The 72,089-nt window shown below is 36.1% G+C and overlaps 3 protein-coding genes across 5 annotated transcripts in view; all 3 read right to left on the bottom strand.

Annotated features, from left to right (window-relative positions):
* LOC125665921 (protein Abitram-like) overlaps positions 1-10,900 on the bottom strand; it is a 15,427-nt gene extending 4,527 nt beyond the window's left edge. The window contains exons 1-4 of the mRNA XM_048898895.2: positions 10,546-10,900; positions 7,310-7,361; positions 5,873-5,999; positions 3,893-4,039 (exon numbers count right to left, since the gene is read on the bottom strand). Of these exons, the coding sequence (XP_048754852.1) occupies positions 3,893-4,039; positions 5,873-5,999; positions 7,310-7,361; positions 10,546-10,639 (420 nt within the window). The 5' untranslated portion in view covers positions 10,640-10,900. The remainder of the gene's footprint in view (positions 1-3,892; positions 4,040-5,872; positions 6,000-7,309; positions 7,362-10,545) is intronic.
* A 5,227-nt stretch (positions 10,901-16,127) lies between these two features.
* On the bottom strand, positions 16,128-59,934 carry LOC125665912 (telomere-associated protein RIF1-like). Of its 3 annotated transcripts, none has more exons than XM_056151138.1 (35): positions 59,843-59,932; positions 59,357-59,494; positions 57,585-57,743; positions 56,021-56,162; positions 55,519-55,613; positions 53,648-53,837; positions 53,256-53,348; positions 50,957-51,089; positions 50,560-50,711; positions 49,334-49,400; positions 48,732-48,911; positions 48,122-48,232; positions 47,499-47,656; positions 42,718-42,801; positions 42,444-42,517; positions 41,810-41,987; positions 39,782-39,886; positions 39,281-39,430; positions 38,556-38,652; positions 38,010-38,143; positions 37,336-37,533; positions 35,890-36,092; positions 35,510-35,615; positions 32,725-32,910; positions 31,259-31,338; positions 30,755-30,850; positions 30,380-30,446; positions 28,938-29,205; positions 25,126-28,436; positions 24,287-24,391; positions 20,407-20,457; positions 19,106-19,257; positions 18,477-18,679; positions 18,019-18,126; positions 16,128-17,070 (listed from the first exon to the last, which is right to left on the bottom strand). In XM_056151138.1, exons 2-35 carry the CDS (start codon positions 59,446-59,448, stop codon positions 16,730-16,732), a joined length of 7,869 nt encoding a protein of 2,622 aa, XP_056007113.1. In that variant the 5' UTR covers positions 59,449-59,494; positions 59,843-59,932; the 3' UTR covers positions 16,128-16,729. The 3 variants fall into 3 exon arrangements, with proteins under 3 accessions (XP_056007113.1, XP_056007114.1, XP_056007115.1); XM_056151139.1 differs by having other exon boundaries at positions 59,803-59,903; XM_056151140.1 differs by lacking the exons at positions 16,128-17,070; positions 18,019-18,126; positions 18,477-18,679 and having other exon boundaries at positions 19,234-19,568; positions 59,843-59,934.
* A 3,868-nt stretch (positions 59,935-63,802) lies between these two features.
* On the bottom strand, positions 63,803-65,605 carry LOC125665920 (glycoprotein 3-alpha-L-fucosyltransferase A-like). Its single transcript, XM_056151137.1, has one exon. The coding sequence runs from the start codon at positions 65,601-65,603 to the stop codon at positions 64,569-64,571; it is 1,035 nt and encodes a 344-aa protein (XP_056007112.1). The 5' UTR covers positions 65,604-65,605; the 3' UTR covers positions 63,803-64,568.
* Between the last annotated feature and the right edge of the window lie 6,484 nt (positions 65,606-72,089).

The following is a 72,089-nucleotide window of genomic DNA, read 5'->3' as shown; positions in this document are numbered from 1 at the left end:
CGGGGACCAGGCCTCACACTGGTACTGAAACCCCTACCCCGGGGACCAGGCTCCATACTGGTATCAAAACCCCTATCCTGGGGACCAGGCCCCATACTGGTACCAAAACCCCTACCCCGGGGACCAGGCCTCACACTGGTACTGAAACCCCTACCACGGGGACCAGGCCCCATACTGGTACCAAAACCCCTACCCCGGGGTTCAGACCCCAAACTAGTACCAAAACCCCTACCACGGGGACCAGGCCCCATACTGGTACCAAAACCCCTACCACGGGGACCAGGCCCCATACTGGTACCAAAACCCCTACCACGGGGACCAGGCCCATACTGGTACCAAAACCCCTACCACGGGAACCAGGCCCCACACTGGTACCAAAACCCCTACCACAGGGACCACGAAATTTATCATTTTGATAATATGGCTACCTGCTCCTTCTAGATCAATAGCATTGAAGTTTTACACATGAACATTATATACCAAGTTTGGCCCCACTCTGAAGTCAGAACCTTTATCCTGATAATCATGAGATTTATAATTTTGGTAGAGGTCTTCCTGCTCAACACGACTATGCAATAGTTTTTCTTACAGATGTGCGGTTGTTAAGAGGAGGATTTCTTGAAAACTGGTAAATTTTCCAATTTGGCAGTTTAAGCTCGGTCCCATGGGTGCAAGACTCCTGAGATTTAGAATTTATGCCCCCCTCCTTTCCGCTCAAAGACCCTTTATGCCAAAAAAAGATTTGGAGGGATATTTACATGTATCAAGAACAAGTAAAAATGTTCAATGTTCAATGCACTACGGACGCAGACTTATAGAGATAGATCACCTAAGTGACCCCTGCGATGGGGGTCATGAAATACACTATTTTGGTAGAGCGTTCCATGCGTTTCCTAGCCATGCATTCGGCTTTGGAGGAAAAGAGAAGATTTTCTAATAATGTACATTTTCACAATCTGGCCATTTTGGTTCCACCTTGGAGGAAGATCCTGCCCTGAGGGTCATGAAACATACTATTTTGGTAGAGGGTTTCATGCTTATGATTTAGTTTTCCTTCAAGATATGAAGAGTAAGAAAGATTTTCAAACATTATACATGTATATACATTTTACTATGCAGCCATTCTGGCTTCGTAATGGAGGCACAACAACAACCCATCCCCGGAGATAATGAAAAATAAAAAGTTTTGTAGAGGGTTTAAAATATCTGTTTCTCGCCACGCATTTAATTTTCCTTCAAGATTGATTGATTGTATATTGTTTAACGCCCCTCTCGAGAATTTTCCACTCATTGTCGGTGATGGGCTGCAAAATTTAGGCCTATGCTCGGCGCTTACGGCCTTTTCCGAAGGACCGCCCCATTTACTCGCCTCTTACGGCAAGTAAGGGGTGCTGAGGACCTGTTATAACCCACGGTATTTCCTTCAAGATGTACATGGGTAGAGAAGAACATTTTTGAAATTTTGCTATTTTGTGGAGTTCTCTCCCCCCCCCCCCCCCCCTTGCCCCTGGAATCCCTGGGTTTATGTTCATCTTATCCCCATCATGTTTCATATCAATTTTTAAAAAATATTGACCCAGTAGTATTCTAGAAGAAGTTGCAAAAAAAAAAAAAAAAAGATTCAATTGTTAACAGTCGACGCACGACAGACGACGCTAGACGAAGAGCAATTATGATAGCAATAGGTCACCTGCCCATAGAAATAATTTAAGATAAGTATTCTATCAAATACAGGGGTTCTCGTGATAGCGTGGAGAAATGCCGCGTCTGAATGATGTTCAACACAACAGCGCAATTGGACGACTGGAAGCAGGTGTGTGTTACACCCCAAATCGTCGCCAGTCCCAAATCGTCTATCACGTGATATTCAGCAAAGACACAATATTCAAGTTCTTCGTTGGCCAGCCAAATCACAAGATTCGAACCCTATCGAATATGCAACGGGCGAACTGTATAGGCTTATCCATCAACGACAACCGCAGCCCCAGACTCTGCAAAAATTGCCCCCCCCCCCCCCCCAAAAAAAAATCTACAGTCAAAGTAGAACATCATCCCTAGACAGTTTGTTTTAAAAATAAAACTTAATGGCGACCGATGTCAAAATGATCATAGACAGCGATCTTTCTTCACTCGTTAATCAATTGTAAACAAATTCGTAGTAAAGCACCTATGGACTTGGATGTCATTACAATCTTCACAGCACTCTAACACGTTTATATTTTCCTCATGTTTTAAGCACAGTAAGGTAAGGTAATAACAAAAAGAATCACAATTTATAAATGTAAATCAAGAGGGCTCTTCAAAAGCAGTACACATGAAAGTGCTTTACACTTTTTAAAAATATCATTTTCAAGTTCTAATGCACATTCGACAAGAAAATCAATCCCTGTAATTAAGAAGCACTACAACACAGAGGAACACCTGTTACATTAAATTACTGCTGCTATTCACTAACTTTTCCGTCGTTTGTAAAACAGGTGTATATATTCAGATAACAAATGATATGAGGAGGCAAAATGGATGGAAAGTAGTTATGAGATTGATCACTGTTCGTTATTCTTCATCTTTATATATATATATATATATATATATATATATATATATATTTATAGGTTATAGACTTTGTATGGGAAAATATGACGACCGAGTTTTTGGCGCTAGACGGACCGAGCTTGCGAGGTCCATTCGCGACAAAAAACGAGGTCGTCATATTTCCCATACAAAGTCTATTAACCTTTTTATTATATACTTTCAATTTCATTTAGAAACTAACAATAATTTTATTTTTAACAATAACTTTATCGGTTTAACTGAGTGAAAGATGAAAAACACGAAAAATTTGAAAATTAACGGCGTAGAAATTTGATTGTGACGTAATGTTTGCCGGAATGTTTGCGGGTGATACATGTATATCCGTGTGATATATGCCCGCAAACTTTTAAAGAAAAAATAAGAGATGAAATTGAAAGTATATATATATATATATATATATATATATATATATATATATATATATACAAAGCACTAAAATGATCAACGACACGAACAACCAGATTGTCAAATTTTCGGGACGACCCGTTCCTTCTTCAAGACAAACGAAAAGAATTACATAATGTGGCCAATATCAACAGAGAATGATAACAAAAACTACATATAAATACATCTAGCACTACAACTACACTAATCTACAAACGTATTTACAAAGCAGACTACATGTTTTTTGGTCTTTAGGCTTGCCAATCAACGTTAAAAGTGGAACGAATTAGAATATGCCTTATTCGTCCAAAGAGCTGATGTCATTTTGGATCAGCTCTTTGGTCGTCCCGAAAATTTAACAATCTGGTTGTTCGTGTCCTTGGTCATTTTAGTGCTTTGTATATTTTTTCGTATTTGACCTTGTATCCATGTTGTGGATCCAATACTTTGAAATATCGGGTGTTGTTGGAACTTTAGTGCTTTTATATATATATATATATATATATATATATATATATATATATATATATATATTCCAAATAAAAAGAGTTGATATTACAGTCAAAATAATTCAATAAAAAAGCAGGAAAATATGCAGTTCCAAACTATATTTTAGAACTGCATATTTTCCTGCTTTTTTATTGAATTATTTACACACACACACACACACACACACATATATATATATATATATATATAGATATATATATATATATATATATATATATATAGATATATATAGACTGGGTGATTTTAAGGCTTTTATCCATTTGGATACCGTGGCTTGTGATGTATGCATATGCACTTTTATTCTTTTATTTGGCAAAATTGTGACCATCTTCTACCTGATCAATAAAAGGAAAAATTTAAAGACAAGAAAACTTTACAGTTACTTAAATTCAATAGTAAAGAATACCTTCTTTGTCATCAAGTGTGGGGATTTGAGAAGGTTTTCATTGACCTCCATAAGTTGAGATCTCACACCACATGTGATAGTGTATGTAGAGCTGTCAGAACATATAACTTGGCATAGCGGTGAGGAAGGAGTCAGGAGTTGAGCCCCCTGTAACAGAGTGAAAGATTTGTGTTGTAGCAGCATTGTAGTAAAATAAAATGTATCTAATGTCCAATCACTTCATGTAAGCGTGTCACCAGTCTCAAACCTGTGTCAATCACTTCATGTGAGCATGTCACTAGTCTCAAACCTGTGTCAATCACTTCATGTGAGCGTGTCACCAGTCTCAAACCTGTGTCAATCACTTCATGTGAGCATGTCACCAGTCTCAAACCTGTGTCAATCACTTCATGTGAGCATGTCACCAGTCTCAAACCTGTGTCAATCACTTCATGTGAGCATGTCACCAGTCTCAAACCTGTGTCAATCACTTCATGTGAGCATGTCACCAGTCTCAAACCTGTGTCAATCACTTCATGTGAGCGTGTCACTAGTCTCAAACCTGTGTCAATCACTTCATGTGAGCGTGTCACTAGTCTCAAACCTGTGTCAATCACTTCATGTGAGCATGTCACCAGTCTCAAACCTGTGTCAATCACTTCATGTGAGCATGTCACTAGTCTCAAACCTGTGTCAATCACTTCATGTGAGCATGTCACTAGTCTCAAACCTGTGTCAATCACTTCATGTGAGCGTGTCACTAGTCTCAAACCTGTGTCAATCACTTCATGTGAGTGTGTCACTAGTCTCAAACCTGTGTCAATCACTTCATGTGAGCATGTCACTAGTCTCAAACTCGTGTCAATCAGTTAGAAACTCACCTGTCCTCATATTTTATCCTCATTAAAATGTATCAAATATGAAATCTGAATTCCAATAGTAAAGCAGGAATAAGTATTCAGATTGAGGGTCTGAATGCTGGCAGGGAACAATGATACACCCTAGTACACATTGGTATTGACAAATTAGAGACAGAGTTAGTTATAAAAGCACTAAGATCTTACTTCAATTTCTAACAATGTTAATGATAACACTCTCAAGAAATGTTGCTTTCTAGCGGTTTCTTCTCATCTGTAAACATTTTTGCTTTGATGTACTCGCATGTATATCTTTGATAAACAGGATAGATATAATTGATTTAAATACCCGGTAGCATATAACAGAATATGATGCTTGGTTTGCATATGACTTCAAATTTACTGCATTAGGATTTTTTAAGATAACATCTGACAAAGTAAAATGAGGATTTCATCATGATTTGAATATTTTAAATTCAGTCACAACACCTTGTTATCTCAAACTCGATGGGGCTGAGAAAAATCTTCAAGATATCCGAGGCTTCGCGATATTGAGGTTAAAATACATAGACAAGAAGCCCATGGCCATATTGCTTACCTGAATCACCTTTCAGCTGTTGTGGTTTTTAAAATCTTTCAAAAAACTAAATCACATATGCTCATATGCTAAATCATGTTTAAAGTTGGAATTTTTTTTATTATGATATTGATATTTTGAAAATCTGTGAATTGGGGGATGAAACAGTCCAAAATATTGTACACTGATGCAGTTTATTTTTCACTGTTGACACATAACAAGTATTTTGTTGAAAAAAAAATATTCCTCAGCTGAAAATCATAATTTGCAGATCTTTATCAATAAGATTTGTTATCAATAAGATTTTTACTGATGTGTTATTTCATCTATTTATGCAGACCTAAGACCCTCATTTTTTTAAAAACAAAACCAGAGCATCTCAAAGATGTTGTCACTGTAGAAACAAAATTATCATTAAAAAAATTCAAAATGAAATTTAGTATGTAATTGCTTTTAACAAATATACAATAAAAGAATAATTAGACCCTGAAATTTAAGAGCATATTTTCCTCTATATCAATTATGATTATAAATACATAGGAAAACTAGATATTAGGTCACGCCTACCCTTTTTCCTTTCCCTGAAATCTTGTTGTCCAGTCTGTTCATTCCATCAACATCAAATTTTATCTGTGAAATAGTTTTCCCCTCTCTAATCAATGGGTGCCATTCTGCTACCGTCACAATGCATATTCTGTTACAGAAATAATCATATACCTGTATTTCAATGTAAAACCAGATTTGTACAGCAATAAATGAATATAGACTCATTTCAAGTTATGAACATATAAGAACCTAATTGTACAGCAGTCCATGTACAGACACTTTGTATGTGTCGTACTGTTAATGTGCAGACTCTCTGCAGTAAAGTAATGGGAAGACATTTATTTTATTTTTTACAAGTGTACAGGAATAATGTACAGATTCGATCATTGTAACCAGATTCTATGCAGTGAATAAATGTACGGATATATATCTATATAACAAATCGAATTTTCCTCTATGAACCAACAAATTTCAGCATGTGACACAATCCGTTCATATTGACTATGAACGGATTATGAACTAGTTTAAAGCACGCAACTGAGAGAGCGTAATGATTTGAAAAAATACAACATGTGTTACAAAGATCTCGCAAAGTCACAACCCAGATTAAGATTGTGAACTTACGTGGATCATCATCCCAATCTTGTGGTCTCCTAGCTCCAAAATACAGTGCACCGTGCAATGTTGACATAAAAGGCAGGGTAAAGTGTGACGTCATGTCTACATGTATGTTTTGACAGACGTCACAATACGACTGTGACATTGGTGGATCTTAGTAGTTCGTTTTATGCAACAAAATATTTCCTGACTTATTCAAGCAATGTAAACAAATGGTGATTTAGTAAATGAATATAAGAAATGAGCAGCACTTTTGAGCTGTTCATTTCTTAAATGACATGTCTTGTGTGGAAGATTAATATAGAGACTCATTGTATTCAGACTCTTTGCGGTGAGTAATGTGATGGACCATTGTAGTAGATTAACAACAGGGTATTATTTAAGTTCAGAATAATTATTTAACTGGGAAAACAATCAAATTTTGATTTCAGTCGTAGAGCGGGTTAGTTAGTAATTAAGTACACTACCGTAATTGTTGAATTTTTTTACAGAGTGATGCACTAATTTGTTAACAATAAAATAAAACAAAATTTATTTTTTTCCATTAAATCAAAACATACTACCCTGAGTTAGTGCATCACTCTGCAAGAAAATTTTACAATTAATGCACTACAGCTGAAATCAAAATTTAATTGTTTTCCAAGTTAAATAACTATTCAAAACTTAAACAATTCCCTGTTTAACATACACACATATCCTATGTAGCAATGGGCTCATTCATCAAAACCTACAGGAGAAATAGAAACAGATTATGTATGCTCATCTGCAGGAATAAGGTTAATGAGCATAATTATAAGACTGGGTCACTTAAATACATTGGGTAAAAGTTAGAATACAGACCTGTTGGAATGGGTTAATATGCAAATATCTTCATCTTTTTTCGATTGGGAATCTGAGAAAAAAAATGCAAGGAGAACTAGTAGGAGATATTGAATGGACATTGAAAAACTAAAAGCATCTCTGCCTTCTGAAAATCAATAAATCACTGCATAATGTTTAAAAGCATCTCTGCCTTCGAAAAATCATTAAATTGCTGCAAAATGTGCAATAAATTTTGATTTATCTTTAACATCAATGAAAGTTTTAAAAATGTGATAATTTTTACTTTATTAAACACTTGGTCTGTGTGCAGCATGTCTATACAATAATAATAATAATATCCAAAACCACAGTGAATGATTCACACACAGAACTATGTACTATAATTATCCTTAATTCATTCCAAACTCATTTTAAGTATATACATTTCAATGAATGGTGAAAACATTCATCTTCTCTATGACAGTACACATGACATTTAAGCATTCTTATTTCATTTTAATATCTGAAGTTAACTTTTAAATCATGATCAGTATTGGAAGACAGCATTAGAAAACAAAAGGTTCCTTGGGCTAGATAATTCACCTGAGCAGTTGTATTTTTCCATGTAGAACTCTAAATTCCCTTTTGTAGTCCCACCTTAACCAGAGTGTGAACATAGCATTGAATCTATGCTACATGAGGATGCTTGCATAATAGCATCACAAATTGCACCCTTGTGATTACTGAAAATATTCCCATTAGTAAGAAATTTTTGAATTTTGTTATGACCCCATCCTTACCCTTGTGACTCATGGCATGAACAATACATGTTATATAAAAATTAATTAAACTGTACTGCTGTGGTTCTCAAGAAAAGTGTAAGATTTTCCTTATCTTCAAGTAGAGAGTCCCATGGGGATCTGGGTTAGAAAAGGTCCTCAGTACCCCTTGCTTGTCGTAAGAGGCAACTAAATGGGTTAGTCCTTTGGATAAAGTAACGTTATGTGGTTGGAAAAAGTACCCCCCCCCCCCCCTTTTTTGAAAGCCACTCTGAAGATTGACTATGTACACTAAACTTTGGTAATTTACACATAGTTTAAATAACACATCCTGCAAGTAGTATCATTTTAATACTTGCAGGGTGTGTTATTTAAACGATACATGTATAAATTACCAAAATGTGTCAACATCGTTTATCAAAACGACTTCAAAGGGAATTTAAAAGCGGATTTAAAGAGGATATGGGCTGTGAGAGCGGATATCATCCTATTGCTAACATGTATATATATGTTTAAAAGGAAAATATAGAAAACTGATGAAAAATCAAACCATACCCATCAAACTTGAAAATTTTGGTAAAAATGTCTTAGATTTGAATGCAAGAGCGAGTACATGTATTTCTCCATTTTGAATCTCATGTACATCCAAGTTCACGTCATTCTGATATTTTACATAAAATCCTTAAAAGCATGTAAACCATATTTTCTTAATGATATCGGATATATCTATATAGGCCTAATCACTCCTCAATTAACGCATGTCTCCTATGTTTGTAAATTTGCTACACACTGCTGAATATGATGTTGCGTTATATTTCCCCGTGTTCAATGAATAGGCGGATCAAATGTCTAAAGTACAGTCATGTAACAAGGTGTTAGGATGCTTTAATAGCGCTAAATCTGTCCTGAGTGTCCTCATAAGTTAAAGCAATACAAGCTGTAACTGACGGTATTTTTCAACTATCCAATTATGCACTAAGTAACACCTATCGGTATAACTAATACAATACCCAAGATCTGAAGAAAAGTTCAGCAAAATAAACAAGGGAATATTGTTTGAGAGCATCCCTACAATGAGCGTTTTGTATAAACCACCATTGTGTTGTATGTACACGGACATGGGAACGATGACTGCCAAACATAATCGGGTTGCTGAGACCGAGGTATATACAAAGACAGAAACTTACGTAAGTAACTACAGGTGTCATTTGTTTTAAAATAGTACATCGTTTCATGAATGACAAGAAGTACTATAAGTGTAAGAAAGTAATAATTATGCAAATGTGCCAATCATATGCAATTTTAGAAGCAAATTTTCTATAAAATTTCCATACATTGTTTACAAATCTGACATGTGCTCAGTTCCTCTCTTTCGCTTATTTCCGAACTGATGACCTCCGAGGTCAATGCACCTCAGAGATTACGAGCAGGAATTACTGACAAGATGACAATGATTCATGAATCAACATTTTCTGCTAATTTGACGGGTTTATTGCTTCAGGTTTACTCCGATATGTTATATATTTGTTCTTTTATTTTTCAATTTATTTGCTGTCAGTTACAGCTTGTATTGCAATCTGACTAAAGTACATACCTATATTATAGAGGGCCAAGCCCTCTCTCGGCCCAAAGGGCCATGAGAGTGGAGCTCTCCCTATAGGTAAAACGTATATACATATTAAAAAGGAAAATATAGAAAACCAATGAAAAATTAAACCATACCTATGGAACTTTAAAAGTTTGGTCCCAATGGCGTCGATTCGAATACTAGCACGTGGACATGTATATCTCCATTTTGAATCTCGTGTACCCAAGTTCACGTCATTCTGAGATGTTATATAAAATCCGTAAAAGCATGTAAATCTTATTTTCTTAATCGTATATAATCATACGATTTACGTCATAGTAGGTCATGTCTGCAATATTTGTGTATTTGCTAAATACCGACGCTGAATATGACGTCACAATGCGCTGTTTACATCAGTTGCATATAGTTACCCGCGTTCGATGAATTAATGTGTAAAGTTGATTGAGCTCGGTCGCCACACGTTAGGTGATAATATTTCAGGATAATTTTTGTCTCGTTATGGATCTAGATACTAATGCCAATTGCTTCGCCCTCAAAACGGTCATGCCGTAAGACGTATTATATATATATATAATATAGGTCTGTACTGTAGTCAGATTGCTTGTGCTAATTTCGGGGTGGTTTTTTTTTTTTTTTTTTTTTTGTTGTTGTTTGTTTGTTTTGGTTTTTTTTATGAATATACATACTAATGCCAATACTTTTTGCTTTGCCTTCAAACACACGGACACGCCATAGACATATAATTTTCTATCTATCATTTTCCACAATTCGGAAGACAATCCCATGTGTTCCTGAACGGTTTCGATGTGCATTTCGAATTTACTCAGCAAACCCCTATCTGAAGAAAAATTAAAAGATTTATGAAATGGTTTCCATCACGAGACAAAAGATATAATCTTAAAACTTACCAATAATATATTTTGACTTATAGTATCGCTCAACGAGTGAAGGGTGTTCCAATTCTAATACTCTCTCTTTTTCTTGTAAATTATCGTCTGCCATACCGGATGTTTAGCTTTTGAGTAACTTGTACAATAAACTATTTATGTAGTCCGGAACATATGTTGATATTCGCCGATTTATCGTTATATAATGAAGATTGTTGGTGATCGTCTTAAAACACATTTAGTAAGATATTCAAAGAAAAACCAACGTATAACGATAAATCAGCAAACATCAATATCGGACATCGCGGGACATATGTCCCACACTACATTTACAACCACCCCAATATTCATGGGTGGGTGTAAATGTAGTGCGAGCCAATACACGTATCAACACTTCGCGAAAGTTACGTCCCTTGTCCGCCATCTCTCGGATAAAAATCGTATTTCCCTACGTTGGCCTTTGTAATTTTCCTATCTGTAGCTTTGACATCTGTTATTTTTCCATCAATTGCAGTTAACTACAATATGCCCCAGATTGGGGCAACCCATTAACTTGTATGAAAACTTGGTAATTGGCTAAAATTCCAAGTAATAACATCTTACATTTGGTAAGGTAAAGAAGGAAAACTTGGTTTTTCACCGATTGACCTTTGGCTGACCCCGCAAAGGGACGTAACTCGCGGCGAAGTGTTGATACGTGTATTGGCCCGCAATGCCCGACATATCGATGTTCACCGATTTAGCGTTATATGTTAATTTTTTCTTTAAATATCTTACTAAGTATGTTTCAAGACGACCACAAAGAGTCTTCATTGTGAACTTGGCGTATGAAAATTGCCCAATTATTCAATAAATGGATTTTATTTATTTATTAGGGTTAAAGAATAGTCCGGAACATTTTACGAAGAAAACGCATTTCCTGTTTTGTTTTCGTTCGTTTATGTATAAAACACATTTAATACATAAGTATTATGCCCTGTTGATAATCATAAGGCACCCTTATTTCTGGTTAATCATCTGTATCTGTATTATGATTAATTAATTATTTGGTTTAAACTATAGTTTTTAAATGAAGCATTACACGAAACATACAAACAGATGCAAAATTAACAGGATTCGGAAACAAGTGCTAGCACTTATATAAATCCGTCTCCTATTTTACATTAATAAATCAGAATCGTGTTATGGTTATGGCAATAACATACATATGCGATTCATCATTTACATGTACATACAAAATAATGATAAAACAATGGTGATAATAATGTGTGATGGGGTTGTGTGAATATTTCAACATATTTAGAACATATACAAAAGGCAAATATTAGAATGCAAGCGAAAGTATTGCTGATATATCAGGTTTTATAGGGTACAGCAAATCTTTTACTTTGTGTAATAAATTTATGTACTGATTGAAATATAGTTATGTTTTCAGATACTGATAAGTGTGAATTTCCAAAAAGCAGACTGAGTATTTGTGTTTAAATTGTTACATAATTGTGTTAGATTTAAAAGATACCTGGCCCTGAGCTGATAGTACAATGGGCATTCTAAGAGATAATGTTTGCTGTCTTCTACTTCACCACATAAGCATAAAGGACTGTCGACAATATTTTTTGTGAATAAATGATACTTTAATGAACAGGAATTCATTCGTAGACGTGCATGTAAAATCTGAGCTTGTCGTGAACCTATGAGAAAGTATGGTGGAGGGGATTTAATATTTATGTTCAAATACATGTACCTTTTGAGATTTGATATTGAGGGGTTGTTTTTAACATCGTCAGGAAGACTATTCCACAGAGATACTACTGGGCAGAAATGAATTTTTGTATTGCGTGGTTTTACATTTGGTTTGTAAAATATTGTCAGCTTGGCTTGTGTTATGCGAGTGAGATTCATATATTTTGGGAGGAACAAGATTACACAAGTACTCGGGAACTAGGCCGTGGACCATTTTGTGAAATTGGATAATTTTATGTTTTTTCCTTCTGCTTTCAAGTGGTTCCCAACCCAATTCTTTGTAATGATTAAGTATATTTGTAAGTTTTGTACCCCCACTTATGATTCTGGCTGTTTCTTGATTAAGATGTTCGATTTTATGACCAAGTTCAGTAGAAATATTATTAGTTACACAGTTAGTTAGTGACCTGATACGGAAAAATACATGGTGTGAAAAGAAAACCCGTATCGGGCGAGGCGAAGCCGAGCCCGATACGGGTTTTCTTTTCACACCATGTATATTTCCGTATCAGGTCACTAACTGACTGTGTAACGAATTTATCACGTCGAAGACCTCTAACTCTATATGTGGGGGTCTATATCATACAACTTAGTCAAATGTCTTTCCTTTTGAAACGGCTGCAAGTCGAACCCGACGATAAATAAAATTACTCGCCCAATTCGGATTTTACTCGCATGATACGGTTTTTTTCACGGCGTCATGTGACCAAGATCTGACCAATCAGATTTCAACAATTTTGTCTGAGGCGTGATAATATCCCATATTACGTCAGCATATTCAAGAATAGGTCTGATAAAATAAAATTTCTCTAATGATTTCCTATCTAATATATGACAAATTTTCGGTAGCATATTTAATCTAACAGAAGCTTTGGAGAGAACTGCATGAACATGAAATGATCATGACCCGTTTTGGGAAAATGTAACGCCTAGATGCTTATGACATTCAACATTTTTTATGACACAATTGTTAAAGAACAAATCCGGTGAGTAGTTTGTTGCTTATTATTAATGATTCTGTTTTAGAGGGATTGAAGTTAACGAGCCATTTCCTAGACCACAAATGAATCTTTTGAAGATGACAGTTGAGGGTATCACTAGCTCTTTGAGGGCTGTCAACGACAATATATAGAGTAGTATCGTTAGCAAATAATGTAATGGTACATTTTCTGTCAAGGACAATGTCATTAATGTAAATGAGAAATAGTAGAGGTCCTAAAACTGAACCTTGTGGAACTCCAGCATTAATTTTAACCCATTTAGATGTTTTGGAGTTGACAACTACCCTTTGTCTTCTATTGGATATATAGTCTTCTAACCAAGATAAAACTTTACCCGAGAAACCTGTCTGATGTAATTTGAATATTAATCCCCGATGCCAAACCCTATCGAATGCTTTACTGATATCGCAAAAGACTGCTCTTATTTCTTTTCCCTGGACAATAGCTTTACCAATATATCGTTAGAAATATCCAAACGTTGATTCACAGTGGAATCGCCTTAATAAAACCCGACTGATTCTTGCACAGGATTTGGTTTTCGTATATATAACTGATCATATGATTATAAACACATTTTTCCATTACCTTCCCAATTATACTAATTATAGAAATTGGCCTGTAATTGGTTATTACGTTTTTACAATCTTTTTTATGAATTGGAATAACATTATTTGGATAATTTATAGAAGGGGTGGTGGCAAATCTTTGCCAACCAATCATGCAATTAAAACAGGACCAACCAATTTACTTCTCGTCGTGAAATCATGTGCGCGCTTTTGTATGCAAGGTGAAGATAACGAACAGTGATCAATCTCATAACTCCTACAAGCAATACAAAATAGATAGTTGGGCAAACATGGACCCCTGGACAACCAGAGGTGGGATCAGGTGCCTAGGAGGAGTAAGCATCCCCTGTTGACCGGTCACACCCGCCGTGAGCCCTATATCCTGATCAGGTAAACGGAGTTATCCGCAGTCAAAATCAGTGTGCCAAGAACGGCTTAACAATCGGTATGAAACACGTCAGACAGCATTTGACCCAATGCGAGGTTGTATTGACGAACTAGATCGTTATAACGACCACAGAATTTGCGAAATGTTGACTTCAATCGAGACAGTTGAAATCCCTGTACCATCAACTTGTTTGTCAGTAGCTTACCTCGATTTAAAAACTGACTATACCCAGAACAAGCTCTTGCATATCGAATCAGTTGAGATATATAAACACCATATGCAAGTGATAATGGAATATTGCTACACAAATATGGGAAGTTGACGATGGAGAAGCTGAAATCATCCCGTTTGTCATACAGTTGAGTTGCCAGTTTGCCATTAATGTCTACTTTCAATAAAATATCTAAGTATGAAGCAGAAGTGGAAGACTCTGTGGTGTCCTTTATTTCGAGCTCACAGGGATATATCAAATCGACATATGAATGAAAGCTATCATTGTTAATAGACAAAACGTCATCGATATATCTAAAAGTCGAATTGAAGGTCACAGCGAGAGATTTTTTCTTCTCGCGTAGAAGTTTTTGAATAAATTCTGCTTCATATAAAAACAGGTCAGTATTCGAATAATTACTTTAAACGATAATCAATCTTGATAGCAACGTGCGCTCATGGAATAAAATGTAAAACTATTTACCGGGGTATTGCTTAATAGTAATGGGAGAAATTTGGTACTTCTCTTACACACTTTTAAGTTTTAAGATAGGAGTGAAAGTGGGTATCCAAATAAAGTGAAATTTTCTGTGCTTTATATAAATATATATAGAAAACCTCCAACAATAGGAAAACAGACTGTCTAATGAAAGGTGAAGATAACGAACTGTAATCAACCTCATAACTCGTATAAGCAATACATAATAGAGAGTTGGGCAAACACGGACCCCTGGATATACCAGAGGTGGGATCCGGTGTCTAGGTGGAGTAAGCATACCCTGCTGACTGGTCACACCCGCGTGATTCCTATATCTTGATCAGGTAAACGTTTCACCACTGCACGTTGCTACAGAAATGTAGCTCTGCGAGAAAATATAGGGACATATCGTGGAATACTCGGATGAAAGTTGCTGCCAAAGGCATTTTATCTTGACATCTTTCTTTTTGTGCGCGTAAAGGCTGTCCTCCAAACAAAAATGCAGTCGCATCCAAGCTTCAAAATAACATAGAGATGTTTACTAAACTTTTACTTTCGTTGAACAGTGTGTTGAAACAGCAAAAAGATAGCTGAGCTGGAGATCGGAGTAAAGGTCCAAAGATTGTGCAAGAGGCAAACACACATAGGCAATGTTATTCAGTATTGTCACAGGTCCCTGATTAAATGACTTAACTGGACGATTGTGACCTTAGCAAATGCCCTGATGTTTTTGTGGAAAGACTTGTGTACACCCTCATGACCTAATTCGGTGCTGTTACAGTGGATGAAGGCTAAATTGTGCAAATAAAGCGCAAGTGTTGGCACATGATCAGTTACCAATAGTTGTAAGTGTTAACATATGACAGACAACCACCAATCAGATACCAAGGAGTTAACACATGACAACCATCAATCAGATACCAAGGTGTTAACACACGACAACCACCAATCAGATACCAAGAGGTGTTAACACATGACAACCACCAATCAGATACCTAATGGTGCAAGTCTATACTTTAAAATCCAAGTTTCATCACAATACATAGAAGCAAGAAATACATGTTGGACTTGTTTGTATTATGGGGATATGAGAACCATGACTTAATCAGCAGTACATGTACAGGTCATTGTTTTTAACACAGCCAAACTCTCTCTAGGATAACTTGATTAGTGTATTTCTTTCCACTCTCTTCGATAAATCATTGTAAATTTTACAACTCGGTACATCATTTTACTCATTTTCAACAGAATACATTGTCATTACAATAAAGCTTTTAAAAAATTCATTAAATAGCTATTGTAGAAGAATATTTCCATTCTAAAAGATTATGTAAATATCTATCTACATGTATTTTAAATACCCCATACAAATTACATACAAAACTTTTCCTGCATAAACTGAAATTACAAACTAAAATACATGTATGATACAATGCACTTTTAAAACTGTTCAGAACATTGTGATAGTTCAGACAAATAAACCTTTCTACCAAGAACAAAAATGTTCATCAGGGTACACTAGGCATACAATTTGTATCTCCACACTTCCATTCTTCAGTACACATTGCAATGGCAGTGAATCTACATAATTTCAGTTAACGCTCATGCACCATCTGTTTTCTATCCTTTTTGCATAATTTTCTTTCTTTTTTTTTTTTTTTTCTTTACATGGATTCATTACATGAAAGTTATCTGAAGTGTAACACTTTATAAATATGTTAAAATGTGGGTCCTGAACAGCCTTGTGTAAATACATGTACAGGTATATACTTTATATCAGAAAGTACAGGTATATACTTTTAATCAGAAAGTACATTTATCAACTTTTGTCCGGAGAACAGCATCGTGTTTTCATGGCAGTTGCCACAGTGTTTGCCAGACTCAAAAGTTTTTGATGAGCATCAAACAATTCGTCGGTTCTCAGAGTCTTTAGCGACTCCAAAGATAACAAGGTCATAATTTGATCTAGATTCTCCGTTATGGAGGACTTTGATTTTCCAGATATGGACTCCACAACAAATTCCGGATCTGTGCAGCTCGGAATGAAGCCATGCGAATTCTCGTGTTCACCAGACACCAACATATTCACTTTGTCCAAGAGATCTTGTGAGCTGTTCATTTCTTCAGCTATACTTCTGTTCATATCTTCATTCTCATTTTCTAAAATGCAGGAGACATAAAAATCAAACTCAATACATGTATCATTGCGTTGATCCCGAGGTCCACTCAGAATATATAGAAGTGAGATTAAACTGGTTGCTATGAGGAAAAGTCAGCTTGCGCATGCACAAATCTTCACCAGATCCAATTGGAACATCGCCCAGGCTTCTCCATCGAGTTGGGAGAAAAAAATGGTTTTTTCTCTCTTGACTTGATGGAAATGACAGCGATGTTCCAATACTGCACCAGATGACGCAACATTTATTTACCGTATATACTCGCGTATAAGTCAGTTCACCTATAAGTCAGTTGTATAGTTTTTAGGTTATTTTGGAGGGAATTGCCATTGACCCATTTATAAGTCGTTCCAACTTTTTTCAAAAATCGGTTGATAATTCAAATCAATGCTGTCCTGTTTTTATCTGTGTTTCGAATAAAGTTTTGATAAATGCGCCGATATACAGTATGATATTTTTTTCTCGACAAATCAATTTCATATTGATACTCTTATGTATTAATCTGTGTTCCAACAATATTTTGGGATATGGCATCGATATTTCATGTATCATTCTCAACAAATTAAATAGTTACTATTTTGTTTATTTCGTCCATGTTTTTGTTGTTTAAACAATACTAGGCTATACATTATGCCGTCCAGATAAATACTAATCTTCTCAGGACACTCCTAGAAGTTGGACATAGAGTTTTGGACCAAAATTTAACTCCAAAATCCCCCCCGACTTATAGGTATTTATAACCCTGCCAAGTTTATATCTAGGTATATCTAACATTATCTAAGACTGCACATTGTGGCGATTGGTTGTTTTTCATGTTATATCGAACCTTCTAAAATATCCAAAATGTCTGATCTTGTACAATATACTCTATACCATACTGATCAGAGACCAAATTCCTTTTTGAGTGCTTTGCTTGGCAAGAATTACTCACTCTTAATGGGAGATAATCCACATTCATGTAGCTCTTCCTCCATAGATGGCAGCACTTCTATCCCATCTCCAGTGGTGGTGTTGCTTTCGGTGATAGGAGGACTGTCCTCTAAAAACACAAATCAGTCGAACATTAATCCTTTCATCTTCTCAATTCCTACAAAACTCTAAATTTTACAACAGTGAAGAATCTTGTTCAGGCAATCAGTATCAATTCCCACCCAGTGCATTTCCAGTTCTTTATGACTTACGATTTCTCTCTACACATTGAAATAGGCATTTTTCTTTAATATCATTCACAACAGCAGCATTACAGTATGGGGAGTCTAATTCAGACCACTGTATGCTGTGTATATAAGAATGTCCAATACAACATACTCTCTACACTTTAGAAACTGCAATGAGGATATGTTGAATTCCCAAAAGAATGACACAATTTCAGAAACAAAGTGCACTTACCACATCTATCTTTCATGTCCGTCGTGCTGGTTTGGACTTTCCTATTTCCCTGCTGGTTTTTAAATGTTTTAAGGACTTTCCTGACTGTGGAGACTTTTGGAGATTTGATAGGCAGGTTGTCAATTTCTTGTTCTGACAGTCGAGACAAGTCGCCAATGGTGTGGATGTTTCTAGCCTTCACCAACTGTCCAAGACCTCGTGACCTACGAAACAATTACCCTCAAACTAGCACAAAATGTTCCCACATAATTAATGGCAGTTAAATTACTTTTGGTTACCGTGGACTCCTTACTCTATGCGAGTACTTCATATAGTGAAATGACCGATATACATCAAATCACGTGAACATGAATTTGTGTGTGGTCTGTTAATAGAGTTCTTGCATGTATTTTAACAACAGAAAAATAAAAGTAAATAATCTTATTTGACAAGTGATGTCTCTCGCGAGATTGCGCAATAGTCAATTCCTTGATCAGGTCCTACTCCAGAAATTGCTATTGACAACTTTGATTTAGTGGACAATCCACACAAATAATATTTAGCATCCTCACAATACATATATAGTATAATAAAAACACTCCTGAACTGTGGGCATTCACAGAAATGTCCAGTCATTTAGCGCAACTTACCACATGGAGGTGGTCAGCTGAGGCAGGACTTTCTCCACGGTCTGAGAACAGTCCACTAACTCGGGGTAGACTGGGTCACTGGTGATCTGGGATTCTGTAATGCTGACATAGCTGCCCTGTGTGGAAAGCATAGGAGACTCCTGGGTCCCAGTCTGAATAATAAAAACCAGATCTACTGACTGTAACAGACTCCTGGGTCCCAGTCTGAATAATAAAAACCAGATCTACTGACTGTAACAGACTCCTGGGTCCCAGTCTGAATAATAAAAACCAGATCTACTGACTGTAACAGACTCCTGGGTCCCAGTCTGTATAATAAAACAAGATCTACTGACTGTAACAGACTCCTGGGTCCCAATCTGTATAATAAAAACCAGATCTACTGACTGTAACAGACTCCTGGGTCCCAGTCTGAATAATAAAAACCAGATCTACTGATTGTAACAGACTCCTGGGTCCCAGTCTGAATAATAACATTAGATCTACTGACTGTAAGGAGTGAGATCAAAAGCTAAATGTCGGACGAAAATCTAAATTCAAATAGTTTTCACCAAGATCCCCCCCCTCCCCCAACTAAATATGACGAATGTTGAAAGTAATCCATTAACAAGTAAAAACATACGAGTATAAATAACTCTGTATACCCTTTCTACTGTTTATTGAAAGTGTTCATAATAGCTATTAAATGTTCATTAAATTGTAATATTATTATGTGGTTTATAATAGTTACTTGTCTTTTTCCATTCAAGTGTAATTGATGTCTGATGACAAAACTTGTGGGAGTTTTTACAACCCCCCCCCCCCCATTTGAATTTAGATTTTTATCGGACATCAATCTTTTGATCTTGCCCCAAAAACAGTTTAAATCAATACACTTACAACAAACTACTGGTTATAATGCAGTAATAACTAATTGTGCCTTTTACAAAGTGAAATAAAATATTCCTAATGCTTTGCAATAACTAAGCATTCAATACATATCAATCACATTTCATGTCTAGTAAATGGATGGTGGGATTTTTGTAGTCATGGTATCATTTTGAAGGTTCATCAAATAAAAATAATCCACCATAGGAATATTAAAACACTCTGTTAACTGCTGCATTTATTTCACCTAGAATTTTAAATTGAAGTCTATGGGAAGGGCATGTTTTATTGAAATATTTTCAAAAGAAATTATATTTTCATACAGATCTCTTGGTAAAAAGTTACATACACTTTCTTTTTCTGAAAATATGAAATAAAATTATGCCTATTTGGGTACTTCCCTATACAAACACGGACTTGTTTTATGTACACACCTGACTCATTTCACTGCTTGTCACAATAGCTGGTGACGATTCTGTAAATAACTGAAATATAAAATACACCATATTACGCTAGCCATCACTCTACACTTAAGAAATTCAGTAACATTGATCATGATGACAACTTCCATCGCATATTCTTCTGAACGACAAGATACCATGTATCAGGTAATTTTGGCTTTTCTTTTTCGCAAACAAGGAAGCTTTAACAAAATCAAAACTGCATTGTTAAAGAACAATAAAAATAAAATAAAACAAGAAGCCCATCGGCCACATCGCTCACCTGAGTCACCTTGGCCCATATCTGAAGACTTTCCATATATATTTGCATGGAAAACCTTAGTCCCTATTATGGCCCCAACTACCCCTGGAGGCCACGATTTTTGCAAACTTGAATCTACACTACGTCAAAAGCTTTCATGTAAATGTCAACTTCTTTGGCCCAATGGTTCTTGAGAAGAAGATTTTTAAAGATTTCCCCTATATTTGTATGTAAAACTTTGACCTCCCCACTTGTGGCCCCATCCTACCCCCCAGGACCCATGATTTGAACAAACTTGAATCTGCACTATGTCAGAAAGTTTTCTTGTAAATATCAGCTCTTCTAACTCAGTGGTTATTGAGAAGAAGATTTTAACTATATATTTGTATGTAAAACTTTGATCCCCCTTGTGGCCCCATCCTACCCCCGGGGGCCATGATTTGAACAACCTTGAATCTGCATTATGTCAGAAAGTTTTCGTGTAAAAATCAGCTTTTCTGGTTCAGTGGTTCTTGAGAAGAAGATTTTTCAAGATTTTTCCAATATATTTGTATGTAAAACTTTGATCCCCTATTGTAGCCCCGCATCCTACCCCCTTGGGCCATGTTTTGAACAAACTTGAATCTGCATTATGTCAGGAAGCTTTCATGTAAAAATCAGCTTTTCTGGCTCAGTGGTTCTTGAGAAGAAGATTTTTAAAGATTTTTCCTATATATTCGTATGTAAAACTTTGATCCCCCTTGTGGCCCCATCCTACCCCCGGGGGCCATGATTTGAACAACCTTGAATCTGCATTATGTCAGAAAGTTTTCGTGTAAAAATCAGCTTTTCTGGTTCAGTGGTTCTTGAGAAGAAGATTTTTCAAGATTTTTCCAATATATTTGTATGTAAAACTTTGATCCCCTATTGTAGCCCCGCATCCTACCCCCTTGGGCCATGTTTTGAACAAACTTGAATCTGCATTATGTCAGGAAGCTTTCATGTAAAAATCAGCTTTTCTGGCTCAGTGGTTCTTGAGAAGAAGATTTTTAAAGATTTTTCCTATATATTCGTATGTAAAACTTTGATCACCTATTGTGGCCCCATCCAACCCCTGGGGCCCATGATTTGAACAAACTTGAATCTGCATTATGTCAGGAAGCTTTCATGTAAAAATCAGCTTTTCTGGCTCAATGGTTCTTGAGAAGATTTTTAAAGTTTTCCCCTAAATATTTGTATGTAAAACTTTGATCCCCCCCCCCCCCTTGTGGCCCCATCCTACCCCGGGGGCCATGATTTGAACAAACTTGAATCTGCAATATGTCAGGAAGCTTTCAGGTAAATTTCAGCTCTTCTGGCCCAGTAGTTCTTGAGAAGAAGATTTTTAAATGACCCCACCCTATTTTTGCATTTTTGTGATTATCTCCCCTTTGAAAGGGACATGGCCCTTCATTTGAACAAACTTGAAAGCCCTTCACCCAAGGATGCTTTTGGCCAAGTTTGGTTGAAATTGACCCAGTGGTTCTGGAGAAGAAGTCGAAAATGTGAAAAGTTTACAGACTGACAGACAGACGGATGACGGACAAAATGTGATCAAAAAGGCTCACTTGAACCTTCGGTTCAGGTGAGCTAAAAAATTAATGAAGTATTGAGTTTTCAAACCACTTATAAAAGAAAACCCTGTCAAAAATTCACAATAACAAAATACTGTAGAATCATTCAAATTTGTGGGGGCCAATTTTCGTGGATTGTTGGATTTTTACGGGTTCATGGGGACGTAATTTCGTGGATTTAGATATTTGTAAGAAAGAAACTCTGGAATGTAACTATGATTCTTTATTCGTTGAGGATGTGTATTCGTGGGCGAGGGGTACCCACGAATTCCATGAAAATTGAGCCACCACGAATTCTAATGATTCCACAGTAATCCGATTGTATTCTAGCTTGGCAAATTCCACACAACACAAACAGTGCTTACACAGCTCGAATTCCACACAACACACAGTACTTACACAGCTCAAATTCCACACAACACACACAGTGCTTACACAGTTCAAATTCCACACAACACAAACAGTGCTTACACAGCTCAAATTCCACACAACACACACAGTACTTACACAGCTCAAATTCCACACAACACAAACAGTACTTACACAGCTCAAATTCCACACAACATAAACAGTACTTACACAGCTCAAATTCCACACAACACACAAAGTTCTTACACAGCTCAAATTCCACACAACACACACAGTACTTACACAGCTCAAATTCCACACAACATAAACAGTACTTACACAGCTCAAATTCCACACAACATAAAACAGTACTTACACAGCTCAAATTCCACACAACACAAACAGTGCTTACACAGCTCGAATTCCACACAACATAAACAGTACTTACACAGCTCAAATTCCACACAACATTAACAGTACTAACACAGCTCAAATTCCACACAACATAAACAGTACTTACACAGCTCAAATTCCACACAACACACACAGTACTTACACAGCTCAAATTCCACACAACATAAACAGTACTTACACAGCTAAATTCCACAAAACACAAACAGTACTTACACAGCTCAAATTCCACACAATATAAACAGTACTAACACAGCTCAAATTCCACACAACATAAACAGTACTTACACAGCTCAAATTCCACACAACACAAACAGTACTTACACAGCTCAAATTCCACACAACACAAACAGTACTTACACAGCTCAAATTCCACACAACACAAACAGTGCTTACACAGCTCAAATTCCACACAACATTAACAGTACTAACACAGCTCAAATTCCACACAACATAAACAGTACTTACACAGCTCAAATTCCACACAACACACACAGTACTTACACAGCTCAAATTCCACACAACATAAACAGTACTTACACAGCTAAATTCCACAAAACACAAACAGTACTTACACAGCTCAAATTCCACACAATATAAACAGTACTAACACAGCTCAAATTCCACACAACATAAACAGTACTTACACAGCTCAAATTCCACACAACACAAACAGTACTTACACAGCTCAAATTCCACACAACACAAACAGTACTTACACAGCTCAAATTCCACACAACATAAATAGTACTTACACAGCTCAAATTCCACACAAAATAAACAGTACTTACACAGCTCAAATTCCACACAACACAAACAGTACTTACAAAGCTCAAATTCCACACAACATAAACAGTATTTACACAGCTCAAATTCCACACAACATAAACAGTGCTTACACAGCTCAAATTCCACACAGCACACACAGTACTTACACAGCTCAAATTCCACACAACATAAACAGTACTTACACAGCTCAAATTCCACACAACATAAAACAGTACTTACACAGCTCAAATTCCACACAACACAAACAGTGCTTACACAGCTCGAATTCCACACAACATAAACAGTACTTACACAGCTCAAATTCCACACAACACACACAGTACTTACACAGCTCAAATTCCACACAACATAAACAGTACTTACACAGCTCAAATTCCACACAACACACACAGTACTTACACAGCTCAAATTCCACACAACATAAACAGTATTTACACAGCTCAAACTCCACACAACACAAACAGTAACTTACACAGCTTTTACTGTTGAAGTCTGTCTTGGTCACTGGAGACGAGGATGCTGATGACAGAGGTGAAAAAGTCACAGTGTTAGCAAACGACACTCGTCTCTGCTTCTTCTGGCAAAAGATCATGAACCAGCCATTAATCACCAAATTTAGGCATGTCAGAATCTCTTACTCAATGAAGGAATCCAATACATGTATTTCTATTCTTGTTTTATTCTTTTTTTCCCCCCTTTCTTACTTCCAATATACATGTATAGTCTTTATGAGTTCAAATCATCTCTGAAAATCTTGTCATTCAACAACAAATTCTTATGATATACTGTAAAAGTGGTATAAATTTACACTGGGGGGTGGTGGTGGTGAGTTAAGTATGCATTTTCCCGCAACCAACATTCCGTGTGAGGGGAAAATACACGGTAAGTGAATGCAACATATATTATATCAAATGTTTTTTAAGCATATGCATGGCAGAAATTAACGCGATTATTATGTGACCATGTAATTAGTGTAATTTCCCCTACACGTAAATCACTTTTACAGTAACCCGTATTGAAGAATCCTTCAACGTTTTACAAATTCCATGTAAAGAGCAACACTAAGTGAAGCGTCCCACATGTTACATCAGTGTTAGACATTTATACACTGATAAATGGGGGTCTATATCCTCAGTAACTCTATTGCCAGAGAATTTTAATTTCAATTTGCAAGTATCTGAAATACAAAAATTAACCAAGGATATTCTGAACTGCTTACCTTGCCAGGAGGAGAGGGGTAACCAAGGATATTCTGAACTGCTTACCTTGCCAGGAGGAGAGGGGTAACCAAGGATATTCTGAACTGCTTACCTTGCCAGGAGGAGAGGGAGAGTTGGTGGCTATTTCCCCACTCAGCCTTCTTCGCTTCAGGATACTAGCACTTGGTGAAGCAGAGGGTGCATATATTTGTCCCAGTTTGATAGGATGGAAGGTAGTTGCCGTTTTCAGAGGAGAATTTTTTAAATTCGAACGTGGACTTGATGGTTTTAGAATGCTTCGACGAGCAATACCTCTCTTTTCAAACTTTCTGGGCACAATAACGAGTTTACTGTCTGTGTGTCTTTCAAAGATTCCAAATTGACCTCCATCTGACCCCATCTCAGGAATCTTTTTGGGAGTTTCATCTAACATGACTCTTTTTGGATCATTCAACATATCAATGTCTTCAGCTGTTTCGCTCTCCTTCCCTCCCGTTTTCTCTGATAACTCCACCTCAGACACCTCGTTTGTGTCATCCTGTTGAGGGTCTTTAAGATGTTTCCCTTCTGGTTCCTCAGAGTCTTCAATCACAACAGAGAGGAGACTTGCATCAAGACTTTTCCGCTTGAGAGTTTTCTTTAATGAGAGCGACTTCGGACTCTGCCTTGGAGACAGAGATCTCCGTGTGGGTTTCTTTACAGAGATTGACTTCGGACTCTGCCTCGGGGACAAGGATCTGCGTGTGGGTTTCCCGCTTCTTAATGTTCCTTGTGAAGACCTCAATCTATTAGACAGTGGAGAATTCTTTGCTGGCAAAATCCTTTTCTTAGACTTTTTCTTTGCACTTCCATCAGTGACAGAATCCCTTTCCTCTGAAACACTCTCTTTATCATTGCCATCCACACTAGTTATCAATTTTTCTTCTTCCATGTCATCTTCAATGTTCTCCTTCACACCATCTGTCTTCTCCAGATCCTCATTACTACTGCATAAATTATTCAAAGGGATTTTATCATCAGAATCATTCAAGATTTTGGCTTCATTTTCTTCACACGCATCTGTCACACTTCCTAGCTTGAGATTTATAGCATCCATCTTGTTCTCCAGTTTGCCTTTAGACTTGGCCGACTGTTTTATAGTTTGTGCTAATGGTAAATCATCTTCTGAACAATCTGATGTGACTTGTTCATCAGAATCACTCTTCCCCTTCTTCTGTGATCGTTTCTTTGCCACTTCAATCTTCTTCTTTGTTGTGCTTTTTCTCAGTGGAACATCTCCAATACTCCGACTGGAGGGTGTTTTTTCCCCCTTTTCTTCAGCAGTTATAGTACCAAGACATTCAGACTTTTTCTTCTCACTTAACTTCTGACTTGACTCATCGGACTTCTGACTTGACTCATCGGACTTCTGACCTGACTCATCGGACTTCTGACTTGACTCATCCGACTTCTGACTCGACTCATCCAACTTCTGACTTGACTCATCTGACTCCTGACTTGACTCATCCGACTTCTGACAGACCTCATCCAATTTCTGATGCGACTCATCCAACTTCTGGCATGACGCTGCCTCAGGAATTTTCTCTTCTGTTTTCTCCAAAAAGAATCCTTCGGAGTCTAGCTGTCTCTCATCACACGTAACGTCATTGTCTTTCTCCGTGTCCATATTGTCTGAAATAGATGTCTGATTTGTTATTTCCACAATCATCTTCACTTTCGAGTTTTCTTCCCCATGTTGCTGAGAATCCACTGGAAAGAAATCCTCACCACGGTCCGTCTTCTGTCCGGGATTGACCCCATCTTTCTGTTTCTTCTCTGCGGTTTTACCTTTACTGCTCCCTTTCTTAACCTCCCTGACTTTCCCTCTTGGTGTTTTTACATTGTCTATCTTGCTTTGTCGGGTTCGCTTTGGTCGACTGCTCTCTGGCGACAGTTTCTTAGGGGCTTCCTGTTTTCTCTTCCTACCTCTCCTTGGTGTGTCTTGGGGAAGAGTGGACTCCAACTTTGGATCATAAAATGGTGCAGATTCCTCTGGTTTTGCCTCTTCTAATTGTGACTCCTTTTCACTAATGCTCGATTTGTCCGAATGTTGACTTAATATCAAATTTTCTGTTCCCAGTACATCTTTGCCCTCACAGTTAGGCTTAAAGGTAGATTGTAGTTGGGGGTCATATACTGAATTTTCCTGAGACAAATTTTCATTCTGAGAGAACAAGTTTTCAGTGCTAGTCATCAGTTTGTCACCTAATTGATCAACCCTTTCTTTTTCTTTATCCTGGGTTTCAAATCCCTGAGATGATGACAATGGAATAGCATCTAAAGGCAAGACGTCTGAGAAGTCATCATGCTCATGATTTGAGCTTTGTGAGTCCACTTCAACTGCACTGCTTTGGGGTCGTCTTTCCTCATGTAGGATATTAACATCCTTTTTGTGAGGGCTAAAATGTTTTATTTCTTTATTGGTCAGTCTTTTCAACTTCAGAACTGGAGTTCCTACTCCGATAAAGAGAGAACTGGATGTGGATTCCGGAGATCCTGGAATAATGTTAGAATCCTCACACTGATCCAAACTCGGGGCATCTGTCCCCTTGGTAAACAATTTTCTTGTGCTGCCTCTGGTATTACCAAACTTGACTGCCTCTTTGTTGGTTGGTGGTGGAGGCGTTTCTTGAATTGGCTGCGAGTTGGGTGACACTCGCATTCTCATGCTCTTTGGAGACTGTGTCTCTTCCACCACTGTAACTTCTACAGCCTGACTTTCACTGGATGAGGTCCCAGATAACTTGTCAGACCCTTGTGATGATATCTCACTTTCTTGAGAACTTTTTTCTGGAGATTTGATCAACCACTCGTCAATTTTGTGAAAGCCCTTGCTGTAATTTTCCAAGTTTTTGCCACGTCCCCTTTTAGCTGGAGATGCAAAACGCCTAGATGCCCTAGCCGGAGAACTCTCACTACTTTCCTGGCTGAGTTTTTTCACTGAAGAGTTAACCTTCCTTGGTGATGTCTGGTTAAGTTGACTGGTCCAAGTCTGCAAGGATTGCGATGTCCTCTTTTCTTCTTTTTCTTTGGTCTCTGCTTTTCCTTCTGCTTTGTCCTCCCCACTAGACGAGGTTGATTTGTAAGTCAAACATTCTATCTCCACAGCCTCCATTACATTCTGGGGGGCCACGTATCCGTCACCAGAAGAAAACAAAGAGGACTTGGAGGATCCAGTTTCCTTCTCATCACTACCAACGCTATTTGCCTTATTACTTGTTTCATTGATCAGCACATTGTCTGCTAACTTTGTCTGGGTATTACTTAATGGTGGTGCATCTTCAGAACCGGTGGTGGTATTTTCACCAGAAGACTTTCCTTGCTGCTGAGAGCTGCTCATAGTGCATTTTATTACACTGAAGTGATCTATACTGTTTTTCTCAACTGAAACAATATAGAATTATTCATTAATCGATTTACTGGTGCTTGTACAATTGTACACATCTCCGAATGTCAATTTGCAGAGGAAATTTATGTAATTAAGTTTCTCATTCAATCTTCATGACATCACAACATCCTGATTTAATTGCTGCTTAATTACATGTACAGTGAAACTTCTCAAAAGTGGCTGGCATTATGAGGGGAAATTACCTGTCTGTTACTATCTTTTTTTTTTAAAACTTCAAGGCTGGCCAGTTTTGTGAGAATTTATTTGTAAAGAAATGTTAAGATTTCTGCCGAGACTTTAAAAATTGGACAATATTTAGGGAAGGGCCGGTTTTCTGAGGTGTTTCACTGTATATTCAAAGGAGCAAAGTGGTTTTATTTCTGTTGCAGTAACTTCTACTTGCATTACTTAATACATATTCATCCTTTTTCAACAGCCTTAACATAACCTGTGAATGAGACTCAGTACATGTTAATAATGATCTTTATTATCTGTACCTTCGTCCACCATTTTGGACAGGGTTTGGTCCCAGGCAGCTTCAAACTCCTCTTGACTGGGTGTCTTTTCTGCACCGTTCTCTTCCGGCCCCTTTTCTGCATGTTTCTCCACCGGCACCTTAAACGCCTCCTCCACTGTGTCTTTGAACCGGACGGAACGCCTCCTTCTGCTACCAGCGCCCTCTTTCTGTGAATTCTGGGAATCTTCCTTATCACTGGCCTCTGAGGAGGATTTTCTGGCAGCTCTCTTTATAGATTTGTCTTTTTTCTACAAGACAGGTTCAAGTTAGATACTGTCTTACAACAAGAGGCCCATGGATCTTATTGGTAACCTGGAGTATTAGTTAAGTTACTGACACTCTGAAAGACTTTACATACTTATAATATCACCACTATATGTTACTGACACTCTGAAAGACTTTACATACTTATAATATCACCACTATATGTTACTGACACTCTGAAAGACTTTACATACTTATAATATCACCACTATATGTTACTGATACTCTGAAAGACTTTACATACTTATAATATCACCACTATATGCAATCCTAACAAGCTTTCTTTGATGGGGTTGATATTCCTCCATGATTAGTGCAGCCCTGCTACTAGTGAAAATACTTTTTATTCTCAAATATATATATATATATATTCTCATGCAAAACTTTAATTCCCAATCTATGGGAACCAACACTAAGCAAACATGAATTTTCACAACCATGGAATGCCTGCATAAATCTAATGAGTTGTCCCTGATAAAAAAAATTCCCAGGATTACATATATTCCAGTGTCAAAACTTTGATCCCCTGTTCAGACCTATCCCCCCCCCCCCCCCCCCCCCCCCCCCCCCACCCAATGAACTGAAGGAAATGGAATCTGCAGTACCCAAGGATACTTATCATAATGACAAACCATGGCACTTTCTAATGAAAGGTTTAGGAGCATGTATGAGCTTAAGTGCTTGTGTGTGAGCTTTAGGAGCTTGTATGAGCTTAAGTGCTTGTATGAGCTTAAGTGCTTGTGTGTGAGCTTGCATGGACGAACGCAAATGCAATGACATGCTCGCATGAAATTTTTCAGGGAATGTAAAAACTGAATGCTTGTATATCAATAGGACTAATCAAGACTTTGCTTTTCTTGAAAAGAAGATTTTAAAATATTTCTTCTATAAATCCCCTTGAAAATCATCTATTGTGGTGTCCCCCCCCCCCCCCCCCCCCCCCCCCGGAACCATAAGTTGAACAACTGTAAATCCACTTTACCCAAGGATGCTTTATGGCAAGTTTGGTTGAAATTGGTTAATTGGTTATGGAGATGTCAAAAATATGTAAAGTTTACAGACAGACAGACAAACGACAGACAACAGGGTTCACTTGTGCTTATAGCTGGTCTAGCTAAAAAAGAAATTAACTCTACTAAATATTCAACAGATATGTACCTGTGACAAATGCTGTGAGAAACTGGAGTCAATGACAATGACTGAATCCACTGTGGGTGTCAGTGGCCTATAAAAAACAAGATGCATCAGTGAAACACTATGCCCAAAGTGGCAAAAACGAAACATTCCAAAGTCAAAATGTATAGTACCAAAAAGGAAGCTTCATGTAATGGTAAAATGCATACACATGTACATGTATAAAATAGGAGTAATAAACTCACCATTCAAAAGTTATGAGCATGGTTTCGGACATGCAGAAAAACATACAGAACAAATTTTGATACAGGAGCATAAATAATAAAGAATGTCAAATTCAAGTCATTGACGAAATCTTTCAAAAACTTTGTAAATGCAATTAAATCATAACAAACTTACTCAGACTGGGTGTCTGACCCAAACTGCGAGTCGGCTCCAAACATCAGTGATGCATCTTGGGAGTTATCAAGCGTGTTGTACATGGTTGGGATAACTCTGAAATTCATGGTTAAATCTACCATGTACAATGTGTCATAAACATGTTAATGACCACGAAATACACAGAGGAGAGCTTTTACTCTTCATGATAGGGAATATGATGAACATTTAGATATCTCACTCGTTCAGCCCATCACAACTATTGGTGTACTGTTTATCATACTGAGTGGCCAAGGATGTGACTGAAATCCTCAGAAATCAGAGGAACACTGATCAAAAAGGGAGGAAAACTGATCAAAAAGGGAGGAAAACACCTCGCCCTGCCTGGAAAAATATCATTTACTGTTACTTTAGATCAAAACCCAGAGCGTTTCATTTTTTTGACAAGCATCAGAGGATTTCCTCTGGAAAGAGAATCACATCCCTGATGGCTGAATCTGAATGAGTGAAGTAAAGCAAGCCTACCTCTTTTCTTTTAAAACCTCCTTCTGATGCTCAGTGAGAATTCTTTTCTTTCTAAGCGGTGACTTGATCACAACAAAATCCTTCAACCAATAAAACACAACATTAATATTTCAAAGAAGACATGAAATCTAAAAATGACAATATACATGTGACTCTAAGGTTTTCTATTTTTAAATCAGCAGGTTTTCCCATTAAACATTGGAAAGCTACCCACCACCATTCATTTGGGAGAAATAATGCTAAAATAGAACATAAAACAATAAACGATACCAGTATGCATGCTATCTATCAGGGACAGAATAATTATCCTATCCTTTCAGTACTGTTTGTAACTTAGTACTGTACCTGTAAAATTACTCATGTAGGTTTCACCTTGAAGATCAATAGGCTTCTTCCTCTAATCATCGGAAACATGTACTAAGTCTATTGATACTACGCTTACAAGTCCTGTTTTATCCGATCCACAAGGTGCCGACAGGAGTGTAGACAGACCGATGCACATTAATGCTGTTTGAATATGTGTATGAGGATTAATTATCCTAGCCTTATTAGTACTGTTTCTACCTTGTTTGTGCCTGTAAATTACCCCTGTGAATATATGAATGAGGATTAATTATCCTAGCTTTATTAGTACTGTTTTTGTACCTGTAAATTACCCCTGTGAATATGTGTATGAGGATTAATTATCCTAGCCTTATTAGTACTGTTTCTACCTTGTTTGTGCCTGTAAATTACCCCTGTGAATATATGTATGAGGATTAATTATCCTAGCTTTATTAGTACTGTTTTTGTACCTGTAAATTACCCCTGTGAATATGTGTATGAGGATTAATTATCCTAGCCTTATTAGTACTGTTTCTACCTTGTTTTGTGCCTGTAAATTACCACTGCCCTGTAAGTTTGTCCTTGACAAGCAATGTAATCAAATATGTACCAAGTTTGATGATCTTAGCCTTAAATTGATCCCCAATGGGCAGACAAATGGATACAACCTGTCAATGACAGCCGTATAAAAATTGCAAACAAAAAACAAAATGTGTCTGCAAAGCATTGATGCCCCTGTATGACGGGAAAGTTGATAATGGCCAAGACTACTGTTTTTGAAAAGTAGGTCAAACTCCAAGGTTAAGGTCAAAGTTTTGGTACTGAAAGAAAGGTCTTGTCACAAGGAATATATATGTGAAATATGAAAGCCTTATCACCATCCATTAAAAAATTATGGCCAAGGTTCAAGATTTTTGCTGACATACCAAAAACTATATGCTCCTGAATCTACAAATATAATTTGTAGAACTACATGTACAGTGTAGATGGTATTTTGGGGGCAACATTAATCCTTTTTAAAACAGGGTCTGGGCACATTTGGAACTAAGTACAGTAATCTTAAACTCTTTTTTAAGGACTTCCGTGTACATGATTTAACGGAAACATTTCATTTCAATCCTCTTTTACCACTGACAGCCTACCTCTTTCTGCAGTTCATTAACAGACAGATTTTTCCTGACCGCTACTGGTGACCTGGTCACCTTTTCTGCTGGACGGGCTGGAGATTTTTTGGGGTTTGGAGACACTGTCTTGTTCAGTAAACTGCCATGGATTTTTCTTGGCGATGGCATTCCAGGAAGATGTGGCTCGGGAGCCTGAGAATCTGCCTGCAATCAGAGCTTTTATTCTTATTCAGCTGTACTGGATGGATGACTATATGCACTTTAAATCACATTTTCACTCAACGTCACATGAATGTAGACCAACATTATATATGCTCGTATTTCCTTGAAACAAAGAGACCCATGGGCCACGTGATATTTTCCCCATGTAAAACTCGTTCTTCTGTTGTGCATGTGACTCGTCTTGACATAAAAAATTCCTCATGTAAATGATGATCCTATTCAGATTACATACAGGTGACTCTTCATAACCCATAATGTGTGTGTATGTATCAATGTTATTATCAGATACTAAAATTTGCAAATAAAAAAAAAACAAAAACAAAAACCATAATGCACCTTGACAAAACTTCGAAAGATCGGTAGTTAAGAGAAATTCGAGGTCTGACCATTACGTCTCTAAAATATTTTCTCAAAATCACTATTTCTTCGTCAAATCAAAACAAACTTTTCAAAATTACATAGATTTGAATGGCTGTCTGGCCATTAAAATTGAACAATTAAACATTTGATTAAAAAGAAGCATAGCAGCTGCGTTACCAAGGTAAACGCCAAGTTAACATGGCCACACTAGCCCTCCGAATTCACCATTATCCAGGTAAAGTCCAAGTAAACATAATTATACACTTGATTGATGGCTTGTATGTGCCAAGACCACTTGGAGAGATCAAGAGTGAAAAACATATTTTACTTTGATAGATTACTACCTTAAAGAGAATGGAAGTTCAAGAGTAAATTTGCTTAAAAGGGAAAAACACCATGACGAACTATCCATTCAGAGTCACCTGTGTTGTGTCAGCATGGTACATTATACAACAAAACCTCAACTTGTGTCAACATTGTACACAAAAAATCTCAACAGGATTGCAAATAAGCTTTTAAAAAATTACTATCCATGTGGGCTACCGATATTGCAATGTTCAGGAGTCCACACTCATTTTCAGAAGATCACACTTCAATGAAGCAAATTAAGAATTTAACAAGTAAAAATAAGTCACTTATTGACAATTACTGATACTTTTCAACAAACTGCTGCCTATTTTCCATCCATTTTCAAGAAAAATTTCTCAAACATCTACTTTCATAGTTATGAAAATAGAAATTTCTATAATCTTTTGGGGTTTGCTACCCCGAGTATGAGATGTCACATGTCTCCAACACTTTTATGAATATCTGTCACAGATCTATTTGGTTGTCATTGCCAGGTAAGTATTTAAATGCTTAAAAGTTATTGAGGAAATAAAAAGGTCTAAAAATAGAAAAGCAGACATGATTTGTGATCGTCCACAGTTGAATTTACTTCATTGATGAATGTTCATTTGCAACCCTGCTCAACTCGATCCAACATTGTTGGACAAAACCTAAACATGTGTAAGGGATGTCTATCAAAACATTGGCATATTTCAGCACAGCAGTAACCTCGACATGTGTCAGCATGTTACATCATGCCTCGACATGTGTCAGCATGTTACATCATGCCTCGACATGTGTCAGCATTGTTCATCAACCTCAAAATTCAATTTAAAGACAATATGATTTATCGTCAGAAACAATGTGAACATTCCATGTAGCTTATCTCTTAATTATTATACGTACACTCAATCTAATTAAAATCCGACTTCTTAGATCCGCGCCGTATACTCTGCGTAAGTAGATCTGATATAAACCGATTAGGGGTCATGTTCAGATGAACTTTATGTCAGCCAATCAGCGTGTCGGCTTTGAAATCGTCGGTGTTCACAATTCAAGGAAAATGGCTGCAATTGTTTGGTTTGAAAGAAAACATTTCGCAGCTATATGTGAGGTCACCATGCACCATTTACGTCGACTGGCGTTATATTCCTCGCGTTATTTGAGTAAACCATCTTGAATACTATTCAAATCGTACCCATCCCTATTCATACATAAATCGGAATTCACAATTAATTTAATTTGGGTGTATATTATATCGTACGTTTAGTTGTTTGTATGAACGGATTAGATTAGGCATTATTGCGAAAGTTTAAAATTCGTTATGCGAGAATATACAATTTTACAGTGTGGAATAAACTTCGTGGGAGAGATATTACAGCAATTTGTTTACGAATTGCCAGGAACCGTTTAAATAGCCATCATTGTCTGTATGGCGCAATCTGACTGGCTGATAGTTCTAATGAATATTCCAACCGAAAGGTCATGCAGACATGACCCCCTATGAAGTTATGTCAGATCCTATTGTAGCGATTGTGAGCGTATTCTAGGATCTGATTTTAATTAGATTGTATGTACACTGTACATGTATATGACGAAGTTGATCAGTTTATTGCTGTTTATCTTTTATATGACAGTAGTATTATGATATGTACTTCAATGATAGTGTCTCATAAGTCAATATGGCTGGATATTAATGCTTTTAATATTGGAACATTGTTTTATATATATCTATGAATTGTGTTGGTATTGTATTTGTAGGTGACACTTTAATAAAATATTTCTGATTCTGATATCAAATTCAGCACTGCATGTGACATTTAACAGCACCCTCCATATCCCTTCTGTATTACAACAGCGCCTCAGAAATTAAAGCAGACATGAAAACAGGTACCTGACTCATCTGGCTGGCTGGTGTTTCTTCCACCACGGTCACTGGTATAGACACCCAACCAGGTAAGATGATTGTAGATTTCTCCTTTACCTTGGCTAGAATAGGCCTATGATTACAAATAAATTAATACTTACAATCAAATTGAGCAAAATTAACATAAACGTACATATTCCTACCTAAAAAAACTAGAGAAATTTGATTGATTCTGATTTCGTCACACGCTGCCCTACACGACACATGAGACAACACGTCACTTGACAGTCGTGTAGCAGCAGCACATTGGACAAATCAAATAAGTTTTCCTCAAAGTGTTGCTATTAAATCTATAACTGATGGCATTAGATTGATGGCAATCTTTTTATGTCCATTTCTAATTGTACCTCAAAGTGACTGGATACACAAGGTGGGAAGCACTGGTAAATGTACCGCTCCATAGTAAGCTGGTCTGGTTCTTGATGGCACGGCGAGGATGTACGAAGGTGGCCTCTAGTAGGGGAGATAACTTGGACAGAAATTCTGAGTCGTACATTCCTGAGTGACGGGTCTGCAGCGAGGTACAGATATCGTGCCACAACTTCTCCAACTGTTAACCAAAACAACATTGATCTGAATATTACAGGTATAAACAAAACAACATTGATCTGAATATTACAGGTACATGTATAACCTTAACAACTCTAAACTGAATATTACAAGTACTTTGCAATCACTTTACTTCAGAAAGTTTGGATTCTTTTCACTTTCCTACAGTTGAAACAACTATTCTCAAAAAGTTTTCATTATGTGTGTATTCACTCTACTAAAGAGCTCTAAAGTTTGAATTACCCCCTCAAAAAATTAAAAGAATGGATGAGTATGTGTATAATCATTACGGAGTCCTTTGTGAGGAATATTCTGTTTTACAAAATTCTTATTTACATCTTATTCGTTTCGTCGTCTTAGATCAATATCAGCCCTACCAAACTTAAGAATCAAGTGGAATATGACCTATCAAAGGTCAACCCCTTCAACATATAGAAGACTAATAAAAAAAATTAATATACTCTAAAGAAACAGGGGGTGGGAGTACAGGTGACTCTCGATGGCTCAAACTTCTACAATGTATCTCTTGAAGATAATGATCCCAAGTGAAATTTCTATTCCAATTTTTTCCTGTATATAACTAAGCAAATCTCCCACAGTTTTTGATCTCTCAAAGTAAAATTTGAGTTTTATCAACATACTTCATTGTTTTTCACACAAGATATCTCCAAGTGGTGATGATGTATACATGCCATCAATCAAGTGTATAACTGTTTCTGATTGGATCTTACTTGGATGATGTGGAATGCCTGAGATTGTGTTATAATTAGGAGTTTACATACACGCAGGTAACACAACACCCATGCTTCTTTTTGTTTATTTGGTGAGTTTTCACCCTACACCTGTGCTTGGTTTGGGAGGTAGATAATTAATCGTTTAATTGTACAATTTTTACAATGATGGGATCTTGAGCAACACCATGTTATTTTGAAAAGATTGTTTGGACTAGACAATGAGACAGCAATTTTAAGAAAATAACCTAAAGACATGTAAATCAAGTAAAAATGTGAAAGGGAAAGGCCAAAACAATGACAGTATGCTGTAAATATAAACTTCTGGGTACTATAAAATCTGAATCATAATGGTCGAACCTGAAATTTCAGATTTAATTCAAGCTTCTATCTCTCGAACTCTTGATCTCTAAAAGTTCTATCAAGGTCCCCCGAACTTGGAAGTTATTGAGAGTCACCTGTGTATAATCAATCAAGCAAGTTAGAAAGAGATTCATTTACAAAATATTATACCTTTTGCATAAAGGTATTGCTAAACAGTTTGGCACATGTCTTTCTGATGGATTCTTGATACAAGTCTCCTATTGGCTGAGATAAGTGACCAATCACAGCACCTAACACATTGGATGATGAAATATGTGAAAAGATCGAACAAAGACAGTCCACCAATCCATTGGCTGGTCCCTGTGGGGACACAGAGGCACTGGTTCCCTGTAATAAATATGAAAATAAATAAAACATCCTTAAAAGACGCAACATTAAATTTTTGATTATGAATGATGAAAGGGTATTTCTTCAAAGCACCTAATCCTTTTTGAGGACTCTAGTGCTATAAAAGGGGCTGTTTTATTGAAGACATATACCCTGTCATAGCACTGATCTGTATGTACACGTCTGTAAATCAAGGACTAGTACAGATATTTGTGTTTCTGTAAAGGATGCAGTCTTTGCGAAAGATTTTTGGGTCACATAGGACTATAATAGTCCATTCCACAAAGAATCAAAGCAGTACTGAAATCAAAAGGCTGTCTTGTGGAATATCAAGGACGGGTGCAAGTCTTGCTTAGTTGTAAAACTTGATGAAACTGAGGTCACCTGATATGCAGTCATTTTGTTAGACCTTGTTCACAACTATACCTACATCATAATTTCTTCTTCTTCTGAATACCAAGGGAAATAATTCTTACCTTCTTATCTGCACTTTTTATACAAATATTTAACGTCTCTAACAGTTTCTGAATTAACACAACACAGGAATGTAAATTTTCCATCGGTTTCTGCTTCCTCTTTGCCCACTTCGCTGGACTTGCATGCATACTGCCTATAAAAGAATGTCAACACTCAATATTCACATACCGAATAGAACATGCATACTGCCTATAAAAGAATGTCAATACTCAATATTCACATACCGAATAGAACATGTATACTGCCTATAAAAGAATGTCAATACTCAATATTCACATACCGAATAGAACAGTTGTTCTAATGGTACAGTTTGCATTTCTCAATTAAGCTTAGCAAACACACAGGAGACTTTCTAATTTCAAGACTTACTTTTTCCATAAATAATACTCAAATCACAATATAATCATGCTATAAATAACAATTTGATGAAGGGTTCATTAGACTAGATATTAGTGTTTTTTATTCACAGATTAGTTTCCTTAAATACAACATTGCTCCTCCAGATGGTTTTTAAAAAGAGTTTTGCTCAACATTTCATCACTTACTGATGCTAAAAGTACAGCTTGCACCGAGAGAAGAGAAGTCAAATGCCCCCAGCATTGTCTGACAAGTCTGGCTCAGAAAATCTAGTTCATGTAGGCTCTACAAATACAAACTATCCACATTTACATTTACATATAAAATCAATGGAAGTAAATATTTGGGAATTGCTTGTCTGGGTAGAATTACAACCGAGAAAAGGGCGTGTACTGTGGAAAGTTTTCTTTAGCCAAACAGATTTACATGCACAACCTACATGTATATCAACATTCCAATAATCTCTGTATTTCATAGGCATTTGAAATTGTACTGCAATAGTCATGCCTCTTGGTTCCTTAAACCTGGGTTAGATAACAATACCCTTATCTAAACATGTGAGACACTATCGCCCAAATACTAGCCCCATTTCCTTGTAGTATATAATTGATCTTCATCTGTTCAGGTCATGAAGTATGTATATAAAGTTGTCTTCTTTATAATACACATCAAACCAAGTGGTATCTATGAAATATACACTGTAATCCCTCTCCCCCCTCCAGCATGACCATTTCACAATTGCAGCAAATTTTATTTTGACCTAAGCAGTCACACAACATTGATAAGGTTAAAGATGAAAAAAGACAGTCCAAGCATAATATACCCCCCCCCCCCCCCCCCCCCCATCTTTGATGATCTAGAAAGCATAAAATCAATCGAGACTGAAAAAACTAAATGTGCAGAGTCAACTCACCATCGAATGTGCGTCTTTCAGACACTTATTGATCTGATGACACAAATCTTCGCAGCAGACATTGGCCTCGGCATTTGTAACAAGGGCAGATAACCTGGCAAATGTTTGGTAGATCTCAGACCAGGTCTTCTGCAACGTTTTCACTGTCATCTAAAACACATTTTCATTAAAAACTATAAGTCCATAGAGTTTTGTTAAACATCAGAGCACATTTGAAAGAACACCATACAATTTTTATTTAATTTTGTAAAATGTGATGAAAACTGATTAAATACAAAAGCATATAACTGTTAACAAATAGTAAAGGTAAAAGTCATCAATTAAATTGCATTTCAGATGAATTACTGACCTGTGGCATTTTCACTGGGAGTTGATGTTTGAATGACATAATATAACTGACCTGTGGCATTTTCACAGGGAGTTGATTTTTGAATGACATAATATAACTGACCTGTGGCATTTTCACAGGGAGTTGATTTTTCACTGACGTATATTACAGACCTGTGGCATTTTCGCTGGGAGTTGATGTTTAATGGGAAACAGGAGGACAGCATACAAACAGCTGAAGTTGTGCTCCAATGCATCACCCTGGTTCACTTCATTTGTCTATGGAAAAAAACAAATATAGATTCACTAAAACTGCATGGTTGATCTTATTTTTAGCTGCTAACCTTTACTTCATTGACCGTATGATTTTGGCTCAGGGTATTGATTATGATCAACACCGTGGGTTTTTCTATAGGGTGAGGATTTTAACTCGGGGTATTTATCATGATCAACACCATGGGTTTTTCTATTAAGTGAGTGTGGTGAGGCTGGGATGGAGCAGAAAACAGAATACTTTTCAGTATTGGAAATAAACTTTTTTCAAAACTAGTTGGACTGTCCACACAGAAAAGTGACTATTAATTTCATTAGTCCTCCACCCATCTCACCAGTCCACCCACTATATCACATAAAACAAGAGGCTCACAAGACTTAACGGTCATCTGAGTATCAAAATCCATACATGGAGTCTGATATCTGCATGTATATGGGTACAAAGAATTTGTAAGATAAATACATGTTCACCATGTGGTCATATTGGCCCTGCCCCCTTGAGCCAGAACCCCTGATCCAGGTGTCATGCATTTCATAAATTTTAGTACAGGACTTCACAGACATCATAACCATGCATTTCTTTTTCTTCCACGTATGGGAGTAAAGACGATTTTTGAAAATTTGACAGTTTTTTTTGCAGATTTGGTGCTGAGATAATAAATTTCACAATTTACATGTACATTCCTTTTATCCACATCAGAAATGGTAACTATAGGCCTTGTAGTTTTAATGTAAAATTGTTAACGGACGACGATCAACAATAATAGGTCACCTAAGTGACTCAGGTGACCTAATGAAAACATAAATTCAGTTTTAATCAATAGTATTTAATCAACAATACAAGTCAAAATTTGAAACAATTCACAGCTACAAACTCAGTTTGGCACCAACTGTAGAAAAAGACGACCATACTTTACTTTTATCTTTCAGAAGCATACAATGACCACCAAGAGACTCATGTATTCCCTTTTACAAACCTCCACATGTTCAGAAGGTCAGCATGTCATTGGCACACAAGCATATAACCATACAAGTATTCGATCACAAGTTCAAACATCTAAGAAACTCGGACAAATTTGCAAAAATCTTAACCAATTCAAGATTGATATCTGGATTTTCACTAGTCTGTGTGGACTCACTAGTGCCATAAAGTGTTTACTAGTCTGAAATGTTTTTAACTGGTCTTGGATTTATAGACACGAGTTTATTTCGAATCTTGTTTTTAATCAACCAAAGACGAATCCCAGTGTGATTAACTGTATATTATATCAGTGTGATTAACTGTACATTATATCCGTGCGATTAACTGTATATTATATCAGTGTAATTTTCACTTCATTTAATAGGACTGACCTTGAGCGAGGTCCGAGAACAGCTGTTATCCATTTTGTAAATGGATTAGATTTAATCGACAAACAAGCCAATTATTACGTTAACATCTTGTAGATAACAATACTATTGCTTTAGGGTGTTTTGTGGCACTTCCGCATGTATGTACTACAAATGTAGCTGTCAGAAGACAGGATGAGGACTGAGTTTTTGCCAACTCATTCATTTCCAAAAATTTTAAACATTGAAAATAATTGGAATTTGCATTTATTGATAATAAAATATAGTAATTCCTAACTTCAAATTGAATTTTGCTGCGTTCAAAACCTTAAATTATAATCAGAACTCATAGCATCATGTACAGCATAACACCACACTCAAACTTGCTATTGACGTGTAAATCACAATTTAAGTTAAACAATGGGAAATAACTTAAATATGGGCAACTATTCTTACAGGACATATAAAATCAGACTCCAAGAAAACCTTTGATTTAACAAGGGTTTTGTCATTTGTAACCACCATGAAGTACATTTAAGTCCATTTTGTGTCAATGTTCCTCTGCGAATACAGGGAGTGATCTCTTAACAATGTATTTACCTTCTGAACAAGCTGGTGTAGCGGATTAACCACTGTACTCCATAGTCTCCATAGCAACTCGGGACTGCCCACAAACTCGGCACTAATGTCCAGCAGGTGTAACACTGACTGAGCAAATTCTAGGGATCCCGTGCCTCCAATACCAATGTTTACAAGCTTACTGTATAAAGCAGTATAGCTGGAAAGCAAATCAATGTCAAACTCAGTTCTGGGTGTTTTCCACAAACTTGATTTTAGATGACTGTGTTTCTAATGAAGACTTGTTTAATAGAAGGCCAGCACCCAATTTGTCAAACATACAAAAATGTTAAAGTATCCCCAAAGATGAGAAAATACAGTGTAGCCATTAATAAAACTGAAAAGAAATGGGCAAGTGAGCTGTAAAACATTATTTCTCGTACACTAGCCTTGGTTCTCTATCTGTTTACCACATTTCATTGAATATCAAGATCACATGGTACCACAAGAAGCCTCCCTCATTCTTATTCACAATAAAAAGACAGGGAGGGGGGATGTCCTCCCTCATCAATATTGGAAAATGTGGACCAAGAACAGATAATTTTGTATGGTCTTCCTTCAATAATATCATATCTGTCTGGTTAGTTCACAATTCAAAATTATTTAGAAACCTTACCTCTCTAAGGATGAGCAGTCTTTTAGTAAGTTTGGAGTCAACAACAGCTGCAGAAGGAAAAGTGCTGGAGTACCCTGAAATAACCCGACAGAAATTTCTATGTAGAGTACAGGAAGCTATCTCTGGCTCCAAGCTCAATGTGTTCCAAGGTTTCAAATATATTTCTTTTAAAAAATAAAGCATGTGTATGCACACAAATCTCAGTAATTTCAACAAAAATATTTATACCGCACAACTTTTGAGTTGCATCTCAACTTGATAATGGAAAACCTACATGAAGTTTTTCTCCGCAGTTGACATTGTATGCTGTGGAGATGAGGGCCTTGCTGGGTATGCAACACACGGCATTGAACAGTTTCTGAAACACACCACAACCATGTTAACATTCCCATACTGATGATTTACTTACATGTATTATTATATCAATAATATACATACAGATTATACATAAACTACAGTCTGTATTCATTCGTTGATTATTTTGTATCAATACATAAACTATCATCTGCATTATTTTGTTGATTATTTTGCATCAATTCCTAAACTATCGTCTGTATTAATTCGTTGATTATTTTGCATCAATTCCTAAACTATCATGTATTAATTCGTTGATTATTTTGTATCAATACGTAAACTATCGTCTGTATTAATTCGTTGATTATTTTGTATCAATACATAAACTATCGTCTGTATTATTTTGTTGATTATTTTGCATCAATGCGTAAGCTATCGTCTGTATTCTTTCATTGATTATTTTGTATCAATATGATATAGCATTGCCATGGTAACGTGTACACACTAACCCATTTTATATGGCCACATTAAAAACTTCAGGAAAAGAATTTTAACATTTGGAGGCTTCGCATAGTAAATAGTATTATTCACCTTACTCAACTTCAGATGTAGATTGAAGTTTCTTAATTTTAAATATCTCTAATTTTGGAATAAAATTCCCCTACAAGTTCTTATTCGTTAATCTGAAATTGCTTAAGGTAGTGATTGCATGGGTCATTGAAAATTAATGAATCTATGAAATTTTTTTATTTTTACATATTTTGTAGTTGACAGTATCTGCAATTCATTATGAGAGTATCATATATGGTTTTCACGGAAATTGTGATGCTACGGTTGTCATAGTAACCCCTCTTGTTGACTTTCCGTAATAAATGGTACATGTATTTGAGGTGATGTTTAAAAATGATACAAAAGGGGTAAGGGATACAAATTTTATATCAAATTGAAGTTAAAGCCTTAAATAATATATAATTTGTATTAATATGTCCATTTATTTTCATATGAAGTAGAAGCAGGGCTGCTTATGAGCAATTTTGCAATTTTTAGAAGGCAATTATTCACCAAAGCAGACATAATTTCAGCCCCTGAGGAATAAATGACCAATTATTTTTTTTTATTTAACATATGTTAGGAGGAATTTTTTCTGAAAATATTGGTTTTCAGGTTTACTATGGCACTATGATCACTATAGTTACCCCCTCCCCCTCCTTACATAAATGCTGCAGGTGATAATTACAATAGATATGCATCTTACATGCATTTATTTCAACTCATATTAAAACTATGAAAATGTTTTGATGTTTATTATTGAATTTATTCTACATAGAATGATAGTACTGTTGCTTTGGGGATGTTTTTATTACTTTCTATTTGAAATTACTTGTATATTCATGCTCTGTAAGCGTATGTTAAAAACGCTGGAAATATATCACAGCTGATGTAAGCTGTGCATTGTGACGTCGTATTACCTACGACGTTTTTTTTTTTTTCTCTTTTCAAACCAGGCGATTATGAAAAACAACAAAACTTTCATTATTTTTTAAATTATAAGAAATAACTGAACTAATTGAGAAAATCATATTAACAGCAAGTGCTGTTTTCGAAATTCACACTTTTTGATTTCTTTTAACATCCACGTTAATTACATAGTAGATTTCCTCGATTCCCCGACTCGGAGCCTCTTAACTGACGATCTCAAAGTGGAGGATGGGAATATTTGTAGCGAAATAAAGTGTTTTAAATCTATGTATATGATTAATATTATCGATATTTTTTGCTCAAAATGACGCGTTTACATAACCCGTACGTGATTCCTTGGCCTAACAGTTTCCCTTGGATATTACACCCAGCATTTTAGATTTATGTGCACAAACACCATATTCATGTTATGAAATTTATAGCACTATATATCATAATTTTAATAGGCTTAGTGGTTTGTGAATTAAATTTACGTTTTGTAAGACTGAAAATTAACCAGGGGGGGGGGGGGGGGGGGGGGGGGGGGGGGGGGGGGATGGATATGAATCATGGAGACGTAAACTATGACTATTATTTATAAGATAGGCCTAATTCAATAATCAAAACACAAGGGATTTTTCATTTGTATCTTATTTTACTTGTATATTTCTAAACATATTTTCACTTTATCCTGTGTCTGGTTATATCTGACAAGTCTTTGTTTCCATTGTCTCTCATTAATACTGATGCTTAGCGTTTGACGTATTCCGGAATCACAAACGAAAATAGTCTCTTTTTAGATAATACATGAATTAAACCACGTGATGCCATGCAATCACTACCTTAACTATTAGCATCTCTTAGTTTGGAGTGATCTAGCAGTCACCTGAACTGACAAGTTTACATATTAATGGTCATATTGATCGAGGTCTTCCTCATTTGTTCTCACAACAGCTGGAGAATACATAGTCAAAAGTTCGACACATGTATAGGCATCTCAAGACCGGTTCTTTACCCGTGGCATTTTCATTGCATGTTTCACAGTCAAAATCAAATTCTACAGCGAGTCTTATTGTTCACTGATAAATGTCTAATCCTGGACTTCCACATGGCGATAGGAAATACCCCAATTCCAAAAGAACTGCAGCATTAGGGATTCAAATACATGTATTGATAATTTCCATGCTTAACCTACAAATATGTACATGTATGGATAATTTGAAAGAGAGAATTTAAATCTAATTTCATTTTATACACGATATGTTCACACAGATATACATGTATATAAAACAGAAATAAGGAACTCCTTCAAAGGAAAAAAATTAAGGGGTATAACAATTTTAGTCCCAGTGCAATTATTAAAGAAATATGCTATTAATTAGCAACAAAACAAAAAACAAAAACAAAAAAAACAAAACCCTGAAACTGAGATCACATGTCTCCTTTCGAAACTTAACTTTCGTTTTACGTACAAGTAAAATATCATATCTGGAATGCTTTAGTGATAGGATTTGGAGGGTTTGATTATTCAAAAGGTATGCGCGATTACAATTTTACCAAAGTAATGCAGGCCTTGTGATTATACGAGACTCGGGGAAGTTGCTTATCTCGTTATACATATCTCCAGTTTACAAAATAAATTTGTGACCAGTCACTAGTTCAAAGGTTTATTAAATGCTGATCTAAATTAGAATTTAATTATTCCAAAATGAACAAGGGCACCGCTAAGCAGAGCATCCCCTCGCGGCAGGAAATATCATGAACATATGCATGCATTTTCAAGGCATAAATGAGGAATGAAGCCAATATATTTATATACACATATATATATATATACAGATGGACAATACATAATAGACAGCGAAAGCAACTCTCATACTTTTCAACATTCTGCACTCTGGACTGTGTAAACCGGCCAATTTCTTTGGAACCACACACAGCCGGTTTAGACAGATTATACTGTATAGCTATTTATTATTAAAATTCATATACCTTTAACATCATTTGGTGGTGGTGGGGGAAGGGGGGCATAATTAACATGGCATTTTAATAAACCTATCAAGGTGCATATCATTTGGGGGGGAGGGGAGGATATGTGATTGTGCAGTTTCCCTTATTCTTCCCATTCTATATATTCATATAGAGGTTTTGTTAAATATATATAGCTATTTATTATTGATTAAAATTCAGATACCTCTAACATCATTAGGTGGTGGTGGGGGATAATTAATATGGCATTTTTAATAAACCTATCAAGGTGCATATTATCTTGGGGGGGGGGGGGGGGGGGGGGGGGGCGCATATACATACGTGATTGGACATTTTCCCTTATTCCTAGCAGAAACATATCATGTATGCACTAAATTTCAGTAATTTACTTACCTGAATATACATTGTACCTCACAGTTGTTGTATGCAGAATGCATGAACTCAGAAAATTCCCACGAAATCAATATTTTTTCGTTATGTAAAAAGACAATATACCGGTGTTGACAGGTCGACGAAGCTTGTGAAATATCTTTATAACTTTCAAGAATTAATTCTGTAAACAGACATGTGTGGTAATCTGAATTAATTCTGTATTGTAAACACGTGGGGTAATCTGGTAATGAAACCGCGACGTTCATCAAATTATTTTAATTACTCAGCGTCAGAGATAGCGCTTTTAATTCCTACAGACGGTCTTTGCGCACGCCAACGTGCACTAGGCCTAATATGACAATGCACAAATACAAACTTACCTGCAGCAGACGTAAGCTGTCTCATTTTCTTTAAACTGGTTCCCTGTTAATTGGTGCAACCGAAGCGACCAGAATCGTAACTTGACTGGGTACCAGTTTGAATTAACCGGAAGTGAGTATTGTCAACTCATAAATAAAATTTCACAGTTTTTAGGTAGTAAAGACGTGATATTTTAAGAAATATTTCACCGAGTAACTTGGAAATGAATAGGGTTCGTCTTTTTACAATGCCACATATGTATGCAAAGGATGAGAATCATTAGTGCAAAGGTTCTCTTTAAATCTTGCCCACAAGCTGTAATGGACACACAAACACACACACAGTAGCGATGCTATATCCCTTCCGCAACTAGTTGCACGAGGGGATAATAAAAGAGTTCAACCTTGTTATTTTTAACTTTGTATATAAATAACCAACTGATCCCCAGAACTACAATTTATCCGAGTAGACTGTATGCATACAAAAATGTATCTATATGAAACAGTTGTAGACAACACCAGGTCACAGTTTCCTTACTTTGGAATACATTGAACCCATTGCCCTGCTGTTGTTTCTACCTACCAGGATGATTTTGGGTGTCAGAGTCTGACTCAGAACCAGAATCTGGAACTGGGTCAGGAATGTTGTAACAGTGTCTTTCATCTCTCCTCTTGTTCCACTGTCCAGACCATTCTTCATGTGGGCAATGAGCGAAAACCAGATTCTCAGCAACAGGCCCTCTGTAAACAGAAGATTTATAGAGTTAATACTAACCTCACATAGCTTAATCAAAGTAAAAACATCAAATATCCCATACATTATATCAACAAAAATTTTATCACCAATACTAAACAAAGGAATTTACAATGACATTAAACTTTTCATTTACTTTTTTTTTTTTTTTTTTAAATTCATTAGGCAAAATTAAATAAATCTTCAATTTCGCAGGCCAAAAACTCAACATATAATGTCAGAGGCAAACAGAGTTTTTTTTAAGGGGTTTTAATCCTGGGTGCCTGAGAAACTAAAGATTTTTTTTCTGGTCTTACCGTTACATGAAATTATAATGCATATTATGCAATGTAAATTGTATCAAAATGGTTTACTTGTTAATTCTTCATATACAATAATAATGCAATCCAATTTATCTTTTATTTGATTTCAGATACAGTAATAAACTAAAGAAATACAATAACAACTTCTACCTGGAATCTGGGATCCGAGATCACATATGAGCTCACAAGCATACTGAACAAATACACCAGACTGCTTGACGAAAAACGCTGGCCCAGTTATTATTTCGTAAGTCAGAGGATCTGAAAATACAGTACAGAAAAATCTAAAGACTTAAAACCACCACATCACATACAGATTACATGAAAACGGCATCCATGAATTTTAAAATGAATATCAAATACATGTAAGTCTTGCATGTAAGCTGATCTGCATGCAATAAGATTTTTAATGATAAGCTTTGACCCCCTATCTTGGCCCTATCCTACCCCCAGGGTGATGATTTAAACAAACTTCAATCTGCACTTCAGAGGGATTCTTGCACAAAATTTAGACTAATTCACAATTATCTCCACCTCAAAAAGCACTTCATTAGAATCCCTATACAGAAGAAAACTTTATGGCAAGTTTGGTTGAAATTAGCCCTGTGGTTCTAGAGAAGAAGTCAAAAATGTTGTACAAGTTATGGATAGACAGATGCAAAAAGTGATTAGAAAAGCTCACTTGAGCTTTCAGTTCATGTGAGCTAAACTTGTAATATATATATGAACAATATTTTCAAAAATGAACATCAGTCATTACCCAGAGAGAAGGAGTGCTTGGGAACATCAACATCGTCAGTCAAGCCTCCCAGGAAATGGGCCAACACCTCGCATCCTTTTAGCTGCAGACTGGGAATTTTCAGATATGCTGTCCCGATAGAATTCCCCCCACTTAAGTTCATCCTGGGGGTCCTTGGACTTGTACCATTAGTCAGTGTCCCTATATCAATAAAGACAGGTTTTAGACACCGAAGGAAGAACAATTTCTCTTCATCCTACAACTTACATGTATATCAGCTCTAATATATCGAGTCAATGCATAAATATCCAATATTCATTTGCAGATGTGATTTGATGAAAGGCAAAGATAACGAACAGTTGAGGTTAAAATTTTCCCCTGCAAGTGTAACACTGTCGCCACCACCTGGGTCACAGTAGCTCTCCGGACATTTGTCCCAGTGAGCTAACAAGTCAAGGGGTTTTCAATATTTAAATACTGAGCACTGTATACAGGTGCATCCTCAACTTGCCATCTATTATTAACTGTATAAGGGCATTAAATTCCACTGACTTGATAGGCATGTTACTCCTCTACATTATAGTGAATTTGGAAAAAATATTTTGTCTGGATCTCGGTCTTACTTGGTGTTCCTAGGCCTCCACCACCTTTAGATCCTCCCACACAAAATTGTATTAGAGGCAAACACACCTACAAATGACAATGTACATGTAGATGAGAAATGCGATGCCATTATAATCATTGCTTCATTACAAAATACAAAGGAAAAACATGTTCCGATACATCTTCATTCCACAGCTCCTAAAAATAAACAAATCCAAATTCCACAGGAAATTACAGTGTAGATGTATCTGCAGGAAACTTGATATTTATAGGTTATTGCCTGAATATCGGAAAATATGCCAAACCGCTACCTTTCTGTGGTAAAGCTGACTTAATTTCAGGTCCACATCTGCGCAAAGACCAACGTTTGTGTATATTATATGTACCTTTCACAGTCGAGACCTTCCTTTCATATAGACTCGCAGTCAGCTTATGTGTATTGAGCACTACAAACACCATCACCATAAATTTACCTATATAATTCTTACGATTATCTTCTTTGATCTACACAATGTACTACTATACTTCTTATACATGTACAAACAAATTTACAATCGTGAAAATAAAGTTTTGCTGGTAAATTTCACAAAGCAAACCTGCGAAGTAAAGTCTCAGTCCGGGATACGAGTGATATAAAGCTTTCAATCAGTAACCTTTTGATTATGTACATTTCTAAATCTGCAAGATATTTTCCGTTGCAAACGAAGTGCTTACGTCATACATCATCTCATGAAGGGAATCTCCAATTTTGGAGTTTTCTACAATAAATGAGAACTTTCTGTTGTACCAGGAGATATAATCAGTCTTTGACGTTAACCGGTGGCCCGTTTTTCGTGAAGACTGTATAATCATTTTTTGTCAAAAGATGACAAGCACCTTTACTGGTAGTAAAAAAAAGTTTTGATAAATCAAAATGAAATTCCCAATACCTCGAAGACTCGAATACTAATTATGATGGCCAGGCAGCTTCAGAGATGAAGTTGATTAAGTTCCAATGTTAACAATTAGCGAACAACTACTAATTGTAATAGGTTACCCGAGTAACTCAAGTGACCTATAAACACACGCTACATACATTTACATTTTCTACTGAAACAACCACACCATGTTCTGCATGTGTGTGCGATTATTTATTGACTGTTTTTTCTTCTCATGTGAACCGCAACACATCTCTGCCCATACTGTGTCCGTGTGGTCAACAGAGGATGAGCAGGAAAACTGTACATAAAGACATAACAATCATTACCTGCTCAAAACTCGCCGAAGCCTTTGATCCAAGTAACCAGATAAAATGCCACCATACATCCAATTTTGCCATGGCAACAGCTTCTGTCTTCGCATTGTTCGATTTCAGAACCTGCATTACCAGTTTAATTCTCTTGGGACAGGTCAAAATATCTTAAATGTAAACAAATTTGTACATTACTGACAATTCAGTATACCTTTCAGAAATTATATTCATTCCAAGCTTGAATCCAATTACTTGCTGTACAAGATAATTAAATTTCTCTTCTTTCTGATCTCAGATTCTAAAAGGCTTGTTTTACATACACACTTTCTTTCAGTGTAATTTAAATAACCTAATTTAAATTTAAATATTACTGAGCCAATATATGTAGTAAAACATCAGAAAGTTTTCCTACCGTGGTTGGTGGCAAAATTGTCTATAAGAACCTGCCAGGCTTGAAAAGCTCGAACCTTGACCTCATTGGAACCCTTAAAAGCCAGCTCCATAATAGGTAACAGCATGTTTATGAAACTTCCATGATGTAGCTCCTGAAGAAAAAAGATTGCACATTTCTACGTTTGATTTCTTATGTACCCACACGTATACATACAATTATTTGAACAGTAAATGAAACACAGGAGAAACCTGTATGTTTGTAATATGCTGCTGAATTTGAGAAGTTAAATCAGTGAAAAATTTCCAGTGACAATCCAGTATTATCAGCTGTTTTTATGGTTCTTTTAGAAACTTAAAAGAAACAAAGAACAAACATTCAAAACTGAAGTTACAAACAGTCCAGAAAATCAAATCATGTGAAATATTGTTGTATATTATTTTCTAAACGATTATCATCATCACTTAAGTTCTCGTGTCCATCAATACCAAACCAAACGTAATGAAAATTAGATGTTAGATTCACTCATTCGCTAGACTTAAAACACATTGAAGGTCACATTCTTGTGACAACAAGTAAATCATGAGATTGTCTCAGCATGGTTAAAATCTTAATTATAAATCTGTTTAGTTTTCGTTTGCACAGTCAGCTGTCATACAATGGGACATTTCACATAATATCAATCACAAGTTGCAGAGAGTAGCAAAACTTAGACATGACACATGCACCTGCCATTCTAAGCGGTGATAATGCAGAAAAAATTGACTTCTCTATCAAAAGTACATTTAAAGCAAGATAAATGTCTCCCAATGTATAAACATTGTATGTTACGATATTGAATAGAACATAATTCAATCGACACTTTTGCGTAAAGGCTGAGTGATTTGTAAAGGTGCTGCATCATTTCAACCCTATGAACCATGTGAGTGGAACAAAGGATCTCCAAACTTAATTAGATTTTTCAATGTAGATTTTACTACCTCTACGATGTTTTCTCCTTTTGTTTCTGGGATGCCATATATTTTGATGTTATTTTTTCGACTGTACTGTTCATTGTAATTCGATTTCACTGTGGAAAATGTCGCTAAATCACGGACTTCATTCATTTCTTTTTGTAGATCCCTGTTATTTTTATTTGCCTCACAAATTTTTTCCCGTAGGGTTTCGTTTTCCATCGTTAGTTTATCAACGTCCGTTGTAAGCCTGTCTATTTTTTGTTTTAACTGTGTTTCACGTTTTTCTGCCTCTTTCTCATAACTTTTAAGGAGACCTGTTACAATATTTGTTACCATGGATTCAAGATCACATGTTTTCACTGTTTTTTGTAAGTTTTCTTTAATTTCCCGTAAGTCAGACCTAATGGCTGCCAACGTTTGATCACTTGATCCAGCAGTATCATCACTTTTCTCGGACAATGTTTTATTTTTCTCCGATCCTTTTCTGGTATTTGCCATAATAACGCACCTGAATTTAAAAGTTCGACAAAGGAGACGCTCAACAAAAATTTTTTAAGGCGCTCTACTACACTGTAGTAAATCGTAAATAGTACTCACGAATCACAGAAATTGGAATAATCCTGTATTCAAAGTACGGTTGCAAGTTTTTCTCGATGTAAAGACTCCTTTTAGATGTTAGAATGTTTGTTTCTCACTTACTTAGAAGTAAACTGCCATAATATTCACTATTTAGTCGTAAATTTCCAAACTTTGTGCTCACGAAAAACGACCTCCTACCTATCGAGCGCCATCTTGATGTCTGGATTACAACAAATTGGAAGCAGGTCAAAGGTCAAGGTCACAAGATCAAAGATTTTGGTGTCAATGGAAAGGTCTTGCCACAAGAAATATTCATACCAAATATGAAAGATCTAACTCTTATGGTGTAAAAAATATAACTAAGGTTTAAGTTTTCACTTCAAGTTTTGTGCCACAGACAGACCAAGAACAATATGCCCCTGAATCTTCGATTCTATGGCCGTAATAAAGCAATATTTCAAACTAATATTTCAATTTCTTAACAAATGCCAAAAATATAAAAGAAACTCAACATTGGACTCCAGGTTGCACATTGGCAAGTGAACTACATGTACATTGTAAATCCATGAACTTGGATAAATGAAAACAAAGGAAAACAGTGCATATTCACAAATACTCCAACAATGAAAACGTGGATGCAAGTTCTCTTACTGTATTAAAAAGAATCTACAAAATGGATTTGAACATCATTTTTAAGACAAACATGCTGTCATTAAAATTCAAATATAAAATTCATTTTGGCAGATAGCCTAACATAATCAAATCTCAGAGGACACATGGATTACCTTTCCACAAATCTGTACATATATTTCCCAGCATTCCAAAGCATGGATTTCCTCTTGGCATGTGAAAAACCATTTCAAATCAGAACCAACTCTCTAAAAAAGAAAGGGGAATGTTAATTGTATTTAATTAACACCATCAATGAACAATCCATTAATTCAATATGCGTATAGTAAACAAGAAATATTTTACATGCTATATTGAAAGGAATTCGACAATGAACATGTAAATAAAAATTCTTTTGAGAGAGTGAGCATATTCCTTTTCATAGCAGATATTCCAAGGAAATCCATTTCAAACTTAAAGCATTTCAATACATGTAATGAACAAGAGCACGGATTTCATTTCTCCGTGTTTTTACCAATCCTGACATTGCAACACAATTATAAGTTACCAGTTTAAACTCTGGAATTAGAGCCTGAGATAGCTCCCTCTGGTGAATGAGAACGGCAGAAAACTCTGCCTTGACCACCTCTAAAGCTCTTTCATGGATTTTAATGGCTCTGTGTGCCATAAGAGGAAGTAGGAGCTTCCCCCATCTGAGAGCGTGACTCTCCATTTCCCTTCTGTAGTCCTTTAACAACCTACACAAAAAATAGAACAAAGAAATAAATTTCACTTCTGTAGTCCTTTAACAACTTACACAAAAAAAACCCAGCATATAGTCCGGTAATAGAACAAAGAAATAAATTTCACTTCTCAGAGCTCCAGACAAGTTGCGTTTCAGAGTAAATACTCATTACATTTTACCAAATACGCATTGAATTTGAAAATCATGCATACAATTACGCATTAGCGAATGTAAATACGCTTTACACTCCCAAAGTAATGCGTATTAGTCCGCGTATTTGTGATACATGTAGTACGATATAAATAATCCATTCATATGAATTGAGGTTAGCCCAGGGCTTGATCATACATGATATTTAGCGCTATGAAATACGTTTTGATGACAATCACAATTCTGAAAAATTGGAAGAGTTAACTCAAAACGCTATTATATAGGCCTACTTGTTATATTTTCTTTAAGAGTTAGTGTGCGGTCGAAAGCACAGGAAAAAAAACTTGTATTATCAATTGTGGACGAATGATATACAGAATTGGATCATAATCATGTGACTGTCTGACATATTCATATTTAATGCATCAATGATAAATATCAAATTCCCAATGACAATGAATAGTTTTAATAAAAAGAACTGCATGCAAAGGATTTTCCCCGTAAGTAGCTGGAGCAGTCTTTTAGTATAAACTTTAAGTTAAAGTATAACGGAAGAAATATCGTTTATCTGGTGACATCTTCTGTGCAAAATCGCAAAGATAATCAGTAAATTAACAAAATACACTTTTGAATTTTTCTAAAAAGCAAAATACTCATTGATTTGAAAATCAGGGAGTAAATACTCTTTGTGGTGAAAAATTATCTGGAGCTCTGCTTCTGTAGTCCTTTAACAACCTACACAAAAATTAGAACAAAGAAATAATTTTCACTTCTGAAAATATATGAGGACATGAACTGTGACACTTCATGCCAGCACATTTACTGAAGCTTGTTAGCATTTCATGAAATGTGTGCTGATGTGAAGCGTTGCTGTTCATGCCCTCGTGTATTATCAAAAATGAAATTTATTTTTTATACTCCGCCCAGCTGTTAAAATACATGCAGTTGTACTATATTTATCAAGACACATACGTACTTCATTCACATTCATGAGGAAAAGTCGATCCTTTCAATTGGTAAAGATATAAAAGTTAAAAACATTGGGAATGTGAAGATATGGCAATGCAGTGTGTATTTATCTACTTTTTCTAAGGCACCAAATGTAACAGGGAGAAAATGCAACGGACCAGACCGAGATTCGAACCCGGGCCCCGTGAATCTCCAGCCAGGTGCTTTACCAACTGAGCTATCTCAATCTGGCCCCCGGCGACTGAACCTGGCCGACCCGCTTGTGATGTAATGTGATGCAAACCTACATGTATACTTTCTAAAGTCATTTTTATAGAAAAACAACGATATTGTGTTAATATTCGGAGAATTTTGAGTAATTATTCATGATTATGACATCAGAATTTCAATACAATAACTACATTATGTATCAAAAGTATTAATTAATTTCCATGATATAGTTGTTCGTGTCTACTGATTTCACATGTAATGTATTTTCAAGGACAGATTAAAAAAATAATAATCTAGACATTTTTGTTCTTAATAAACGACATGAATTATGTGCATCTCTTTCTGTATGCTATTTATCCACACACCGATAAATGACTTGTGAGGCTTCGTGCTCCACCATCGATGACTGCATTTTCCACCTCTGTATCCCTTGTTCCACTACTGTCAGTATGGACTCCACCTACAATCCAGTGTTCAGTTTACTCACACACATATTGTTCAAAGTAATTAAAACCCCGCTAACTCGAACATGTGAACTACAGTTCTGCAGTCAACACTCCAACTTACTGAGCTACTCAGCTAGGCAATTAACTCTCAAAGGAATCGACAAATATTGCTGATATTTGTATTCTCAATCATGTTTTAAAAGGAAGTCAGCCATTATGACGATGTAGTATACCTCTCAAATCTTTCAAATGTTTGATACCAAAAAGGAAGGTCTTGTCACAAACAATATACATGTGAAATATAAAAGTAATCACCATCCAGTCAAAAGTTACGGCCAAGGTTACAGTTTTTGCTGACAAAGCAAGAACTATATACCCCACCCCCGAATTTCCCTATTCTATGCATAAACTGACCACCTACCTGTTGACTAACGATGTCCTTTGCAATGTTTTGCTGATGAAGGCACCACAAGCATTTAGCACAGACATTTTTGTCCTCTGTTTTCTCCACACAATCACACAAAAAGGATAAAATTCCTTGACAGAAGTCCGCGGACAGATTTCTAAAGTAAAAGAAAACATTCACTAAAATAATCACCAAATATTTGTTTAAACTTATAAAACTTGAAGACTTAGTATGTGTAATTATTTCATCTGCTAGAGTGACATGACTCTTTAGTTTTCAATTCCTCAGCACGTGTTGGAAACCAAAGAAAGTCAAACTTAAAATCAGAGTGGTAGGGACGGAGATCAGACTAGACTTATTTAACATACCACGATTACCTTTCAATACTTCAGAGCTTACTATACATATAAAACTGGTACCGATAAACGATACCATTCCCAATGCCAAAAACCATTGATTTCCCCCAATTTTGAGATGAAAAAAATCCCAATTTACTTTCCGAAAAGTAGACCGCTGACATCGTAATTTCCTTAGTCTGAAACATTGTACAAGTTAACTAAAATGTCCACTTCCGGTATTAAATCGAAAGTACAGATCATGGCAGTGCGTGTGTTATGTAGAACTATGACGATTCTAAAACGAGCATAAGACGATTCCTTATGTCTCACAACAGCAAATATTAGCATAAAAAAGTTTGTAAAGAGATGACTACTTCTGGTTTTGTTCTTTTTTTCTTTTCTTTTAGTTTAAATCCTTTGCCGATACATTGGTAGAGAATTCCCAATTTGTTCGATTTTGACGCTATTTTTCCCAATTGAATGGGTACAGGTACCAATATCAGTGGGTAGAAAAAAAATCGCTGATATTGGATACACAGTAAAGAAAAGATGCAAAAATCAATGGGGTCTGAATTGACTGGCTACCTAACATGGCTACATCAATAAAGGAAATCATTTGAAGCTGAGTTTAGACATGAGTGTAGTTGAAATAATGTTAGGATTTTATTGTATATAAAATTTTGGAGACAGTAATGCAAGAACACAGCAATATGGATGTTGCAGATATTTCTGCCCCATTGATTGTAGGTTGTTTTTTTTTATTATTGGGTGACCTGTACCTCTCTGGTCTGTCCCCATATTTTCCCAAAAATTGCCATTTTGGCCTTTTGGGAGAATTACTTCAACATAAAATAAAGCATTGTAGGTAGAAAAACAAATGGAAAGCCATTCATACATATCATGATTAAAGGTGTATATGCTTCATCTTTTACCTCAGGTGTTAATAAATATATAGTGTACTACAGTATTCTGTGAATAAAATAAAACAAAAAATTCTATTAAATATGCATATCAAAAATATATCTAAGGTTGTAGAGATATAAATGAAAACAGTTTCAAAAGATACCTCATCTCTCCCCCCCCCCCCCCCCCCCCCCCCCCGAAACGAGCCAAGTACTGATCACGCAACTGTCGTATCATAAATCAGAATTTGGGGGGGAAAAAGACCAATTTTTAATTGGGAATGAGTCTGTTTAGCAGATCTGCATGCAAGGCATATTAAGCCCTGTTTTATCACTTACCCCACAGCCTCTCTGTCGTGCAGGCAGAATCCCAGGATCTGGAGCCCATTTGGATCAAGGTGGTTGTTTTGCAAATCCTCCTTCAGTAAATCACACAATTTCTTGGAATTCTTGGCAACATCCAGGCTAACTAAGCTTACACTATACTCCTTCAACTGACTGCAATGTGAGAAACACGCTTGTAATTTAAACACACTTATTTCATTTCCACAAGCAAGTTTTAAAAAATCAACATAAATGATGTATCAATACAAACCAATATTTCTTGTAAATACGTAAAGATACAGGCATTTTAATATAGGTAAGAAACAATACACCAACTACTTATCAAACATTTGGAATTCAAAAATGAAAGTATGTAGACTACAAGACATACATAAAGGATGACTATGAGTCATACTAGAGTTTGAACTCTGGTTACTCAAGTTGCAAAGGAACAGAGCAAGTTTCAACTCTACTTTCTACGAGGGTTAGTGTGGTAACAATATGTCGGTCTTGTAATGATACTGCGCATGTGTCAGTTTTCAAACGATGAAACTTTCTATACATCTGAGTAGGAAACAACACTGGAAATTTACCATATTTACAAACCAAAATCACCCATGTTTGGTGGATTAAATGTGAATCAAAATCCCCATATTTTATAGTCGTTATTGCGAGCATGGAAAATGGATACCAATGCATATAAAGACCAACACTCGAGAATGCACTGCACACATATAAATAATGAATTTTGGAATGTCAAAGCATATCAATTTGATTTTTTAATTGCATTTTATTGATCTTTTGTTAACAAACAAGTACTTATTACAATATTACAGTGATTTTCCACACCTTTTCTGGAATGGGGCCTGGGCCCTTGGAATTGGGAAGTCAAACAGTTTAATGTCAAAAATCCCTTTATCATTTGATAAAATATTATATATAGACACATGTATAATTGTGATGTAGCGAGCATTGTCTGTGTATCGTCCTACATCTAATCGATGAGAGGTGAAGATAACGAACAGTGATCAATCTCATAACTCCTACAAGCAATACAAAATAGATATTTGAGCAAACACGGACCCCTGGACACACCAGAGGTGCAGTGATTGGGAAGGCCATGCACCCTGCGCCATAGTCCCATTCAGGTGAAAATTGGCGCATTAAATTATCTAATCCATGCGCCAAAGTGTGCATTCATTATCGATTGTAACTTACATTTTTTTTCTCTAGAATGAATTGGGTACGACTTATTTTTTGTACTTTCAATTTTAATTCCTATGTATTTTGATACACCGAATCTCATTGGTTAAAGCAATACAAATCAAAATAGATAACCAATAAACTATTTCCTCTTACATCACATCTTCTCATGCTTATACTCAAGCGTTTAAGTTTCGGAAGTCCAAGGAAAGATATAAAAACGACAGAAAGTGAAAAATACAAATAATGAAAAAAACCCACAAGAGACCGTCTTCAAATACCAATGCTGTTAAAAGCAATGATATGGTTGAGAAGGGGACATTGAAACAAAGTAGAAACATTTTCAAGAGCGGTGGAAAAGATTGTGGTCATGGTTCAGAGTTTCAATTAAAACAATAATGTTCCACTGCACATCTGCTATTTATTGAAATATGTTGATGGCCCATTAAATCTGAAAATGGCCCATTGAAAACTTAAACCGTGGGGTCATAGTCCCATAGGCCTTCCCAATCACTGGAGGTGAGAACAGGTGCCTAGGAGGAGTAAGCATCATACAATGCCACCCAAAATTGTGACTGCCTTACTTAGCTAGTTGTAGATAAACACCATCCTTTCCTTCTTTTGATTTTACTTCTAGTGTCTCGAGTAGTGTTGCTACATTGATATCGTCTTCCATAATTCTTCTATTTCAAAATCTAGCTCAGTTTTCCCGGCAATCCAAACTACAAGTACAATTTACACATGTACTACATGAAAGATGAAGACTTTAAATTCATTCTTGCGATCGCAAGAACTCTACACACAATCGTCAAGAAAATATTCTGATTATACAGTATTTCACTTCGGTTTGGTTTTCAACCAACCAACAGCTTAAAATCGAACTACATTCTTTATTTTACCATAGACATAAACGAAATGCATTTAACAGTATTGGGCCATCGTGGTTTAAATCGGGCCCTGGATTTGCCTTATTGTTAACAAACCAAAAACACAGCTCTATATAAAATTGATATATTAAAAATAAACCTACTGCACAAAACACATGTTGACAATTCATATATTTCCCTTACTTTTTTACTTTTCTTTTCTCTTAGTCAGCATTTCGCGCGAAATCGTCATGCCGCGGGACCTCCAGCGATGTTCATTGGTTAATATTTTTATCGCCTTCTATTTAATAAGAGTGCTATCAGGGGACTTAATTCATAAATTACCATTGATAACACGTTCGATTAAGACTCGATCATAAGTAATATATGTCGTCGCTGTGTCTGTTGGGCGAGCGCAACAGTGATACATATGCAGCCATAATTCAAGTTATTGCTGAAAGATATCTACTTAGACCTGTAGCTGAATATTATTTATCTCCTGATGTCACATTTATTATTGTCGATTCATGAATGCATTCGAAAAAGAAATTTAAAAAGATATATATAGGCCTAACCGCGCGCAAAAAAAAAAAAAAAAAAAAAAAAAAAAATAATAATAATAATCAAAAAACCCAACAAAAAACTTGCACTGTAAATCTAAAACTGTTATTTAACGTAGGTCGCGGGTTTACAGACCTTTTTTTGCTCACTCGAAAACCCCACCTGAAAATTTGACCGATGTATTTTGACAATGTATATATAGTACTCTGTGAAAATTGATTTTCATTCAACAGTACAGGTTTTTTGGGTTGTTTTTTTTTTTTAAAGTAATAACGTCTTTAACATACTTTTGTTTTAACTGTAGTGACACTGTTTTCCATTGAATTATATAGAAAATAATAGTGATTGACTTTAATCATTGCATAATTCAACTTAAAATAGACAGAATTTGACACTGTTCATCTTGATAATATTGATATCAAAGCGAAACAAAAGCAATTTCAAAAATATTTATGGAAAAATATGAGGTAATCGAGTTCGTTTTTTTTTTTTAAGAAAAAGATGTCAAAGTGGCAGTTTTTAACAAATAACGCTATGAATATTCGCGACGTCATTCAACAACTTTATCCAGGTGTTCAAAACATATGTTCGCCATATGATGATAAAATCATATCCAATCGTATGCTAAACATATGTTTTAATCTTATACACAAACTATTCAAAAGTTTGGGACAAAAAACAAAATATGCGAGGCAAAACCCTGGGAACACGTTTTCCCTTCTTTCAAAAGCTTGGTAAATATATTAAATAAATACTTCTTAAATCAAAATATACCAGGTTTTCCCAAACAGATAGCTTATCGATCAAAATCTTGAGTCAGTGCTGTAAATATGAAGTAATATAACGCCTGGATGGTGCGCAGAAAATATGTAAAGAAAAACATTTTCTAAATGCAAGGATATTTCTGTCATTCTAGTACCAGAGAACGCAATTTCGGTAGCTATGTGACAGAATGTGGAATTCGGGGGATTAAAACGCTCGTTGTGTGACCGTTAATTTCGGTAGCTATGTGACAGAATGCAGAATTCGGGGATTAAAACTCTCGCTGTGTGACCGTTAATTTCGGTAGCTATGTGACAGAATGCGGAATTTGGGGGATTAACACGCTCGCTGTGTGACCGGTAGATCGTGAGTTCGAGCCCCCTCCTGTCTTGGCTCAAAATTCTAAAACGCAGCTAGATGTTACCACGATACAGTAATATCCGCATGTAAGCGTTTGCGTCTAAAGTAATGTACTCTCCGTCGTACATAGTTAGCTAACGAAAACGCCCCAGTCGTTATATCACCGTGTATAATGTCACATGCATGACACACTGATTTTGACTACGGATGACTCAGTTTACCTGATCAAGATATAGGGCTCACGGCGGGTATAACCGGTCGACAGGGGATGTTTACTCCTCCTAGGCACCTGATCCCACCTCTGGTGTGTCCAGGGGTCCGTGTTTGCCCAACTCTCTGTTTTGTATTGCTCATAGGAGTTATGAGATTGATCACTGTTCGTTATCTTCACCTTTCGTGTAGCGCAGGGTATATGAATTTCAAGCGAAGAAAGAAGGCCGACCAGTATTCAAAGACTGATTGCGTTTAATTAAGATGAATCTAGATAGACAAAATTATTGCACGGAAGACAATGGTTATTGACAAGCTACCTGTAACACTAGCAATTGAAGAGTCTATAACTCTTTGGAAATACGCAAACACGTCGACAATATACAAGTAGGGTAGGCGCCGGTTATATGTTTCGGTGTATTTGATGAGAAGTCTTCATTCGTACTGCATAAAGTCCCCAGTTTTTTTCGACCAGAAAAATTTCATTGAATGGGAATTCAATATTCGTCTGACTTCCAGCACAAAATCATATGCCGAGTATTTGATTGAAACCCCGAGTGGCGTAGGTGGGGGAGGGAGGGTAAAATACTGTGGCGTAGGGGGACAGAGATTCCATTTAACTTAGCAAAGTTTCTTACGAAAATCCACATCTTGAACACAGTAAATATATAAATATCAAATTCAAACTTGTTCACGGTCACTGATATTCATACGTTAAAACGACAATGATGTGTCTGACTTTTTATGTCATTAAATGAAAACCGTTTTTCGGTCCCAAACTGGACTCTTGGATGAAATTGAAAATTCAAAAAACTTATTGTTTATCTATAAAACACCATCACTGATCTTCTAAAAGATGATTTAGCCACTGCATAAAATGTAAGGAGATCTGGGAACTTTTTTGTTGAAAAGTGTCCTTTTCCAACACTCATTTGGCCTCCGGGATGAAAATGAAACTTTGAAACCTTATTGCACATCTACGAGACACTATTAATCATGGCTCACGGCGGATGGGACCGGTCGACAGGGGATGCTTACTCCTCTTAGACACTTGTTCCCATCTCTGGTGTGTCCAGGGGTCTGTTTCCCCAACTATCTATTTTGTATTGCTTATAGGAGTTATGAGATTGATTATCACCTGCATATGGTGTTTATATATCTCAACTGATGCGATATGCAAGAGCTTGTTCTGCGTATAGTCAGTTTTAAATCGAGGTAAGCTACTGACAAACAAGTTGATGGTACTGGGATTTCAACAGTCTCGATTGAAGTAAGCATTTCGCAAATTCTATGGTCGTTATAACGATCTACTTCGTCAGTATAACCTCGCATTGGGTCAAATGCTGTCTGACGTGTTTCATACCGATTGTTAAGCCGTTCTTGACACACTGATTTTGACTGCGGATGACTCCGTTTACCTGATCAGGATATAGGGATCACGGCGGGTGTGACCGGTCAACAGGGGATGCTTACTCCACCTAGACACCGGATCCCACCTCTGGTGTGTCCAGGGGTCCATGTTTCCCCAACTATCTATTTTGTATTGCTTATAGGAGTTATGAGATTGATCACTGTTCGTTATCTTCACCTTGCATTGATCACTGTTCGTTATTTTCACCTTTCACTAGTAAACAAAAGATGAATTAACTACTGCTAAAAAAGTAACAGGGATTTGAAGAAGAAAATTATACATGTTGTGTTACTTCCTTTCGATAGCGTGGGTAGTGGTTCGTCCTTCGCCAAACGTCCAGCATTTAGCATTATGGGTCCCAAGTTATTTAAACCTTTACGACCGAGGTGCAGTGTCGTGGCAGGCGTCAGCATGTTAAGAAACCCTCACTATTACGATCTTGAGTGCATTGATTTTCTGGTACCTTAACTGCAGTTGGTGATGTCTCAATATGAGTGGGAAATTCTCGAAGGAATACATAACAAATTGATAATCTGCAGTCAAGTGAATAATCATTCGAAATCAACTAAAATACATAAACTAAAATACATCAATAAAATGTCAATTTATTACAAAATAAACATTCATAACATAAAATGGTTGATGCCACACGAGTTTGCTCTAAAACACAGTTCAAATAAAATCATATTGATACGAAATTTCAACTAGCATTTTACAATGGTGTGTTCAGTTGCAATAGAGATCGAGGACCAATAGAATTGACTACAATCTACACGAATAAGGGAAAATAACGAACAGTGATCAATTTCATAATTCCTATAAAAACACAAACCTAAGAGTAGGGGCAAACACCAGGGATGGGATCAGGTGGCTAAAGGAAGTGGGCATCCCCTATAGACCGGTCACGTTCACCGTGAGCCCTATATTTTGATCAGGTAAACGGAGTAATCCGTTGTCAAAATTAGTATGTAAAGAACGGCCTAGCAATTGGTATGAAACACATCAGATAGCATTCGACCTAGTGACAGGTTGCATAAAGACTATAGACTTTGAGGAATGCTGACTTCAAACGAGACAGTTGAAATCCGTGTAAGAACTTGAAGTCATCCTGCTTGTCATAAAATTGAGTTGTTAGTTTGCGGTAGATAATTGATCTAACACATGCTGTATAGATAAATGCATCGTGGAGTGTTCTATACCCTGTCATAACCAATAAGTGAGTGAAATTGATAGACTACATAATTAAACAAAACTAGTTCAAAAGTATCCGGGTTAGAATGGGTCTTCAGTACCTCCTTGCTTGTTGTAAGAGGCGACTAAATGGGGTGTTCCTTCGGCCGATACCACAAAAACTGAGACCCCGTGTCACAGCAGGTGTGGCACGATAAAGATCCATCTATGCTCAAAGGCTGTAAGCGCCGAACATAGTTCTATATTATGTAGCCCTTCGCCGACAATGGTGACGTCTCCATAAGTGAAAAATACTCGAGCGGGATGTTAAACAATAAAAAAATCAATCAATAATCATAGACAACCGGAATCCCGCACTAAGCATTTTAAAATAATTCTGCAATTCAAATTGTTTTCAATTCAATCTTACTGTTTGATAATTCATGCAATGTCTTGTCAGCAACTATTTTTAAAATGAAACTCCCAGTAATTTGGTTTTGTGGGAATTTTCCGGCCTCCTCTGTTTATTTTCTCGCATATATTGCACATTACTTCTCGGAACACCTCTGGTTCTGTTAAAGAGTAATATTTGTCCTTTTCCTTCAAAAATTGGGTATATGCAGTTTCACTTGATGAAATTTGTTTTAACCTCTTGGCCAGTTCTTTTATCGAAGGAAAATCTAAGGCATTTATAAATGTGCCTTTAGGGAGATATTCACTCGCCATCGGTGGTCCGTTAACGACTGGGATGATATTCAAATCGTCATGACTGAAAAAATTGAACAATTTCTCTGTCGTGTAATCTTTACATATATTGTTCTCGAAGGAAAAATAAAACTTATAATCTCTGGAAAAGTTTCTTATGCACTGGCCAACGTTTGGCGTTCTCGTTTTACATGGTCTCGTGCCACATGTTCCAAACATGTCGACCTTCATAAACTTTTTCAGTTCTTGAATGTAAGATTTTCTTTTAGAAGGCACGGGACAGTGACCGGCCATCCATACCCCTTGTTTGGTCTTCTTCCTAAACACACTGGAGTAGTCTCTGTTCACGGGTTTCTCACGCTTTCTTATCATTCCATAAGGTCTGGAAATATCGGAATCTCTCCGGTACGACATTATCCATTCAAATTTATCAAGCCAAAGAGGTCCTGGGTTGCCGGTGAAAGCACGATTTTCCATCGTGTTAAAACACCAGATATGGTGGTTCTCTTTTTTGGGAGGTTTATGCGGCATGTAAGATTGTGTGAATATAACGACGTCGCTTTTGGCGAGATCTCGGACGTCAATGGAAACTGAGCACTTACACGTGCACGGTTTGGATATGAAGACGTTCACATGTGGTTTTAAGTAAAACGGCAGATTGTACCAAAGTATTTTCAGTGTCCCACTTTTATTTTTTGAGTTGTTCTCCATAACTGTGCCTTTCACCGTGGATGGTGATGGTTTGCTGAAAGGTTGTATGTCTGCTGATTGATTCACACAAACCATGAGCACTTGAATGAGTACAAACAGCGTCAGAAGTAGGACTACTTGAATGGAAGATATCCAGGGTTGAATGTTTGCCATCTCTGCGAAATACAAAAATAAAGTTACAGATAAAATTTTATAAAATCAAGGATCTGTGTTTGTCCTTCTCTTTATGTATTCTTCATAATATTTATGACAAGGATCACTGTTCGTTATCTTCGCTTGTTTATTCTACGAATTATATCAAATTTTCTCATAATTTGATATTAAATGCGCAAATATCAGGAAAGGTGAAGATAACGAACAGTGATCAATTTCATAACTCCCACATGTATATTTCGTTTGTCAGATTATCGGGGTTCCTTTTCTTCTTGAAATTATGCAAGCTGATGCTGTATCCAAAGTTATTTATTACAATTATTTTGATTGGACAAAAATAAAGCTAAATGAGAATTTACACATCAATAAATACAAAAACGATATGTATACATACGCGCCTGAAAACAAATAACATAGTGCGGGGAAACTATTCAAATTTTTAAAATTGATAATACGAATTGGAATTATGAGATTCAATCACCCTTTTTGAAGAATTTATCGATGTGTAAACCGGACATTTTCCCCACAAACTTAACATAAAAGTGCTTCGCACTTTTATTCAGTTTGTGATTAAAAATTCTCGAGAGGGATGTTAATTAAACAAGATACAATCAATCAATCAATCTATTTTCCTTATAGCAAGCGAAGCCAGTTCTAATAGCAACAAGTGTGTAGGAGAGAATTTAATTACAAACCCAAAGATTGGGCTACATTGTTTACCCAATTTTTTTTCGTCCGAGTCACGTGACTTAGATAGATGTCGCCGAAATGCATCTGCAGAACTCGTACCACGATTACTCTATTGACTAACGTTCAAGAACGGAGTATTTAGGCTTTTCCAACACATAGATAACATTCCGGAATTACACACTGTTAAATAGATCTAAATATCCAGGCGACTTCAAGCTGCTACAGACTAAGCTGTTAAAACGCGAAAACTTTCAGTATCAATTTCCAGAGTGAAAACAAAAGCAACATGAACATCGATATAACAATTCTTTCATAACTCTATCATTAATATATATTGACTATGAGTGTGGCAGCGATGTCAGTATTTTTCTTAACGCACTGATTTTGACTGCGGATTACTCTGTTTGCCTGGTCGAGATAAAGAGTTCACAGCGGGAGTGACCGATCAACAGGGGATGCTTACTCCTCCTAGGCACCTGATCCTACCTTTAATATGTCTATAGGTCCGTGTTTACCCAACTCCTTAATTTGTATTCCCTATAGGGGTTATGAGATTGATCACACTGTTCGTTATCTTTACCTCTCATGTACACATTTTTACTCTTTTTTTCCTCTTCACTTCTACTTGTCTCATATGGGATTTCAATATGCTTCCGATACCCTTTATCCATTCTGACAAGATGTCGGGGTTTTCTACATCATGTTTAGTCCAAATTTCAAACTTTAGGATATAGAATTATTTTTTTAGCTTACATCAAATTTGTCTCCAAGGATTTACAGATGTTTATATATAAAGATATCAATTCTGTCACGTAGAATCACAAAAGGGGGGGGGGTAATTTTTGACAATGATGTTAGTTTTTAATACAGTTAAAGATACACCGTATTGAGTGACCCCCCCCCCCCCCCATTCAACATTTCTGATTAAGAATAAAGATAAATAAATAAAGAAAAGATAAAGAACCCTGACTGCCACAGCCCTGAGGGATAGGCATAGGTCTAAACGTGTGTTACCTGACCTGTAGCCGGTGACGTCTCAATATGAGTGAAAAATTCTCGATGGGACGTGAAAAACAAATAATCAATCAATCAAATTTAACTAGTAGCTTCACAGTGATCATCAAATATACAGTGTAATGTTTTCACACCAAGGGTTAGGGACCGTAATTTTAGGTAAATCTATTTATAAATTAAGGAAAGGAAATTTAGACTAAATTGCAGCTTCAATTAGAATTAAATGTTTAAAAATGTAATATTATATATTTACCTCTAATAATTGTCATTAACTTAATTCCCTTTGTTACATGACGATATAAAGTCCTTATTGCGCTATCTCGCACTACAGAGGTCGTGAAGAAACATTTGGTTGAAGGAAGTGTTATAGGAGAAGGTCGCTCGCGTGGTGTTGAACTTGACGGCTTGTGGGAAGAGAAGATGAAGACGACAACACACTGAGCCCGAAAGCTTGATCAGAGCATATAGATACGAAAGACGAAGAGACCGCAGTCAAAATCCTGGAGACCGTCAAGAAAGCCGGACTCGATTTAGAGCCCGACGATGTTATCAATTAACACTAAGTGGGGAATCCGGAATCAGATGAAAAGTTCAAGTTCATTTTATTTCCTCAAACCATATCATCTGCATCATGGATAAGAGCTACCGTACATATAAAGGTCCGAGGAGGAGGTATCGTCAGGTTAAACTACATGTATATAGCATGAATACGATTTTGTTTTCTCTGAAAATTGGAGAATGATTTTAACTGTATGAAATCCCGTGTTAATGTTTACATAAGGAGGGAAACATATCGTGTAGGTTTTTGGAGTACTGTTATTTTTGTTTTATTTAAAATATGTAATAGAATTTAAGGTATAGTTGTTAAATGATATCGAGAATTTGAAAACCACAAATTCCACAACCCCGAGCAAAACTGCCACAGCCAACTTATGAAGTTGACATTCGACAGGTAAATTAAATTAATTACACTTTTCATTGCTTCTGGTGTTTAAGAAAAGGCTCCCGAAAAATTATCGGTAGACAGAAATCGGTCGATACCAAGTTTCAATTTTTGAAACAGAGAAAACAGAAATTTCCTGACAAAATTTGGAAATAAACTGCTGTATATGTGTAGACAATTGTGTCACTTATGAATATTAAAAGCTGTCAGGTAATTGAATGACAAACTGCAAAGGACGACCGACACGATAAGTATCGCCATATCCGTGATAAATCTGACTTGGAGCAGTTTAACATTGTTAAACAACAGGATGCTGAAGAGCGAATTGTTATAATCCGATAACAAAATGTCAATCAAGTCACGAATTGTTATAATCCGATAACAAAATGCCAATCAAGTCACGAATTGTTATAATCCGATAACAAAATGCCAATCAAGTCACGAATTGTTATAATCCGATAACAAAATGCCAATCAAGTCACGAATTGTTATAATCTGATAACAAAATGCCAATCAAGTCACGAATTGTTATAATCCGATAACAAAATGCCAATCAAGTCACGAATTGTTATAATCCGATAACAAAATGCCAATCAAGTCACGAATTGTTATAATCCGATAACAAAATGTTATGGAGACGTCACCATTGAATACATGCAAGGTGAAGATAACGAACAGTGATCAATCTCATAATGTGTTTTGAATGGTTTTGAATATCTACCAGTTTCAATTTCTAAAGGGTGGGCAGATATTCTTAGTTTTGTTAATCTAGAGCGTACTACTTTTTCAAATAGTCTTGTAATTCATAGTTCTTTCTAATTTTACTGTAAAATAGCAATTTTCCACGTTTAGAGAATTCAGTATTTTGCAGTTGCATGTTAATATTATCAATATAGTAATTCTTCATGTAATTGTAAAATGTGGTTTTTATCAATATCCAATGATGGAAAATTTAGCTTATTTCTTAACTTTATTATTTGTCCTTACCAATTTCCCTGTATGCCAGTATTATAAAGGTTTAGTAGACATAAGTATTGGATTTTTAATACCATTTTCATCATCATAACTTTTTAGTCTTTTGTAAAATTTGAACATAGAGAGGAGAGCTTTAAAGCAGATGGAGAATGTTCCTAGTTCATATAATAATGACCAAATTTGCATTGCAGCTTTCTTCTGTACGCCCAAAGTGTCTTTAAATATTAAGTGCTGTATTTTTTCAAAGGATAGTTGGTCACAGTTGTGAATGTTATATATTAAGGTCTGAAATCCAAATTTCAGAACCATATAAGATGATAGGTTCAATAAGAGCAGAATAAAGTTTTAAAAGAGTTTTTACAGATAATTGCATAAAAAGCTATCCGTGCACGGTCAGCTAGCTGTTCAGCTGCATATTTAAGTTTCCCATTAGAACTGAAAATAATTCCCAAATATTTATATTCATGTGTAAGATGAATTATTGAGTGATTATTTTCCCATTACAACTGAAAATAATTCCCAAATATTTATATTCATGTGTAAGATGAATTATTGAGTGATTATAATAAAAATAGTGTTGGGCTGTGTCAATTTTCTTATTTGAGAAAATCATTGTTTTATCAAGATTAACAGTTAATTTTTCCTTCATGCAATATTCAGAAAGACAGTCTATCGAAGTTTGAAGGCCTTCTTTTGTAGTTGAGAGGAAAATTTAAAAGTCATCTGCAAAGAATAAATGACCAACTTCAACATTTTGAAGTCTAGGTGGGTTTGTGTTAAAATTCATAGCTCCACTAATGTTCTTTTTTTCCATTTCCAAGAACTGTAATTTTTAAGGATTTGTTTTTATAAATCCATTTTGGATCAAGTCCGTTTCCGTGTGAGTCCATTATCATTTCTGTTGGTAGGTCTCGAGATGATTCTTGAGCTACGTTATTTTCTCTGGTTACTAGTGTGTCACTCAAAGCTTCTTATCGGTTTCTGGTAAGTATATTCAGGTGTTTCACTTCGGTGTTTTCATCTTCTTGGGTACTAATTTGTTTCTGTTTCATTCCAGTCAGTTTTCTTTCTGGTTGTCTTTTGTGGGGTAGATCTACATCTGTCGTAAGTGGTTGTACCTTGAGTAAGTCATTCCTTTGTTTAGTCAATAGGGCTGTGCTTTCAGAAACTTGATCTGGCTGTCCGTGTATCTTTGGAATATCATTCCCATGTTTTGTCAAATCCAACAACAGCGATTTGTTTTCAGAAGCAAGATCTTTGATTTCCTGGTGAACTTGCATCATTTCTTTGGCCAGTAACTTGTTTTCCTGATTGTCTCTCATCAGTTCTTTGACCAGTAACCTATTTTCATCATGTTTTGATCTAATACACTCACCCATGGTTTCCTTCAGATTTGTGTTTGCGGTTTGATGATCAGTAAGGGTAATACTTTGACTCTGTAGTGAGCTCACAGTTAGAGTTAAATTATCTAGTTTTTATGACTCTGTAGTGAGCTCACAGTTAGAGTTAAATTATCTAGTTTTTATGACTCTGTAGTGAGCTCACAGTTAGAGTTAAATTATCTAGTTTTTATGACTCTGTAGTGAACTCACAGAGTTAAATTATCTAGTTTTTATGACTCTGTAGTGAGCTCACAGAGTTAAATTATCTAGTTTTTATGACTCTGTAGTGAGCTCACAGTTAGAGATAAATTATCTATAGTTTTTATGACTCTGTAGTGAGCTCACAGAGTTAAATTATCTAGTTTTTATGACTCTGTAGTGAGCTCACAGTTAGAGATAAATTATCTAGTTTTTATGACTCTGTAGTGAGCTCACAGAGTTAAATTATCTAGTTTTTATGACTCTGTAGTGAGCTCACAGTTAGAGATAAATTATCTAGTTTTTATGAATCTGTAGTGAGCTCACAGTTAGAGTTAAATTATCTAGCTTTTATGAATCTGTAGTGAGCTCACAGTTAGAGTTAAATTGTCTAGTTTTTCTTCAAAGTTTTTTTTAGCACTGAGCATAAGTTGGACTCTAAATTTTTCTTAACCACAGTTTCATCCATGTCTTTTTTAGTTTGGGATGTACTCAAAGTACTGCTTTCCACAATTGCTTTTAGGTATTCAAATTCACTGGAAACCCATTCTTTGTAGAAGGAACCTTGTACGGTGATAAGGAAAGTTGTCAGAAATATGTGAATTGTGATAATTTTCTGACTGCTATCATCATTTGTCAATATTTTGATTTGTATCTCATCGTGTTTGCTTTAATTTTGTTTGCAAAGTTTATCAGTCCATTCTACTAAGAATTCATCTTTTTCGCCAAGTTCAATGTGGTATCTGAATACCAGACAATGGATCCAGTTGATAAGTCTTTCCTTTGACTCTACGCGAAATGCAGTCATTCGTGCGGCCGGTTCATAAATATTTTGGTTTAGGTCAATTCTTTCCGTGAGAGCATTTGCACCCTTTCCATGAGGTTTATTTGGATTCGATGGAATGATGTATTTATCAATATCTTTTGCTGTGAAGCAATTTTTCCATTCTAATTTCTGTCTCAATATTATAGGGTTAATTTTCCCTAATTTTTCAAAACATGCCGCCATTTTACTTGTAAATCATTACGTGGCGCTCACAAAATGTTCGGTTTATGCGACTATATAAGGCACATTTACACCCCTAAGACTATATATTGCTCCAAATGATCTCTTTTAAGTTTTAAAACAAGTCAAAGTCAGTACACAGAGCTGAATGATAAGATAAATTCAATATTTCATTATCGTCCTTCTCTTACCGAAACGTT

Source organism: Ostrea edulis, chromosome 10, assembly GCF_947568905.1.
Source record: "Ostrea edulis chromosome 10, xbOstEdul1.1, whole genome shotgun sequence".
Classification (NCBI taxonomy): domain Eukaryota; kingdom Metazoa; phylum Mollusca; class Bivalvia; order Ostreida; family Ostreidae; genus Ostrea; species Ostrea edulis.
The sequence above is the reverse complement of the archived record's forward strand: the minus strand, read 5'-3'. Positions and strand labels throughout refer to the sequence as shown.

What these genes read in the sequence shown, in the direction of transcription:
- LOC125665920 (XM_056151137.1), bottom strand. Translation starts at nt 65,603, where the DNA reads ATGGTTTGTGTGAATCAATCAGCAGACATACAACCTTTCAGCAAACCA.
- LOC125665912 (XM_056151138.1), bottom strand. Translation starts at nt 59,448, where the DNA reads ATGGAAGACGATATCAATGTAGCAACACTACTCGAGACACTAGAAGTA. An exon ending in TCTCGGATCCCAGATTCCAG is followed by an intron (nt 47,657 to 48,121) that starts GTAGAAGTTGTT and finishes TTCTGTTTACAG; the next exon opens with AGGGCCTGTTGCTGAGAATC. An exon ending in TAAAAAGTGCAGATAAGAAG is followed by an intron (nt 37,534 to 38,009) that starts GTAAGAATTATT and finishes TATTTATTACAG; the next exon opens with GGAACCAGTGCCTCTGTGTC.